This window comes from Peromyscus maniculatus, chromosome 5, assembly GCF_049852395.1.
Source record: "Peromyscus maniculatus bairdii isolate BWxNUB_F1_BW_parent chromosome 5, HU_Pman_BW_mat_3.1, whole genome shotgun sequence".
Lineage (NCBI taxonomy): Eukaryota > Metazoa > Chordata > Mammalia > Rodentia > Cricetidae > Peromyscus > Peromyscus maniculatus.
This window is the reverse complement of record NC_134856.1, coordinates 404,972-477,060: the sequence shown is the minus strand read 5'-3', so window position 1 is coordinate 477,060 and position 72,089 is coordinate 404,972. Positions and strand designations below refer to the sequence as shown.

The window sequence follows — 72,089 nt, the reverse complement described above, 5'->3', positions numbered from 1 at the left end:
AGTATATAGGTTGATAGAAAGATGAACAAAGCAGTAACATAAGGCATAGCTCTCTGCACCTATGCTTGGTGCTGTGCTCACTTGGGGTGGATACAGAGGGAGCACAGGCTGCGGTGGAAGGACTTGAACTCTAACCCCACAGTAGCTTGGAGCTGTAAAACAGAGCACAACCGATGTAGTTCTTCCTGATCCTGTCCTTCCTTGAGACTCTTCCCACACCTGGACATATGCTTCTTGCAGGGCAGGGATCAGAAATGTGAATTCTGCCATGGTCTCTTAGCACTCTAGTTGGAGGGTCAGGGGGTCTGCAGTGCCTCATGGCTTCCTCCATCAGCAGCAGGTCACCAAACTCAGGGATGACCTTGAAGACCTGAGGCCATTCAAGGTGAGGGAATAAAACCAGGTCCCAGACCTAACTTTTGATATTCCTGTATCTAAAAAGTTAATTTCTCCCCATATTTATTAATTCATTCCATGATTCTCATATCCATCTCAAGAGATATCACACTTAGTGTAGATGATTTTGATTCCAAATTTTGTTTTCAAGACTTTAATGTCAAAAGGTCGTGGAGATGAGGTAAATGGTTCAGAATAGGAAGGCCTCTTTACTCCATACTCATCGGTCCCCTTTCCTCACAAAACCATTATTCAATAAAAGACAGAATCCTCTCTTCTCTCTTGCCTCCCAGGCAGTAACCAGAGTGTCTGTGTCCCTATGTTCATATCGAGACATGTTGGACAGCAACTGTACAGGGATTATGCAGGGAGGGACTGGATCATTCTTCCAGTAAGAGAGAATACGTTTTCCAACATTCCCAACTGAGTCCTTGCTCCTAACAAATCATAGTGTACTGTGGTGGTAATCTAATTGTATTGAAATATTATTTTGATTTGTACTGAAATATTAATTTGATTGTATGTTAATAAATAAAGTTGTCTGGGGGTCAGAGCTATTAGAGCCATAGCAAGAGTGTGGCGGTGGTGGCACACGCCTTTAATCCCATAGATATCTGTGTGTTCAGGGTCAGAGCTATTAGAGCCATAGCAAGAGTGTGGCGGTGGTGGCACACGCCTTTAATCCCATAGATATCTGTGTGTTCAGGGTCAGAGCTATTAGAGCCATAGCAAGAGTGTGGCGGTGGTGGCACACGCCTTTAATCCCATAGATATCTGTGTGTTCAGGGTCAGAGCTATTAGAGCCATAGCAAGAGTGTGGCGGTGGTGGCACACGCCTTTAATCCCATAAGATCTCTGTGTGTTCAGGGATACAGCCAGCATTGGAGACATATGCCTTTAAGACCTAGGGGGCTGTACATTCAGACAGTGACGAGGCAGTCATGTGTTTGGGTTTACAACCAATGAGAAGGCAGAACAACATACTTTAAAAATACGAACCGAGAGGAAGTAGGTCTCTTTTTTCGCGAAGCTGGGACAGCAGGAGGAAGGGTGAGATTTTAGCTCTGAGCTCTGACCTCTCGGCTTTCTCTTTTACATTGTTTCTGTGTTTCTTATTTAATAAGATGGTTGGTTACATCAACATCTGGCGCCCAACGTGACAAGAATCCATTAAAAACTGCTTGGCTTGGCGGCAGGTCCGCTTTCCCGCAAGGGCGGCAGGCGGCCCGCGGCGGCGGCGGCGGCGGCGGCGGCGGCGGCGGCGGCAGCAGCGGCGGCACACGGCGGCCGGCGGCGATCGGCTTGTTAGTCCGAGCTGCTGGCGTCCTAGTCCGGGTAGCAACTTCTAGCCCGGGCCTAGGTCTGTGAGCAGCTTGCCTAAAGCCGGTGCTACAAACAACTCAGACCTGCCCTGCCTGTAAAGGCAACGCACGTGGTCGGAGCTTAAGGAAGCCAGACCCAAGCCTTGACTTGGCACAAGAGGGAACACGTGGCTGCATTTAAGCTTTAGCCGGCTACGCTTTCTTGTGCGTTCTCTCTTTTCTCTCTCTCTCTCTCTCTCTCTCTCTCTCTCTCTCTCTCTCTCCTCTCTCTCTCTGGATTTACACCTGGGACACTAGGTGGCTGCTTTGAAAATCCCCTCGGATTTCTACTGTTCTACGCAGATTTGGTAAGTCATAATATATCAGATATTTTAAAGGAAACTATCTAAAAGAGAATTTTTTTCCACATTAAAAAACAAATGGGTTTTATGTGTACATTGGAAGAAAATTGGTTTTTGTTCGAAATTTTAGGCAGTCTGGCAATGGAACAACTATATAATATTAGTATTGGTGGAATTATGCACTTCATCACTATAATAATCCACATTTTAATATTTAAAAAGATAGTCCATTTAAGTGCCAGGATAACAGCGTTAGAAGAACTTGTTAAACCTGTAAAAATTCAGACAGAAGAAATTAACAGTGAAGTTGTTTCAAGTCGGGATCATAAGGTTGCAGAAAGAAAGCCTGTTTTCACACAGTCACCCTTAATTTATCCTGTAACAGTACAGCAGATGCCTGATCAAATGGCTACACAAAATACTTGGGCTCCAATTGAAATGTTGGATTTAAAAAGGTTTAAGGAGGCAATAGTATCTTATGGCATGCATTCCCCATATGTAAAGCAAATGTTAAACACTTGGTCAACATATAATAGGATAGTACCAAAGGACTGGCGGGACCTCGCACAAGGTGTTCTGGAACCCAGCCAGAGACTTCAATTTCTGACTTGGTTTAAGGAGGAGGCTAAAAACATAGAAAAACAATGGAGGGATAAAGGAGTACAAGTTTGCCAGGATCAGCTTATGGGCGAAGGCCAATATGCTTCAGCACAAGCACAATGTTTATATGATGTCCAAACCCTAATTTTATGTTGAACGGCAGCCTTGAATGCATGGGACAAAGTTGAGGAACCAGGAAAAAAATCTGAGTCATTTACAAAGGTGAAGCAAGGCCCAAAAGAGTCTTTTACAGATTTTTTACAAAGACTGGCTTCAGCAGTAAAGAGAACGGTCTCGGATTCAGAAGCTGGTAAGGCAATAATTGAATCTTTGGCCTTTGAGAATTCGAATGCAGCATGCAAAAGAATAATCAGGCCATTAAGGGCAAGATCTGCACCTATGGAAGATTGGATTAGAGAAACAATTAATGTTGAAGCTGATGAGCATGATGATACATGGGTAGGAGAAGTAATTTCAAAAGGTTTGAGGAGTGTTAGATGTTTTGGATGTGGAAAGCAAGGACATTTGAAAAGGGACTGTAGACAGGTCATTTCCAGAAACAATGTTTCTTCAAGGAACAATGGCAACAGAATGCCCCTTCCTTCTGGAGTATGCAGAAGGTGTGGTAAGGGAAAACACTGGACCAACGAATGTAGATCAACAAAGGACAGACAGGGTAATCCTTTGCCTCAGTCTTCGGGAAACTCCCAGAGGGGCCTCAGGCAGGCCCCCAGTGCAAATCCAGTTCAAACCTTTCCGGCAGCCATAGAGGAAATGCCTGCTCTGGAGAGCGATTAAATAACCAAATGCCTATTGGAATAAATCATGCTGGTCAGAATGATGAAACAGAGAGAATAGAAAATTCAGGAGAAAACATAAAGAAATTTTTTTGGCAAACTTCTATTAATGAACAAAGACCAAAATTAACGATAAAAATAAATGGTGTTTTGTTGTCTGGTCTGGTAGACACAGGTGCGGACGTTACCATAATTGCACCAGAATTTTGGCATCCAACTTGGCCTCTTCAGGAGGTAAACGTTCAACTGTTAGGAATTGGGACATTATCTCAGGTGAAACAGAGTGCAAGATGGCTCGAATGTATAGGTCCAGAAGGACAGAGAGGAAAATTAAAACCATATGTGGCTAACATAACTATGAACCTGTGGGGTCGAGACTTGTTGCAACAATGGAATACTCAGATTAACATCCCTCCAATCTCAGAAACAAATCATAAACTAGCACATGTTACTGAGAGAAATATTAGAAGATATTGTTCTAATGAGTGGTCACCAGCCATCCATATTATACAAGAACAGGGCACAATAACTGATGATCTTCCAAAGACACCAACAGCTCTACCTTTAAAATGGTTAACAGACAAGCCTGTATGGGTCCAGCAATGGCCTTTAACAACAGAGAAACTCCAGGCTTTAGAAGAGCTGGTAGAAGAACAGTTAAATGCTCAGCATATTGAAGAATCAACCAGCCCTTGGAATTCTCCTGTATTTGTTATTAAAAAGAAATCTGGTAAATGGAGAATGGTAACAGACCTTAGGGCAATTAACAAAGTAATTCAGCCAATGGGTTCTCTACAATCTGGGATGCCTTTGCCTACTCTGTTACCAAAAGGATGGCCTCTCATAGTTATTGATTTAAAAGACTGTTTCTTTTCAATACCCTTACAAGAAAAAGACAGAGAAAGATTTGCTTTTACAGTGCCTACTTATAATAATTCTCAACCGGTTAAAAGATTTCAATGGAGGGTCCTCCCACAGGGAATGTTGAATAGCCCAACTCTGTGCCAATATTTTGTACAACAGCCATTGGAAGTGATACGTAAAAAATTTCCTAAATCTATAATTTATCATTATATGGACGATATTTTACTAGCTGACTCAAATGCAGATACTTTAGAAATAATGTTTGAAGAAGTAAAGAAAATTTTGCCTCGCTGGGGATTACAAATTGCTCCTGAAAAGATACAAAGAGGAGATTCTATTAATTATTTAGGATATAAAATAGAGCTACAAAAAATTAGACCCCAAAAGGTGCAAATTCGGAGAGATAGACTACAGACTCTTAATGACTTTCAAAGATTATTTGGAGATATTTCTCATCTACGAACTATTGTTGGGGTAAAAAATGATGAACTGACTAATTTGTTCAAAACCTTAGAAGGTGACAAGGACTTAAATAGTCCAAGAGAATTATCACCTGAAGCTGAGAAAGAATTAGCATTGGTAGAAAAGAAAGTGCATGAAGGACACGTGAATCGTATTGATCCAAAGCTGGATTGCATTTTGGTTATCTTACCTTCTAGGCGTTCTCCTACTGGAATATTAATGCAGAGGGAAGATATTATATTGGAATGGATATTTTTACCAAATAAAAAATTAAAAACTTATGTGGAAAAAATCTCTGACTTGATTTACAAAGGAAAAATGAGACTTCGTCAATTAGCAGGCATAGACCCAGCAGAAATTGTCATACCATTAACTAAGGAGGACATTGAAAAATTATGGACAGAAAGTGAACCTTGGCAAAGAGCTTGCAGTAATTTTTTGGGAGAAATTAACAGCAAATATCCCAAAAGCAATAGAATTGATCTTATAAAGAGAGCTGAATGGATCTTGCCTCAAATTGTACGGCAAAAACCCATATCTGGAGTTCGTACATTTTATACAGATGCCAACAAAGAAGGAAAGGCAGGTTACAAATCAGAAAATTTAAGTAAAGTGGTTCAAAGTCCGTATAATTCAGTGCAAAAATCAGAATTGTATGCTATTCTGTTGGTATTAATGGATTTTTCAGAACCTCTCAACATAGTAACTGACTCTCAGTATGCTGAAAGAGTGGTGTTACATATTGAGACTGCAGAATTTATCCCTGATGCTTCAGAATTAACTTCACTATTTATTCAATTACAAGATACAATCAGGAAAAGGAATCATCCTTTATATATAACTCACATTCGATCCCATACTGGTCTGCCAGGCCCTCTAGCACAAGGCAATGAAGAGATTGATAAATTATTGATAGGAAATGTGCTGGAGGCCTCAGAATTTCATAAAAAACATCACGTTAATAGTAAAGGTTTAAAAAAGGATTTTTCCATAACCTGGCAACAAGCCAAAGAAATAATAAAGAAATGTCCTACTTGTTCCTTCTACAATCAAACACCATTACCAGCAGGATGTAACCCAAAGGGTACTCAGAGAAATGAAATCTGGCAGATGGACGTGTTTCACTTTGCAGAATTTGGAAAATTGAAATATGTACACCACACTATCGATACTTATTCAGGATTTCAATGGGCAACTGCTTTGAGTTCTGAAAAAGCTGATTCTGTAATCACTCATTTGCTAGAAGTTATGGCCATCATGGGTATACCTGCACAAATCAAAACTGACAATGCTCCATCATATGTCTCTGTTAAAATGAAACAGTTTTTTGCTTATTACAATATAAAGCATATTACAGGCATACCACATAATCCTACAGGTCAAGCAGTTATAGAAAGATCAAACAGAACTCTAAAGGATATGCTAAATAAACAGAAATGGGTAACAAAAACCCCCAGAAATAGACTGCATAATGCTCTTCTAACTTTGAATTTTCTGAATGCCAATGAGAAAGGAACAACAGCTGCAGAGAGACATTGGATAATAGAAAAAACTACAGAATTAAATCAGCCTATATACTTTAAGGATGTGCTGACCTCAGAATGGAAACCAGGGTATGTATTACATTGGGGACGTGGTTTTGCTTTTGTTTCTACAGGAGAAGATAAGCTGTGGGTACCATCAAAATTGATAAAGGTTCGATTTGAACAAGAGAGACCTCTTAATTAGAGGAGGTGATAGTTCATCAACCAGCATGAACATCCAATTTAAACTAACTTGTATCAATAAAACATGCCTTTTCATTTCATCAGATAATAACTTGCCAAAAAAGGAACATCCCCAAAATTAGTCTTGGGGAAAGGTTTTTGTTTTTGTCTTTTAGGAGAATGAAGGTTAAGGAATCTGAAGAACACTGGACAAATGAGACAACTGAAGAAAAGGGACAAATCATCTATCCCAAGAAACAGAGTGAAACGGTGTATGGGTATATATTATCTAAAAAAATTTTATGTCTTCCTAAATGTTTGTTTCTGCTTTTCTCTAAAGATTTAATACTCTTGGTTTTCTAATAGTCCCAGTTCAATTAAAATTTAAAGCTGACTTTGGAGTTGGAGAATGGCTCTCTCCTTCTTTAAAATCAAGCATGTTGTTAAAAGGAAAATGCAAACTCCCTGTATCATGCCAGAATAAGAGCCATCTTCTGCTATGGTACAGGACAAAAGCAAAATTAATTAAGGGACTATTCTATTACTAATCTCAACTCTTTGATTCTATTCTGATTCTTTAAACTTTTCTCAAAGTATAAATTTTATATCAAAATTTACAAGATTAATATATATATATATACATTTTAAACTTTGTTAAGATATGAATGGTCACATAGAGTACTAACTAATTCTAGAAAAAAGGCTAGCTGCATATATATGTTTTTGTGTTCGAGTCTCTTATCAGTTTTCTGCAGGAAATCACGGCCAGGCCTAACATCAACTGAAGTCTCCAGAAAGAAGATGGGGCCCCACAACAACAACAATTCCACGTGGACAATAATAATATCATTAAGCTGACAAACATCATCCATAGATCAGCTTTGAACTACAAGGTGCTCAGAGCAAATTTGAGATGACTAGCTGAGATGATCCAGTCTCAAAGACTACTTGAATAAGGACTTGAGATAAACCCTGAACTTTGGCATTATACACAGACTGGATAGTGAAGGATATAGTTACCTCTCTTAGAATTTGACAATTAACCTAAAATTTTTCTTTCAGGATAAAGAAAACTTCGCCCATACCCAGCAGGAAGCAATTTTAAGAATACGACGCCCACATTCCCAAAGAGGTGGTGTGGGGCAGGTGGTTTTTTGGTCTTTTTAATGGGTTCTGGGTCTGGGATAATTTTCAGTATTTAGGGGGGTTGGTTACAAGTTATTGTCAAGGGTTAGGAAAAAGGCTAAGCAAAGGAGATTAGATTTAAGGTTCTTGTTTAAAAAAAAAAAAGAAAGAAAGAAAGAAAGAAAGAAGGAAAGAAAGAAAAAAGAGAAAGACAATTACTAGTTTTAAATACTTTACATTGGATTGAATTGTTTTATATTGTACACAAATTTGAAACTGATATTGTTAGAAAATGCTATATGTATATTTCTAATTGTATTTATTCCATCCATTTAACAATGTAATGCAAATTTCTGATCCTTGAATGTTATTATTATCAACTATCAGGATATAAAGAAATGAAAGCTAGTAGTTAGACATTATCATAGAACTTGTAGTCATATTAGATATGTTTTAAAAATTGAGCAGAGATGTTTTAGACAGGTCATCTTCAAACCCTTCAGAGATCTACAGAATATGGCATTTAAAATGTTTTAATAACTTAGAAAATTTTTCTTTTTTGAGACATGTCGGCTCCTGGCAGTACCAATCTACTTTAGAGAAAATATGGGCATTGAAGAAACTGCATATGGAGTCAACTTTCATTCTGGCAAAAGTTAGCCACTGGACAACAAAGTATCCTCGAATCAACAGGACAAAATGGACAGACAGATCACGAAACAAGGGACTACTGATTCTTGCCAAAACAAGTGTGGTTATGGCTTTATCAAAAGGCATCTTCTGAGGCCAGGACAATATGGCCCCATCCCTGAAGTGGCCTTCGCATCCGGAAAAGGTACGGTGCCCTTTTCTTCGAAGGCAGCTTAACAGGCAGAGGGCCGATGGATTCTGTTGTACAATGGAACAGCAGCTGAAAGCTCATGCCTCTCAAAAGTAGACTGGCATTTAATAGAGGGATGTGGAGAAGAAGGGGATGCTGAGATGAAGCCATATATACACAGCCAAGAAGAATGGACAGCTGAATTAAAAAACTGTCAACAATTTCCAGAATTTAAAATCCTGAATCATGACAGGACACTAGTGGAATTCAGGTGTTTCTGGTACGTGGACTGCTCTCACCCAATGTGAGGTTGAACTGTTGACCTTGTGTACATCCTACTTCACAAATGAGTCTGTCAGATACACTAAGCCTATAGGCTGAAGATGATGCCCCAACACTGCGGAGAAACCTCAGGTGACTGCCCAGGCAGCTGGCTGTTTCTGTCAACTCACAAAATTTTTTGGAAGTTGCTTGCATGCACTTCCTGTTTTTATTTTTGTTAGCTACTATTATTCCCTTCTTGGGTCTCTGAGGGAGTTGAAGATTAGTTAGTTATGGTTGAAGATTAGTTAGTTATAGTTGAAAATTAATTAGGATAGAAAGTACATTAGATACATCTTGGATTTACCAAAATAGGATAGATAATGGAATTATTTTCTCTGATTTGTCAAATACCTGTTTAGGTATTTATTACTTGTATATATTGTATATAGTTATTGTACTTTTGTATATAGTTTTTCTTTTGTTAGTCATAACCTTTTGCTTTTTTTCTTTTTATTAAAATAGAAAAGGGGAAATGTGGTGGTAATCTAATTGTATTGAAATATTATTTTGATTTGTACTGAAATATTAATTTGATTGTATGTTAATAAATAAAGTTGTCTGGGGGTCAGAGCTATTAGAGCCATAGCAAGAGTGTGGCGGTGGTGGCACACGCCTTTAATCCCATAGATATCTGTGTGTTCAGGGTCAGAGCTATTAGAGCCATAGCAAGAGTGTGGCGGTGGTGGCACACGCCTTTAATCCCATAAGATCTCTGTGTGTTCAGGGATACAGCCAGCATTGGAGACATATGCCTTTAAGACCTAGGGGGCTGTACATTCAGACAGTGACGAGGCAGTCATGTGTTTGGGTTTACAACCAATGAGAAGGCAGAACAACATACTTTAAAAATACGAACCGAGAGGAAGTAGGTCTCTTTTTTCGCGAAGCTGGGACAGCAGGAGGAAGGGTGAGATTTTAGCTCTGAGCTCTGACCTCTCGGCTTTCTCTTTTACATTGTTTCTGTGTTTCTTATTTAATAAGATGGTTGGTTACATCAACAGTGTACACTGTGTATTGTGGCCAGTATAAAATTGTTCCTACTACCCCACGATGAAAAGTGTGAGACAGAAGAGCCATCCCACCTCCTTACATGATTCTAAACATAATGGGGACCATGAGGTACAATTTTGTTGCCCAAAGAGTACACTCAACCTCTGTGAGGCAGACATGTATGGATGTGTCCCCTGAGATCCTCAGCAGTTTCCTGGAACATGGCACTTCCCCAGGCACCTTTGTGATCCTTATCCTCATACTGCAGGCAGAGCTGAAGCTCACAAGATGAACAGAGAGTCAGCAGGTCAGAACAGGGTGAGAGTGCACTCACTGTGCAAACAATCTCAAGGAAGACAGAGATGAAAATGGGCATCAGAATCTCCCCCCTCTACCTTATATCACAGTGGAAGAGTCCATGAGATAGGTCAAGCACCCTTGTGGCTCAGGCAAATAATTCCATTTCAATGATAGTATACACAGACCTTTACAATTCATAAATTATGGTCCTTTTATAAAACTCAGCACCAGAAAGCAGTTAGTTGGCTTCCAGGAAGTATGGCTCAGGATAATAGTCAATGTAAAGGGATAAGATAGAACTGTTTTGAGTGACAGAAACATCCTCACACTTGAGATGGACATGGTTACAATGTCTCATGCATTTGCTCAAAATAACAAAAGTATGAAGATAAAAGAATGAATTTGATTATATATGTGTCATTTAATAATGAAACTCTTTAAAAATAATATGGCTATTGAAATTCTAAAGTGTCCTGTGAGCCCCCTAAGCACACACAGGGATGTTTGCAGGAGGAGCTCACTAATGCCTTCAAACTGCAGTGGAAGCATCAGGCAGCCATTCTCCTGCACTCAGAGGAATTGCTCTTCCCTTTCCCAGCACCTCAGTCGAGCTGTGCTGTATCCTTGTCTACCCCATGGTGTCCAGGGCAGAGCATGCAAGAATCCCCATTTTCATGTAATGATCCTAATAAACCTAGGCTGTGCAAGTTCTGATTTGTATGAAGTTCATCGTGGACATATTCTCTGTCATAGACTGGAACATGACCTAGATACTATGTATTCCTTAGGTAGCCCTGATTCTTTCCCTGCCGGAAGGTTCATGGAGGTTTCCAGTAAAGACCTTCTTGCCCTTCTGGGTTTATCATCTTTTCAAGCTTCCACCTCCATGGCACTTCACCTCATAGAGCATCTTGTTTTGATATTGTAGAATTAGGCAGACCTAAGCTTCAAATCAGTGTGGTGTTTCTGGGATGTCTTCCCCTCTCTGATCCACATGGCTGAACATCTTTTGTGTCAACTGATGTGGATGAGGCCAGAGCAGCAGCATATATAGGCATCAGAGGCTTTTGCCTATATCTTCCCAAGGTCAAAAGCTCACTCCCTGTCCTCAGTGACTTGCTGCCTACATGGGATGCCTTGCTGGTAGGCATTTCTGACCATGAAGCTCACTGAATCCACCAGTGATGCCTAACATTGTTACAGCAACAGACAAAACATGGTAAAGTGGTCCTACTTGTAATCTGGCACATACATGATGCTTGATCCTCCAAAAGCAGCTTTTCCTGACATGGCATTTAGTGGAATGATGTCCTTTTAGTCTGAGGTTGGATGAGACCAGCTCATGAAGGGGTTAGATTGTGACCAATATGTGAAAACCAAATATATGTGCCCACATTTATCCTCTTTATGCTTTTGTTTATTTCTATGAAACACAGCTGGCATTCTTTTTTCCCCCTTGGGTGACCAATGAGTTTATCAAGGTGTGGTGTCTGGGTGAGAGGTTGTTTACAGGAGCACGAATAACCCAAAGGTCAGCACAGTATGAGTGATGACTCTAAACAGCCACATCCCTAGAGATCTATGTGTGATTTTTACACAGCTCAACAGATTCAAGAGTGTCTCCTCTCTTTAGCAGTCTACTTCTTTCGGAGTTGGCATTTGAAAGAATAGATATGTGCATGTTTGCACCACATGGTTAAAGAGGGACACCCAAGGAGAGGACAAGATAAACTCAAGCAAGGGTGTTGTCTTCTCAAGATAGCTTCCCCTTTACAGTAGCCATATATCTGACTTTGGAGGCTTCTGGAGTTGCATGCTAAGAAACATCTTCTGTGTTGGTGAATGGGATCATGTATGGTTGCAGATGTGCACTGTATAGAAGTTCACCAGGGACCTGATACTGTAAATGAGGTTCACTGTAAAAACAAGGGAACCTGGGAGTGAGGACACATGTTAACATAATGATTTCTCACACGGAGGTTTCCCATCTAACCTTTGGTGACAAAATACCTTACTTTAAAGTTATCTGGAATCACAGTTGAGAGATGAGCTCTTGGCTGGATCATTATCTATGGGAAACTTTTTGTTAAAGAGATGCTTGCATTCCCAGATGAACGGCTTTTACAAGACACCAAGTGTAACTAACATGTTTCTTCCTGTGAACCTGGATAAGATGCCATTCATTTCTTCTGAAGTCTGGGGATGGCATATAAGATGGCTGACGTGCATATAAGACTGGAGAAAAGGGGACCCGAGATTGTGGACCATCAACACTCTGTGTGTTCCCCTCCAGATCTTCTGCTTAGCATGCCTCTAGAGGGCCAAGGCAGAAATGCCTATGTGTTCCAAGGTCATGCTTTATTGTGTGCACATGCCATGCCCTCCTCCATATAAATATTTCTTGTAATACTAGTCTTCTTCTATCTGATCTTCATGTTCTGTGTTCCTAGATCAATAGTGATTTCTGTGATACAGGAAAATAGTGAAGTAAATTTCACAGAAAATTATACAGAGGTGATCACTCAGGCTGGGGTTAAGGCAGTTATGCAGTTCATGGGAAAGAACCTGCAGCCTGGGGAAGCTTTTTAGGCTTGGATAAACTGTACCAAATGTGTGGTCAACTATAGCACATGGTATGATGTGTATCAATACACTGAACTCAAACTGGCCATGGTGAATAATCTAGTTTCTGAGGATATTCCAAGGACAATGTGTAAAACTTGAGACCCTAAGGGGTATTGGCTGAAGACTGTAGATGGAGTAACATATAGATGGGATGACAAACTAAAAGTGTGGAAACCTAGAATAGGAGGAAAATAGTGTCCTCCATCAAGAAAGGGAGATGGCAACTTTAATTCAGATGCTTTTTATTCTTCCTGAAGGAGTGTGGAGATAATGTGACAATCGATGGAGTGATTGCTACACACTTTATTGGGTTCCTAGATTGAAAGGAGCTGCCAAGAAAGGTGAGCTTCCTTTCATAGAAGCTATCAAAATTAGATTAGGTCTTCCTTGGAATTGTTGGATATAGAAGGACAGAAGTTGCTGAGTTGCGGAGACAAATTTCTTGTCTGAGGTCATTGTGGCCCACCAGTCACAGGGCTTGGTGTTTGCAGAGGGCTGAGGAGGAACTTAGGTGGCTACAGGGGTCTTGAGGTCAGAGCAGGCTGTGTGAGAAGGAAATGACTGTCTGGTACACTGACCACTGTTCTTATTTTTACCTTTTTTGTGAAATTGCATGTTGCTAGCCTCTGGGCCGAGTGCTCAAAAGATTGTATAATCATTAATAATAAAAATAGATTATGCTTGCTTTGGTGTTAAGTCTGGGATAATTCCTGTGTTTAGTAAAAGATGATGAAGAATACATTGGTGATTTTCTAAGAATAATTTTGGAACCATGAGAACATTATGTATTAGATGATTTCCCATTTTCTTTCTGTTCCCCCTTTACTTATGATAATAAAAGACTGAGGTTACCAGGGCAAAAGCAGAAGCTAGAGAAGCGAAGGGAAGTTAGAGAAGCTAAAGTCAGAGAAGTAAGAGAAGCTAAGAGAAGTTAGAGAAACTAAGAGAAGCTAGGGAAGCAAAAGAAACTTAGCAACTGCAGAAGCCCAAAGTGACCTGTCAGCTTGCATGAACATTGTCTCTGAGTCATTATTGCGCCTTCCAAGTATCCCATCCTCAGGCCCCCGGCACTGCTGAGGCTGATCCCCAGCACTGACATAAGGGTTTACTGAGGTAAGTGACTTGAGATGCCTGTTATCAGAGACATGATGATGACATGAGTCAGGTCTGAACACTACAGACCTCATCTGGGACCCACAGCTCTGAGCTACCCCCACCCAAAGTCTTGTTAATGATGTACTCATGTTGAAAATGTGCTACTTGGCATTCAGGGATCACAAACATGAAGTCCTCCATCATCTCTCTGAACTGTGCTTGCAGGGTCTGGGGATCCTCAATGTCCCCCATGTACTCTTCCATTAGCAGGTCACTACATTCAGGAGGCAGCATCTACACCAGGAGGAATCAGGAAGAGTGATGTTAGGCAGACTCTCAGATAGGTAGGCAGCAGCCTCTGAGTAAGGAATGTGGCCTGGGATGAGACAAGGTATAGAGGGAAAGGTATGAGCTTTGGGTGAGCCCACACAGAAACACACACATACACTATCCTTTATTTCCAGCATGGTATCTGAGAAGAATATATGGGAACCCTCTCTGTCAGGACAAAAGTCAAGGTCTCTCACCATCTGTGCTGCTGTGCTCTTCAGAACAGCTGGAAGAGTCTCTCTGGTTATGTTCTTTATGACATGATCAAGGCCCCTGAACTGGCAGATAGAGGAGAGTCTTAAGTATAGGATGGGTTGGATCTAAATCAAAGTACCTCTGAGGTTCCACCACCCACCATTTGAACTTAAGTTCCCAGGAGCTTAGAACTAGGTCTTACCAAGGGGACTCCCCAGCCAAACTCATCACTGTCAATACCAATGATGCTAAGGACAGGGTGAAAATGCACAGAGGCCAACAGCTCCTGAGGGTGCCTAGGTAGGAACATCCCATCCACCACACCAGGGATCATAGTGAAGATCCATGTGGAATTAAGGGTCAATGCTGAAGATCAATCACACAAATATTCTGATGCCCACTGAACATCCACACAATTTTCCCATTTCCTATCTCATCTCAGGATGTTATGCTCACTACAGAAGAAATGGGACATCAAAATTAGCCTATCTTGTTCCTTTTGCACTCAGTATTATAAGGACATCTAACCACAGAGATAAGTTAACTGTTTCAAGTAGTAAGGACTGGCAATCCCACATGCTGGCGATCTGGTCCTCTAAGCCACACAATTCTCCCAACCTGGTTGAGAGCCAGAATCTCTGCTTCACCCTTGTCTCATAGGCCATGTACCAGGGCCTCTGAGTCTGATTCCTTACATCCAGTGAGGTTGGCCACCATCTGTAAATGAAACAGGCATCTGTTATCTCATCCCTCTCAACAGGGAGCAGAGTTTCCTTGATTCCAAGTAGTTGTCATTGCCCCTAAATACCACATCTTACTGTTTGTTGTGTATGAAAGGACTTAAGAAGGACTTAAGTGGAATTGTTCACATTTTCTGTTACTCAGAGGTGACAGCTGGGACAGGGACTGTTATTGCATATTGTTTTGTTGTTTGTGTGTGGTGTTCACATATGACAATACGTATGGTGTGTTATATTTTGCCTGTGAAGGAGAGAGAACACTCTTGGGTGTCACTTGTCACCCCTTGTTTGCATTTGTCTATACTGGCTTAGCTGAACTATGACCTTCCCGGGAGTCTACTGTCTCTACCTCCCATCTGTCCACAGGAGCACTGGGTTTACTGACACAAATTACTATCTCTAGCCTTATGTGGGCTCTGGGAATTTGAACTTGGGACCTCACACTTGCACGGTGAGTATGTTTTTTTTTTTTTTTTTTTTTTTTTACCAGATGGCCCTTTCCCTCTATCCATATGCCCTGCTTAGATTTATTTTTTTCAACTTGACACAAGCCAGGGTGACAAAAAGGAACTTCAACAGAGAAAAAGCCTATATCAGATTGGCTCATAGACAATCTTGGTATTTTCCTGGGAAATGACTGATGGAGAAGACCCTGCACACTGTGGGCAGTGCCATCCATTGGCAGGTGCCCTGGGATATGTAAGAGAGCAAACTGAGGAATGCCTGAGTATCAAGTCAGTAAGCAGTACCCCTTTCTGGCCTCTGCTTCAGTTCTGGCCCCCAAGTACCTGTCTGAGGGCCTACTTTGACTTCTCTTCGAGATGGACTATAAACTGTAAGCTGAAATAAACCTTATTCTCCCCAAACAGTTTTTAGGCATGATCTTTATCACAGCAACAAGAAGCAAACTATGAAATCATGCACGTGTGTTTTTGCCAATGATGAAAGCCACTGGGCACAACTTTGCTGTCATATAACATACTCAGCATACATAAAGCAGAGGGGAGTTGATTCTAAAGTTTATGCCTTTCCATAATTACTGGAAAAAAGCTATTTCCCATGATCCTTGTTTCCCCACTTAACAAAATACCAGAGTACCAGAGGCAAGGACTGAGGTAGCAAAGTAGGAACTGGTGCTGTTGCGGGCACTCACTATGCAGACCACCTTGGAAGTGTCAGAGATAAGGTCAGGCAGTAGGGGCACTTCCACTCTGCATAATGGCTCTGTGGAAGAGTGCTTTGGACATTGGGGACACAACAAGTAAAGACATACTTGTGTCACCTGCTGATGCACCAAAAATAGTGACCTGGCCAGGGTTGCTTCCAAAGTGGGCGATGTTCTGCTGGACCTAGCATAGGGCAGCCACTTGGTCCATGTAAACCCATTTGCTTCGGGTGTTCTTTCTCCAGTGCTGTACAGTGGCAGGAATAGGAACTGAAAGGGCTAACAAGACACTACAACAGGCTGCTCAGTCTTCTCTCAGAGATCAGGCCTCAATCTCAGTTTCCTGAGACTTGAGCAAGCAGTTTCTGGAAAGCCATGAACAAAAGACATAGTCCTTGCAGTAGCTCCCTTTCTCCAAGTGCTCTGACTGCTTAAAGTTCAGCCAGTTGTTTGCTGTTTGGGACCCCTTACCAACTTAGAGCTACGTGTATGGGTCAATGTGAACATGTAAGGCCAGCCAGTCTCAATGGTAGCTCAAGGTTATGTACACTCTCACCCAATCATATGATGCAAAGGCTAGTACCACCCTGCTTGTGGTTTTTCCCTTCAAAAAACTTCTCACCCTGAGAGCTCAGGGCTGTCCTCCTCCACCTTCTGTGTTCGATGATGGACACGTACCAAGCCTAGTATTGCCTTGTTATTAATAAGCCCCTTTGTGCTTGCATTGGATATCGGCTCTGTGGTAGTCTTGTTGGGGGTCTCCAGATGTGGGCATTACAGAATCACAGGTCTGTCCGTGTTCTACTCAGCCCCCATAATGCATCCCAGTCACAAGCTTACCTAAAGAAGCCAAGGATACCCAAACAATACTGAATAGCAACCATTACTGTATCCTCAGTAGCTGCTAGTTTGGATCCGTCAGTCACGGAAGTCATTTCTATAACCAGTCCACCACCGTGGATCCATACCATCACCTGGAGATATCAACACAGATCTCAGGAAGTTCACATCCAGCCCAAGGTCAATTGGACTACCTAATAGATTATCAACTTCTTTGCATCTATGCATGTCAGCTTACACACAGATCTCAGCATTTTAGGAATTGGCCCACTGATAGGGCACTCTAAGCCTATAAGCATATTACCATTGCCACTTCCCCATCAAGGAATCTCGGCATGGATTTATGGATCTAGATCTAAAGTAATGTCATCACCACCTTCAGTTCCAACAAAGTAGAGCAAATAGGAGTGTCTCCATGTATGTCTTTCCTGATTGCTAATCAGAAGGGACATCAGATCCCATTGGCACAACACATAACCTGCAACTAGAAATTTTCGTGATGTCATTGTGCAACCCTTGAGCACCTTCCAGAGTGGGTCTGACAGGTTCAAGTTGATAGAATTCCTGGTTTAATCAAATACATTGAGCCTCTTATCTCTCAGAGTCCCAGTGCTCTGAGTCACACACCAGGTTTAAGCAGCTTGCCATGGCTTGAATGACCTTCTTGAGCCTAATAAGGTAAAGCTACTAGTCAGGGTCTAAACTACAATAGAGCTCTGAATTACCTTGTCCCTTCCAATCTCCCAGAGAAGAAAACATCCTCTTCCCCAGCTGACCATATTCTGACACTCACAGGTAAGTTAGAACCTTCATGGGCACCAGCTGGTGTGTAGATGTTGAGATACAGGCAGTTTTCAGACATAGAAATGGGCTGCATGATCAGATTCATCTCCTTCGATACCCCTAAAGTCATTACATCTGTTTGCAGACACCTGGTGAAAATGGAGGACAGTCCACAATATGTGATGATCAAACCTAAATCTGTGTCTGAATTTTCTCTCCGTCACCTTCAGCTATTGCTTTCCATGGTGCCCTTGTTGTGCCCGCGTCACAAGACTTCCGAGTAAGACCACCACAAAGCTGATTTCCGATACAAAACACACAGGGGGTTATTGATAACAAGCAAGCTCAGGCTTGGTCTATGTCCAGCACTCCATCTAATTGGGTGGAAGAGGATGGCCCTGAGCTCTCAGAGTGAGGGGTTTTCAAAGGGAAAAACCATAAGCAGGGTGGTACTAGCCTGTGCGTCATATGATTGGGTGAGGGTATATAACCTTTGAATTTACTGTTTGGGGGATACAGTTGTCATTTTTGAGCAGGCCTGGACAAATCCCAGGCTTTGTCCTTGAGCTGCCATGGAGGCTGGCTGGCCTAGCACGTTTACATTGGCCCATGCACATAGCTTTAAGTATGTAAGGGACCCAGACAGTAAACAACTGGCTGAACCTTGAGCAGTCAGAGTATGTACAGAAAGAGAGCTACTGAAAGGACTATGTCTTTTGTTCATGGCCCTCCCAGAAACTGCTTGCTGAAGTATCAGGAAACTGAAATTGAGGCCTGATATCTAAGAGAAGACTGATCAGCTTTTTATGGCATCTGCTTGGTCCTTTCACCCTGCTAGTATCTAAGCCTTCTGTAAAATCCCTTCCTACCAAGGTAAAGGCCACCAGCTCTATGGAAATGGGAATGGAGCAATACTTTTAGAGAGTCCTCTGGTTGCATAGTAATATCCTGAGGACTAGTTGATGGAGACTTCTGGCAGCCTCTATGAAAATGATTGCCTTCCTGTCCTACCATTCATCACTTCTGTACTATTTAAATCCTGGTGTGGTGATTAGTTTTGGTTGTTGATTTGACACAATGTGGAATCACCTGGAAAAGACTATCAATGAGAAATTGTCCAGATCAGAGGTTCTGAACCTTCCCAATCCTTTGATGCTTTAGTATAGCTCCTCATGTTGTTGTGACCCTTGACCACAAAATTATCTTGTTGCTTTTTTATAAGTGTAATTTGCTACTGTTATGAATAGTAATGAAAATATATGACATGCCAGACATCTTATATGCAACCCCTTGAAGGGAAGTTGCAAGCCACAGATTAAGAACCACTGGTCTAGATCTTGTTTGCCTGTGGGCATGCCTGTGGCAAATTTTTTTGTTTATGTTTATTGAGACAGGAACACCTGCTCATTGTAGGAGGCACTATTCCCTAGGAAGGGGCTTCTGAATTATTTAAGAGTGGAGAGAGTAAATGAAGCTTTAGCAGGCATGCATGTGACATATAGGCTCTGTTCCTGATTATGGATGTGATGTGATCCGCCCCTTTAAACTACTGACCCTGTGGTTTCCCAACTGTGGTGATTATAACCTGATTATAACCTGGAATTGTGATCCATAGTAAAATCTTTCTTCACCATATTGCTTTTTGTCAGGGTACTTTATCACAGCAACAGAAAAAAAACCAAGACACTCAGGTATTGGGTTCTGTGCCCACAAAGGAACTACAGGGATGAATGGACAATACCATTGCGTAGGGAGACATTCTCCATCTTACTCCAGACTCTGAAGGTTCCTCCTTCTTCCACATAGTCTCCAGTTGAAAGCATGTGTACTTGTTCCTCAGTCAATGGCACCTGGGCAATGGATGGTCACAGTGACTGTGAAGAATGGCCTTAGTCTCTTTTCTCACTGCAGTACCTGCAGCTAAATCCCTGCAGGTGCCAAGCTCTGATCCAGGAGCTTGGCACAGTTGGTCTTCTCTAATCCTTAGCACATTCATCGGAAACAAGCCTGGCAGACTGCCCTCAGCACAGACTGAAGCTGCTATAGAGCTGAGATGGAGGAGGCACTGCAGTGTGGCCTAGAGGTCAGGCCGGAAGTCCCCTGGGCCCCAGAACTTACATGGCTGGCTGGGAGGTCCCATCTCTCACATCACTCCATGACTCAGGGGGCTCAGGGGGAGCAAAGCGCAGTGGTCCTACAGGAGGCTTGGCAAAGGGAATTCCCAGGAAGGTATGGACACCAACATCACTGTCTTTCACATGGACAAGGCTTCCTCTCACCTGTCCTGTGTGTGTGTTCCTGATGGGGCTGGATGAGTCCTGGCCTGTAAGTGGAGAGAAGTCATCATTTATGATATGTGGGAGATTTTAACTCATCATCTTCATAGTACATGAAGATAGTAACCTGGGTCCTCTCAGTTCAGCTATAGGATGTGAAGATGAGGCCTTCTGCATTAGTTTGGGCCAGAAACCTTGACCAGAAACCCTCTTGAAAATTGACAGTAAGGTGAGAGGCTCATAGCCACTTGGCATTATGAAGGAATCATTGTCATAACCCAAGGTCAGTAGAAACTCCAGTCACAACCACAAACAGAGGAGGGACATGTTCATGCTGTTCTTCTGTTCCTGCTGGCTCCCCAGTGAATGGTAACCTTAAACATCTCTGACCCTGCATTGCCACAGGGCACATTCTGTGGGTTTTGGTTGGGGCATTAGGATTTCATCTGTCATTTCCACCAGCTCCTCCCTCCCCCTCCCTGGTGCCTTCCCTCCACAAGCTTAGTTTGCAACTCTGCAGAACTGGAACAGCTCTGACCCTGGTCCTCTCTTCTTGCTTAGTCACACCATGCACGTGGAGGAGGAGAAGCAGGAGCCCACAGGCCACAGCATACAGCTACCTAGCCAGGAAGCTTATTGAGTGGCAGGTTGAATCCCAGGCCTTAGTCTGAGCTACTACAAAATGACAGTCTAATAACAACAGGAAATCAAACAGGTAGGCCAGGCAGAAATTTTGTACTTTTGGGGATGTAGGTGTGGAAATTTAGTTGGGTGGGGCAAAGTTCTTATTGTAGGAGAGATGATAAGCCGAAGCCACAAGGAGCCAATAACAGGCAGGGCAAAGCCACTCTGTAGTTTCTGTTTCTTCCCTGGCTTCTTGGATAGACAACACATGGTATCTGAAGTCCTCCTAGGATGCCAGGATCCCTGTCCTTGAACATGGAGTCATCATGATCCCTTGTCCTTTTACTCACTCACCCACTGTGGATGTTGATATGAAGACCAGGGAACAAGAACCTGTAAAAAGAGCAGCCACGGGGCTTCTGTGAGTAGGTACACACTCAAGATTCCACAGATAGAGAGAAGTGCAAGGGCAGGATCTCTAAGTTTGTCCTTCATCATCAAGATTCCTCTGTGCTGTCAGGACTCACAGAGTAGTGAGGCCACTCTCAGAGTCCCTTGTCCTTATGGTGATTTTAGGATCTGTAGGTATCCTCCTTGTTAGGTCATGCTGGTTTAGTTGGAAGACACTGAAATTCTGGCTCCTCTTCCTGTGTGTGCAGCAGTTCAATAATGTCTTCAGGCCCTAGTGCACTGGTTCTCAACATTCCTAATGCTGTTACTTTAATATAGTTCCTCATGTTGTGGTGACGCCCAACATAAATTTTTTTTTGCTACTTCATAACTGTAATTTTGCTACTGTTTTGAATTGTAATGTAAATATCTGATTTGCAGGATATCTGATATACAACCCTTGTGAAAGGCTCATATGACCCCCAAATGGTCATGACCCACAGGTTGAGAACTATTGCCCTAGTGGAAACCCTAGACATCAGAATTCTGCACTCAAATAAAGGGTTTTTATCTCTGCCCAGCTCCTGAGCCCAGCTGAAACTCATGCTCAACTCTTTCTGCATTCTGGTGTTAAAGATTGACATTACAAGAATCATCATTTTGGAGATATCCCATTGTTGACCTTCAAGACAATGAATGTAACCTGTAAAAGATGGTATCCTTCAATGGGACATATTTGTCATATAAGTGTAGATGTAATTCTAAACAGTCTTATTAAATAAGAAACACAGAGCCAAATGCAGAGTTAAAAGCCCAGAGATCAGAGAGCAGTAGCCAAGAACTAAAACCACCTTCTTACCACTCGCTGCTGCCGCCACCATCCTTACCCTCAGAAAGAGACCTACTTCCTGTGTGTCTGTATTTTTATTGCCTTTCTGTTTTGCCTTCTCATTGGCTCTAAACCCAACCACATGACTTTCTTGTCACTGCCTGTCTATACAGACCTCCAAGTCTCTATGGTTGGTACTTGGATTAAAGGTGTGTGTCACCATGCTGGCTGTGTCCTTGAACACACAGACTCTGCTTGCCATGTGATCGGATTAAGGGCATGTGCTACCACTGCCAGACTTCTGCTTAATGGCTATGACCTCTGATCCCCAGGCAACTTTATTTTTTAACATACAAATAAAATCACATTTCAGCACAAATAAAATATCATCATATTTCCCCTTTCTATTCTAATAAAAGGGAAAAAAGTTATAACTAATATAAGAAAAACTACAATAAGTACAATAATTATAAACAATATATACAAGCAATAAATACTAGTCCATTTGCAATTGACAAGCTCAGAGAAAATATTCCATTATCTATCCTATTGTGGTAAGTCCAAAATGTAGCTACCTGATTCACTTTCTATTCTGACTTACATTACTAACAGAACTATCTTACAATGTCTTTCAAATTTATATAGACTTACGCCTCTTTAGTGAGTTTCTTTTCTAAAATTCTTAACAAGGAACGCTGTAACTACTAATTTTCAACTAACTATAACTACAACTATCAAATCTTCAACTCCCTCAGATACCCAAGAAGGAAATAATATTACCTAAAAAACAGGAAGTGCAAACAAGTGACTTCCAAAAAAATGTGAGTTGACAGAAACAGCCAGCTGCCTGGACAGTCACCCAAGGTTCTCCACAACGTTGGGGCATCATCTTCAGCCTATAGGTTTAGCCTACCCAACAGACTCATTTGTGAGGTAGGATGTACACAAGGCCAACAGTTCGACCTCACATTTAGTGAGAGTAATCCATGAACCCAAAACACCTGAATTCCACTAGTGTCCTTTCATGATTCAGGATTTTAAATTCTGGAAATTGCTGATGTTTTTTGAATTCAGTTGTCCATTCTTCTTGGCTTGTGTGTGGCTTCATCTCGGCATCCCATTCTTCTCTGCATCCCATTATTCTCAGCTTGTGAGTAGCTTCAACTCTTTTATTAAATGTCAGTCTACCATTGAGAGGTTAGACTCTGTCAGCTTAGTTACTCTTTCAAGAATAATGTTTCAGCTACTGTTCCACTGCACACCACTGCCTGTTCAGATGCCTTCAAAGAAAAGGGCACTGTACCTTTTCTGGATTGCAAAGGCCACTTCAGGGATAGTGCCATACTGTCCAGGCCTCAGAGGATGTGGCACAAGATGCCACACTTGTCTTGGCAAGAATTGGCAGTCCTTTGTTTCGTGTCCTGTCTGTCCATTTTGTCATGTTTGTCAGCAGTTGATTCGAGGATACTTTGTTGTCCAGTGGCTAACTTTTGACACAATGAAAGTTAACTCCATATGCAGTTTCTTCAATGCCCATATTTTCTCTGAAGTAGATTGGTACTGCCAGGAGCCAACATATCTCATAGTCATTAAAAAAAGAAAAATTTCAAAGTTATTAAAACATTTTAAATGCCATATTCTATAGATCTCTGAAGGGTTTGAAGATGACCTGTCTATCTAAAATATATCTGCTTGATCTTGAAAACATACCTAATATGACTACAAGTTCAAGTGTAATGTCTAACTACTAACTTTCATTTCTTTATATCCTAATAGTTGATAATAATAACATTCAAGGATTAACAAATTGCATTACATTGTTAAATTGTATTGTATAAGAACAATATTAGAACAAGATTAGAAATTTATGTATGGCATTTTATAACAATATTAATCTAAATATATATAATTTCTATACAATATACAAAAATCTAATCCAATGTCAAGTATTTAAAACTAGTAATTGTCTTTTAAAAGTAGATTCAATAATCTATCTTTTTATCTATATTGTGTCTATATTTTCTCTTTATTTTTCTGAGTAGATTCAATAATCTACACTCTATTCTATCAAATAAGGGGCCTTATGAGCATCAGGAACTAGAGGATAGGGACAGAGAACTTTGATGACAAAGAGAAGATGTTTTAGTGGAACACAGGAACAGACTGAGCATCATTTGTCACATTTGTATGATGGAATAAAGTACAAGAGAAAGTTATTATTAGAGGGCCTAAAAAAGTTTAGGGACCACAATAAAGCCACAGTATAAATAAGTAATGTGGAAGATGAAGGAGAATGATTGTGTCACAAGGAACCAAAGAATTCAGGGGGATCTGTGAAAATTAGAAATAGTCTTCCACATATGGATAGGTACTCAGGGAGACAGGGATAGGATGCTCTTCTCCTGGACTTTTCTGGATATTCTGATGCTCCCATCTGACTTCCAGGACACATCTCAGTCAAACATATTCACAAACATATTCGCAGATATTCCGAGGATGTGAACATGAACCTCTTAGAATCTCTTAGTATCTAGAGGCTCTGCAGGGGAGCTGGGGAGAAAACTTCAATGGATTCCAACACCACACACACACACACACACACACACACACATACACACACACACACACACACACAGAGAGTCACAGAAAGACAGAGAGAGACACACACACAGTCATACATACACACATAGTCACACACACATGTAACACGAGTGTTAAGAGATCTTATTAAATAAAAAACATGGAGCCAGAAATAGGGGTGAAAGCCTTAGATCAGGGAAATAGGGAAAGCCACCACCAACCTCACCTCACCAACTCCGCAGCTTCCAAATACGAGTTACTTCCTGTCTACCCATGCCTCTATTGCCTTGCTGTTCTGCCCTCTCACTTCCTCTTCCTACACAGTATTGTCACTTTCTCTCTGTCTGTACAGACCTCCAGGCCTCTATGGTTGGTACTGGGATTAAAGGCAAGTGTCACCATGCTTGGCTCTGTTCCCTAGTGTGGTCTTGAACACACAGAGATCCTGCGTGTGCTACCTGACTTCTTTGTTTACTTAAAATGGCTGTCCTTTCCCCCTGATGTCCAGGCAAGCTTTATTTATTAATGCACAAATAAAATATCACCACACACACAGGCACACACACTCACACACACAGGCACACACACTCACACACACAGACACACTCACACACACTCACACACTCAGACACACACTCAGACACACTCAGACACACACTCTCACACACACTCACACACTCACACACACTAACACACACACTCACACAAACACACTCACACACAGATACACACACACTCACACGCACACACTCACACACTCACACTTACACACTCACACACTCACACTTACACACTCACACACTCACACTTACACACTCACTCACACACACTCACACACACTCACACACACTCACTCACACACACACTCACACACTCACACACCATTGTCTGTGCCAGCACTGACGTGACAGCTGCTGAGAGAAGCACAGCTGTGACCTGCACACAAAATGGTGGCTGCTGTGGTGGGATCAGGAAATGAGGAGATGCCACAAAGTCTCCCACTGACCTAGACAACCTACCTGCTCTAAGTGTGGACATTGGTGAAGATAAGGGTTTGGACTCCATGGGGTTGTTAACTCTTTACCTCAGAAAATTTCCTGACTGGATGCTGTGCAGTCTTAAGCAGCCCTGATCCTCTCTGCCTGAGAGTGCAGGGAGGTGTCCAGTGAGACCCTCCTCCTGCTGTGTGTCATCCCTACCAGCTCCCACCTCCCTGCACCTCCCCTCCCACAGCACCACGTTCTCACACTGCAGAATTAGGGAAACCTGGTGAGTTGCAACAAGAAAAGTTAAGAGCTGCAAATCAGCCTAGTGAATCTTCTGTGTCACCCTCCCCATCTGACCCCCAGGAATCAGCATCTTCGGTGCCACCTTTGTGGATGAGGACAGGACATCAGCCACTCACAGCCACCCAAGAGTGACTTGTCAACAGTTTTCTAAGTCAAGTGCTTACCCTGTCCTCTGTGACTTGCTGCCTACACACAAGACTTACCAGACAGCATCTTTGTTCAGGTGTCTCACTTATAGCTCCTGCCTGTGATGCCTGACAGTTATTGCAACAGACAAAACCTACGGAAATGGTCCTGCTTAGAGCCTGCCTACACCCACAGTGCTTTATCTTCAAGGAAAATCTCACAATGAAACTCTGTGTAATCGAGCAACATTTTCTTCTGGCTGGAAGTTAAAAAGCCATATTCCAGAGCAGGAGTCATTGGTGAAAACCACATTAGATGAACATATGTTTTCTTTTTCTTCTTCTTTTTTTTTTTTTTTTTTTTTTTTTTGAGACAGAGTATTGTATGTAGTCCAGACTGGCCTCCTAGCTCAGCTTCTCAGGTTCTGGTTTTATAGGTGTGTCACAAAACTCACAGCTAATATATTCCTTCTGAGTAATCCTGGGCATTCTCTCTAAGCCTCCACCACTCTGATGTTCCCTTGGATGACACAAGCCAGGATGAGACAGAATAAGTCAGAATACACTCCCTCCTTCTTACAGTTGTCACTGACTCTGAGCCCAGGAATCCACAGAAGGGATATTCCACACAGTAGCCATGAATGACTCAGGCAGATCTTTATGCATGGAGAAACCCCCTGAACTTCCAGAGTCTGGTGCCCTAAAGCAGGGGCCACAGGTGAGGTTAATTTAGTGGATCTGATTGGAGAGAATCAGAAGAGGTCAACGAAGTTTTTACTATCAGGTGGCAGAGGCCCAGGAGGAGGTCAACAAGGTTCACACTAGGAGAGTGTAAGTGCTGCACACACACCCTGGGTATAAAGCAATTCTGGCTCAACTTCTGATAAGGGCCTGTGAGTTGCTGATAGGCCTAGAGCACCCTTGCCCTTTGCTCTGGAATCCAGCCTGTCCTTGCCCCAGCGTAGGTGCATGGTGAAGGGAACCCAGGGACCACTAAGGTCAAGTGAAGAATGTGGGGCACCAGGAATTTCTGTATGCTCCAATAACTTTATATCTTTTGATGGCTGCCCGTCCACTGTTCTGTCCTTGGGGCTTACAAACTCACAGATATCTGACAGCATCAATGTATTATATCATTATTATCCACAAGTCCAATAGCAGTCACAGCTACAAAAGCACTGAGGGAAAAGATCCATTTGCTCCTTTATCCCCTGACCTGCTGGTCCAGCACAACTCAGATCCCCTACTACTGAGCTGGTTCCTCACTATGGGTGACCTCCACCTATATAGTGATGCATTGCTTGGGAGAAGGCTACTCTGTGGGCTTTGGTCTGGGCATTTGGAGTCAGTTCTCTCCTCCCACAATGTGTGCTCTGGGGTTGAACTCTGGCCACCAGCTTAGAGGCAGGCACCTTTAGCTGCTGAGTCATTTCACAGGCCCTGGTAAGGGAATTTGAGGACACACATTTCCTACAATTTCTTCTGACATGTCTATGAGTTACTCCCTCTCTGTAATCTCAGCCTCTTACTCTGCATTACTTACCAGTTTAATCTAAGGTTCCCTATGTCACCCGAAGAGCTCCCCTGAATGAGAAAAAGGAGAAGCAGGAGCCCATTGGCCACAGCATTTATGCAGTTAGGAAGTTTTTCAAGTGACATGATAGACTCCCAGGCCTGAGTCTATGCTACAGTGGAGTGCACAGTATGTCATTAACAGGAAACAGAATATAGGGCTTTTGCTCAGACAGGAATTTGGATCCAAAGTGGAGTAGGTGGAGAGTTTGCTGGAGCAGCGCAAGGTCATTGAACTGAACTGACAAGGCAGAGGTTACAAGAGCCAGTAGGCAGCAGATAGGGCCAAGCCATGTACTCAATTCCTGTTTCACCTTGAGTCTCTGTGGAAGGCACAGCAGGGCTCCCAAGGTCCTTCTAGAAAACCAACAACCCTCCCTTCAACCTGGAGTCACTGTGTTCACAGTCCTTTCGGTAGCAAGCCCAGGGCAGGTGTTGGGGTGAAGAGAAGGCTGCAGAAAGTTGTAACTGGAAATATCAGGGGGACTCTCCCTTAGATGCATGCTCAGGATGCCACAGGTGAAGAATGGGATGTAAATCTGAGACAGGTGAAGTGGATAAAAGACACCTGCATTGCATGCCCACCACCCTGAAAACTGCTCCACACTTTCAGGACTTACAATTTCCTGAATCCACTTTCTGGGGCTCTGATGATTTTTTTTTTGCAGTCATGATTTTAAGTAAACACATCACTCTCCCTGCTCAAACAAAGCTGTTTCCTTTAAACACACTGAAAAACCAGCACTTCTGAAGTACCTGTCCCCTATCCACTCCATCTCCATACTTCCTAATTCTCATGGGCAGCCCCTATACAGTTCAAATCCACAGTTTAACGGGGACATTATGGTTCTGGTGTTTGGGACTAGCTAGGCTTTCAGAGCCTATAATACAGGTTAATGAGTAGGAGCTTCAGAATCACAAAGAATCCTGGCAGGTACATCAAAGAGTACAGGATTAGGAGTTGCTCCCACCTGACCCAGCCTCACTTTCTGGAGGGTGTTGTGTGGGGAACCAGTTCAGACAGCCTGAAGTTCTGTCTTAGTTAGGGATTTTATTGCCGTGAAGAGAGACCATGTGTAAGTGTTAGCTGAACAGATAGATGAGAAATGAATATACGGATACACGAAAGATACACTTGGCCCTGTGTCTTCAAAGTCTGTGCAAATCAGACTGAACCCATTTGCACTCATGTTACTGGAAAACAAACATTCTTTAACATGCTATAGGCCTGTTTGTTTCTCCTCAGTTCAGTCCAGCTCAAAGATCTTCTGAGACCACCTTCCTGAAGTGCAGCCTTCCAGCCTCAAGACATTTCTCATGGCAAACTAGATGACCAACCGCAGGTAATGTTCATCCTAGTTCAGTACTGAGAAATGTTCCTGGCTCTTCTTGGGATTCCTATGGATGGGATTATCAAAGATTTTCCCTAACTCCCAGGAAGAAGGTCACTCTGAAGCTTGTTGTCCCCAGGCCTGATCCCTGGTTTAGGACAATATGACAGGTGAAGAAGCCCAAGGTCTTGGAGACAAAGAGGGCTGGTGTCCTGATCTGGGCAATCAAACAGCTCCCACTAGTGTCTGCTCATCATGGGGCAGCAATAGCCGCACTGTTTTTTCCTTCTCCCAGGGGCGGGCTCACATACACAAAACCAGTGAGGGATTTTGCACTTTGGACACCTCACCCATGAGCACTAGAAGATGACTAGTGAATAATATCCCAAAAGAACCTCTGTCTGAATGTGATCTGGCCTTGAAGAGTATGCTATCATGTGACTAAGGATATATGTATATGAGGGATGCCTATGAGGCTACCATAGACCTCCAAGCCAGGGGAAGTTAAGGGAATCATGTCTGTTCTCTCATGTCATGCATAGCTGACCCAGTACTTCATCACCATCCTGTTCAGAAGTTCCTCTTGTTCAGTGAGGTCAGAAACAAACAGATGTAAAACAAGGGTCCATGCTCTTCACTTCTCATGCTCTAGACTCACCATACAGAAGCTGTAATCTGACTGTGGAGCCCAATTCTGTTTACAACTAATGCCATCGTCCAGGATCTAGGCTTTCCCCTTGCCCATTCTACCTTTTCCCATCCCAGCCTGTAACCATTCCCCAGGCTTAGTTTTAACCTGGGGGCACCTTCTTCACTCCCTCTGACATAGTGAAGCCATTTAGGAAAGTACAAAGCCTACGAACCGAGGCTCTCTGATCCTAGGCCTGACAGCACTGTCATGGTGGGGCAGGAAAGTGGAACACACTGTGGACGGCATCTTGAGAGGGTTTCTGGAACCTCTCTGATCCACTTCATAGTCTCATACTTGGGGCTAGAATGTTGTAATCCACTGTTTCTGAGAGTCACATTCTCTAGATACGAAGGGTAACACCCTTCAGTCCTCCTTTCACGTTCTCATTTAAGTTACAGGACAGTGGGCTTCCATACAGCTTCTTTGTGTTCCCTTCATCCAGCTAAGGCCCTCCCTTCCCAAACTCTCATCTCCTCAATAACCTCCCTCTCTGCTTTAACTTTTCCACCCACAATGTCCCCCCTTTCCTTTTACCTATTTTGTTAGATCACTCCTCCCTTAAGACATTCCCCCATGTCCCCTCCTGGTTTTTCTGACTTCCAGATGTATTCCATGATAAATAACAGAATTAAGGAGTCAAATAATTGACATATCAGAGAGAAATATGGTGTTTGTCTTTCTGAACCTGGGTTACCTCATTCAGTATATTTCTTTTCTGCTTCAATATATCTACCTACAAATCTCATAATTGCAGTTATCTTTACAGCTGAATAAAATTCTATAGTGTAGGCCAGGTGGTGTTGGTGCATGGCTTTAATCTTTTTTTATTATTACTAAGAGATTTTCTATTCATTTTACATACCAACCACAGATACCCCTGTCCTCCCTCCTCCTGCCCCCAGGCTTCCCCCACAACCCACTCCCCATTCCCACCTCCTCCAAGGCAAGGTCTCCCATGGGAATTCAGCAGAGCCTGGTACATTCAGGTGAGGCAGGTCCAAGCCCCTACTCCCTGCACCAAGGCTGCACCGAGTTTCTCACCATGGGCACTAGGCTCCAATAGCCAGCTCATGCACTAGGGATGGGTTATGATCCCACTGCCTGGGGGACCCCTAAACAGTTTAAGCTAAACAACTGGCTCGCTTGTCCAGAGGACATAGTCTGTAGCATGGGGGCTCCTCAGCCCTTGGTCCACAGTATATGCATTTCCACTAGTTTGGCTAGTTGTCTCTGTACTTTTTCCTCTCAGGGTCTCAATGTCCCTTGCTCATAGAATCCCTTCCTTCTCTCATTGATTGGACTCCTGGAGCTCAGCTTAGCATCCAGCCATAGATCTCTGCATCTGCTTCCATCAGTCACTGAATGAGAGCTCCATGATGACAGTTAGGGTACTCATCCATCTGAACACCAGAGTAGGCCAGATGAGACACCCTTTTGACTATTGCCAGTAGCCTAAGGTGGGGTCTTCCTTGTGGATTCCTGGCAACTTCCCTAGCAATCTGTTTCTCCCTATTCCCCTGATGTCTTCATTTATCATGGTATCTCTTTCCTTGCTCTCCCACTCTTTCCCTGTTCCAGCTCAAAACTCCCATTCCCCTATGTTCTCATTCCCCATCCCTTGCCTTCCATTACCCCTGAACCCCTCAGTTTGCTAATGTAGCTGTCATCTATTTCTCCTTCACTGGGTGATCCATGTGTCCTTCCTAGGGTCCTTCTTACTAGCTAGCCTCCCTGGAGCTGTGGGTTGCAGTCTGGTTATCTTTTGCTTTACATCTAATGCCCACCAATGGATGAGTACATACCATGTTTGTCTGGGTCTTGGTTACCTCATTCAGTAAGATATTTTCTAGTTCCATCCATTTGCCTGCAAATTTCAGGATGTCATTGTTTTTCTCTGTTGAGTAGTACTCCATTGTGTATATGTACCACATTTTCTTTATCCATTCTTCAGTTTAGGGGCATCTAGGTTGTTTCCAGGTTCTGGATATTATGAACAATGCTCCTATGAACATAATTAATCATGTGTCTTTGTGGTATGATTGAGCACTCCTTGGGTATATGCCCAAGAGTGGTATAGCTGAGTCTTGAGGTAGATTGTTGCCCAATTTTTTGAGAAACTGCCATACTGATTTCCAAAGTGGATGTACAATTTTGCATTCCCACCAACAGTGTAGGAGTGTTCCCCTTGCCCCACATCCTCTCCAACACAAGCTGTCTTCAGTGTTTTTTATCTTAGCCATGTTGACAGGTGTAAGATCGTATCTCAGAGTTATTTTGATTTGCATTTACCTGATGACTAGAGATGTTGAACAATTCCTTAATGTCTTTCAGGCATTTGAGATTCTTCCATTGAGAATTCTCTGTTTTATTTACGTAGCCCATTTTTTAATTGGACTGTTAGGTATTTTGATGTCTAGTTTCTTGAGTTCTTTATTTATTTTGGAGATCAGCCCTGTGTCAGATGTGGGGTTGATGAAGATCTTTTCCCATTCTGTAGGCTGTTGTTTTGTCTTAATGACCATTTCCTTTGCCCTATAAAATCTTCTCAATTTCAAGAGGTTCCATTTATTAATTGTTGCTGTCAGTGTCTGTGCTGCTGGTGTTATGTTTAGTAAGTGATCTCCAGTGCCAATGCATTCAAGGCTACTTCCTGCTTTCCCTTCTATCAGGTTCAGTGTAACTGGATTTATGTTGAGGTCTTTAATCCACTTGAACTTGTGTTTTGTGCATGGTGACAGAAATGGATCCATTTGTAGTCTTCTACATCCAGTTATGCCAGCACCATTTGTTGAAGATGCTTTCTTTTTTCCCATTGTACAGTTTTGGGTTCTTTGTCAAAAATCAGATGTTCATATATGTGCAGATTAATGTCAGGGTATTCAATTCGATTTCATTGGTACACATGTGGATTTTTATGCCAGTACCAACTACTATAGCTCTATAGTAGAGCTTGAAGTCAGGGATTGTGATGCCTCTAGGGGTTGCTTTATTGTACAGGATTCTTTTTAGCTATCCTGGGTCTTTTGTTTTTCCATATGAAGTTGAGTATTTTTCTTTCCAATTCTGTGAAGAATTGTGTTGGGATTTTGATGGGGATTGCATTGAATCTGTATATTGCTTTTGGTAAGATTGCCATTTTTACTATGTTGATTCTACCTATCCATGATCATGGGAGATCTTTCCATTTTCTGATATCTTCTTCAATTTCTTTCTTCAGAGACTTAAAGTTCGTATCATACAGGTCCTTCACTTGCTTAGTTAAAGTTACCCCAAGGTATTTTGTATTATTTGTGCCTATTGTAAAGGGTGATGTTTCTCTGATTTCTTTCTCAGCCCATTTATCATTTGTATATAGGAGGGCTACTGATCTTTTTGAGTTGATCTTGTATCCCGCCACATTACTGAAAGAGTTTATCAGCTGTAGGAGTGTCATGGTAGAATTTTTGGGGTCAGTTATGTATACTATCATATCATCTGCAAATAGTGAAAGTTTGACTTCTTCCTTGCCAATTTGTATCCCTTTGATCTCCTTTTGTTGTCTTATTGCTTTAGCTAGAACTTCAAGTACTATATTGAATAAATATGGGGAGAGTGGACAGCCTTGTCTTGTTCCTGGTTTTAGTGGATTCACTTTGAGTTTCTCTCCATTTAATTTGATATTGACTATTGGCTTGCTGTAAATTGCCTTTATTATGTTTAGGTATGTTCCATGTATTCGTGATCTCTCTAGGACCTTTATCATGAAGGGGTGTTAGATTTTGTCAAAGGCTTTTCCCACATCTAATGAGATAATCATGTGGTTTTTTTTCTTTTGGTTTTTTTTATATGGTGTATTACATTGACAGATTTTCAAATGTTGAACCATACTTGCATCCCTGGAATGAAGCCTACTTGGTCATGGTGGAGAACTGTTTTGATGTATTCTTGGATTCGGTTTGCTAATATTTTATTGAATATTTTTGCATCAATGTTCATGAGGGAGATTGTTCTGTAATTCTCTTTCTTTGTTGCATCTTTGTGTGGCTTGGGTATCAGGGTAACTGTAGCCTCATAAAAAGAGTTTGGTAATGTTACTTTTGTTTCTATTGTGTGGAACAATTTAAAGAGTATTGGAATTAGCTCTTCTTTGAAAATCTGGTAGAATTCTGTTCTGAACCCACCTTGATCTGGACTTTTTTTTTGTTGAGAGACTTTTAATGACTATTTTTATTTCTTTAGGATTATTGGTCTATTTAAATAGTTTATCTGGTCTTGATTTAACTTTGGTATGTGGTACCTATCCAGTAAATTATCCATTTCTTTCAGCTTTTCCAATTTTGTGGAGTACAGGTTTTTGAGGTATGACCTGATGATTCTTTTGATTTCCTCATTGTCTATTGTTATGTCTCCCTTTTCATTTCTGATTTTGTTGATTTGGATGCTCTCTCTCTCTCTCTGCCTTAAGGACTTGTCTATCTTGTTGATTTTCTCAAAGAACCAACTCTTTGTTTCATTGATTGTTTGTATTGTTCTCTTTGTTTCTATTTCATTGATTTCAGCCCTCAATTTAATTTTTCCTGGCATCTGTCTCTCCTGGGTGAGTTTGCTTCTTTTTGTTCTAGAGCTTTCAGGTGTGCTGTTAAGTCATGAGTGTGAGATTTCTCCATCTTCTTTATGTGGGCATTTAGTGCTATGAATTTTTCTCTTAGCACTGATTTCATAGTGTCCCATAAGTTTGGATATGCTGTACTTTCATTTTCATTGAATTCCAGAAAATCTTTCATTTCTTCCTTTATTTCCTCCTTGATTATTGGTGATTCATTTGGGCATTATTCAGTTTTCATGAGATTGTAGGCTTTCTATAGTTTTTGTTGTTATTGAAATCTAACTTTAAGCAATAGTAGTCCGCTAAAATACAGGTTACATCCATATAGTAGCCTAGTATACAAAATTAACATTTCTTTTTTTTAAGTTCGTTTTTTAATTTTATTTTATAATTTAATTTAACTTTACATATCAGCCACGGATTTCCCTGTCCTCCCCCCTTCTGCTCCACCCCCCACCCCCACCCCCTGTTTTCCCCTCAGCCTACTCCCCCATTCCCATCTCCTCCAGGGCAAAGACTCCCCTGGGGACTCAGGTCAACCTGGTAGATTCAGTCCAGGCAGGTCCAGTTCCCTCCTCCCAGGCTGAGTGAAGTGTCCCTGCATAAGCCCCAGGTTCCAAACAGCCAGCTCATGCACTAAAGACAGGTCCTGGTCCCACTGTCTGGGCGCCTCCCAAACCATTCAAGCTAATCAACTATTTCACTTATCCAGAGGGCCTGATCCAGATGGGGCCTGCTCAGCTATTGGTTCATAGTTCATGTGTTTCCATTCGTTTGGCTATTTGTCCCTGTGCCTTTTCAATCTTGGTCTCAACAGTTCTCGCTCATACAATCCCTCCTCTTTCTCACCAATTGGACCTCTGGAGCTCCACCTGGGGCCTGGCCGTGGATCTTTGCATCCGGTTCCCTCAGTCATTGTATGACATTTCTAACATGACAGTTAGGGTGTTTGGCCATCCTATCACCAGAGTAGGTCAGTTTGGGCTTTCTCTCGACCATTGCCGATAGTTTATTGTGGAGGTATCTGAAAGATCCCAGCATACTAGCTTAGCCTAACGCCATTTCAAGTAAGGTCTGAAAAGCGCAGGGTGTCTACAGCCGGCCTCCTGGCCCCAGAAAAGGGTACTAAAGGTCAGAAAAACAACTTGGAGCCAGGCAGCAGGCGTGTCAAGCTCGGGGAAAAACCACGAGCTGCCCTGAGTTTGAACCCGGCCTCATTTGAATCGTCCAATCAGAGCCCTGTAAACCATGAGTTGCCCTGAGTTTGAACCCGCCCTCCTCGTGCTCCTGCTGCCCGACCCTATAAAAACCCTCCGCTCCAGCCCGGGGGCGCGCCAGTCTCTTGAGCTTCTTGAGGGACTGTGTTGCCCCGGGTACCCGTGTTCCTGAATAAAGCCTCTTGCTGTTTGCATCTGACTTGTGGTCTCGTGTGATCTCTGGGCGAGGGTCTCTCCAGAGGGAAGACTGCCTTCGGGGGTCTTTCATTTGGGGGCTCGTCCGGGATCAGAGACCCCCCCGCCTCGGGACCACCGACCCACTGTCAGGAGGTAAGCCGGCCTTGGTGTATGTCGTTTCTGTCCTGTCAGAGTGTTGTCTGTTTGCGCGCCTGAATCGGTCTGGAGTCAGTGGGGCTGAAGGAGCTGACGAGCTCGGACTTCGCCACTGCGACCCTGGAAGACGTTCCACGGGTCTCTGAAGTCCCCTTCTGGGGCACGGGAAGTCCCCTTCGGGGGCACGGGAACTGTTGTCGGTTTGTCTGAATGTTAAATGTTATGTGTTTGCGCGCCTGAATCGGTCTGGAGTCAGTGGGGCTGAAGGAGCTGACGAGCTCGGACTTCGCCACTGCGACCATGGAAGACGTTCCACGGGTCTCTGAAGTCCCCTTCGGGGGCACGGGAAGTCCCCTTTTGGGGCACGGGAAGTCCCCTCCGGGGGCACGGGAAGTCCCCTTTTGGGGCACGGGAAGTCCCCTTCGGGGGCACGGGAAGTCCCCTTCGGGGGCACGGGAAGTCCCCTTTTGGGGCACGGGAAGTCCCCTTCGGGGGCACGGGAAGTCCCCTCTGGGGCACGGTTTTTCGGGGCCACCCCCGTATCAGAAGGATACATGGTGCTGGCAGGGGACGGAGAATTCAAACACTCCGTGTCCCCATCTGAGTTTTTGCTTTCGGTTTTACACCGGAGCCGCGCAGCGAAACTGTTTCTTGTTTGTGGTGTCGGTTTGTTTTGCGTTCTTTGTATAATCCTTCTCCATCCAGGCGCGGCACCTCCTGTCACGGCGCCGGCGGCAACCCCGGCGGCTGCGCTCGCGGCGCCTCCTGTCACGGCGCCAGCCGCAATCCCGGCGGCTGCGCTCGCGGCGCCTCCTGTCATGGCGCCAGCCGCGACCACCTCAGCGGCTGCGCTCGCGGCGCCTCCTGTCATGGCGCCAGCCGCGACCACCTCAGCGGCTGCGCTCGCGGCGCCTCCTGTCACGGCGCCGGCCGCAACCCCGGCGGCTGCGCTCGCGGCGCCTCCTGTCACGGCGCCAGCCGCGATCCCGGCGGCTGCGCTCGCGGCGCCTCCTGTCATGGCGCCAGCCGCGACCACCTCAGCGGCTGCGGTCACGGCGCCTCCTGTCACGGCGCCGGCCGCAACCCCGGCGGCTGCGCTCGCGGCGGCTCCTGTCATAGCGCCAGCCGCAACCCCGGCGGCTGCGCTCGCGGCGCCTCCTGTCACGGCTGCGCTCACGGCGGCTCCTGTCACGGCGCCGGCTGCGACCTTCCCGGCGGCCGCCCCCCCCATGATGACCCCGCTCGCTGGGGACTCGGAGGAAGAAGAAAAGCAGAGAGTTTTCCTGGAGACCTGGAAGCAGGTTCCGGGCGATGACGGGAGGCCAACCCAACTCCCAAATATCATCGATGCCGCCTTTCCCTTGACCCGCCCAGACTGGAACTTCAATACACCTGAAGGTAGGGAGCATCTACGTCTCTATCGCCAGTTGCTCTTAGCGGGTCTCCGAGCGGCCGCCAGAAGGCCTACCAATTTGGCTCAGGAAAGGAAAGGAAAGGAAAGGAAAGGAAAGGAAAGGAAAGGAAAGGAAAAGAAAGAAAAAAAAATCACCCGCTGCATTTTTAGAGAAGCTGAAGGAGGCTTATAGGATCCGAACCAAATTGCAGCGGTTGGAGAGTTTGCAAGCGCTAGGTTTGCCAGATTTATTGAAGGAAGCAGAGAAAGTGTTCAATAAGAGAGAAACTCCTGAGGAGCGTGAGGAAAGGAGATGGCAGAAACGTGAGGAAAGGGACAAGAAAACAACATAGGGAGATGAAAAAGGTTTTGGCCGCCGTTGTGTCTCAGGGACAGCGGAGAGAGGGAGATAGGTCGGGAGAGCGAAGGAGGCCACCCCTTGATAAAGATCAATGAGCTTACTTTAAGAAGAAGGGACACTGGGCCCGAGACTGCCCCAAGAAGCCACCGCTGATGATCTCACTAAAGGCCTCCGCGACTCCTGTTTCAATCAGACAATACCCAATGTCACGGGAAGCTCATGAGGGGATCAAGCCCCATATTCGGAGGCTCCTGGACCAAGGGGTGTTAAAGCCCTGCCAATCACCTTGGGACGCCCCTCTCTTGCCTGTTAAGAAACCGGGGACAGGAGACGATAATCTCCATCCCCCCTCCTCGGAACCCCCACCGAGTTCGAGAATTCCTGGATACGGCTGGGTACTGCCGCCTTTGGATTCCTGGCTTTGCCGAACTGGCAGCCCCATTATACCCCCTCACCAAACCAGGGACCATGTTCCAATGGGAAGAGAAACATCGGAAAGCGTTTCAACAGATCAAAAAGGCCTTACTCGAGGCCCCGGCTCTGGGTCTGCCAGATCTAACCAAGCCCTTTGAGCTGTTTGTGAATGAGAACTCAGGTGTTGCCAAGGGGGTACTGATGCAAAGACTGGGACCTTGGAGGAGACCTGTAGCGTGCTTGTCCAAGAGGTTGGACCCGATGGCTACAGGATGGCCTCCATGCCTCCGCATGGTGGCAGCCATTGTCGTATTACTCCCGACAACCACCAGACAGATGGCTTTCTAACGCCAGAATGACTAACTATCAGGCCTTACTGCTGGATTCAGACCGGGTAAATTTCGGGACCACAGCCTGAGAGAGACCCCGTGCCCTATAGCCCAGAAGACCATGAGCTAGCAAAGAAAATGGGGGTGGACTGGGAACAAAGAAGACAGGCATTGACCCATTTGAGCAAAAACAAGATAAAGACCTTATTAGACAGAGAAAACACCTGAGCAGTGCTGCTGAACCAGGATCAGGTACTCCAGCAGGTAACTTCCACCTGCCCAGCCTGTGCTCAAGTCAATGCAGGAAAGGTTCATCTAAACAAGGGGGCCCGCCAAAGAGGCCATCGTCCTGGTGTTCATTGGGAAATAGACTTGACAGAAGTACTCTATCTCCTGGTCTTTGTGGACACCTTTTCTGGATGGATCGAGGCATTTCCAACCAAGAATGAGACGGCTAACGTGGTAACAAAGAAACTGTTGGAAGAAATCTTCCCCAGGTATGGGATGCCTCAAAATATTGGGGTCGGATAACGGGCCTGCCTTCGTCTCCCAGGTAAGTCAGAAGGTGGCCAAACTATTGGGGGTTGATTGGAAACTCCATTGTGCATACCGCCCCCAGAGCTCAGGACAGGTAGAACGAGCTAATAGAACAATTAAGGAGACTCTAACCAAATTAACGCTTGCAACTGGCACTAGAGATTGGGTGCTCCTACTTCCCTTGGCTCTCTATCGAGCCCGAAATACTCCTGGCCCACACGGCCTAACCCCTTTTGAGATCATATATGGGGCCCCACCTCCTGTTGTAAACTTTCTCCATCCTGATATTTCCTCTTTTGCCACCACCCCTACTTTAGAGGCACATCTTCAAGCCCTCCAGTTGGTGCAGAGGGAGGTCTGGAAGCCCCTGGCCAAGGCTTATCAGGAGCAGCTGGACAAGCCGGTGGTGCCCCACCCCTTCTAGATCAGGGACTCCGTTTGGGTCCGACGACACCAGACCAAAAACCTGGAATCACGGTGCAAGGGGCCCTACACTGTCTTGCTGACCACCCCCACTGCACTCAAGGTCGACGGGATTGCTGTGCCCGCGGCTCCTCTTCCTCCCCTTCCTCTTAATCTCTACCTACCCCCAGGGGACTAGGGCGGCAGAGAGCCCGCACCTAGCTAAGAGGCTCACTTGGCAGGTCATCTCACAAACTGGGGAGACGGTCTGGCAAACGACCGCCTTTCACACCCCCTTTACATGGTGGCCTAACTTACATCCAGATCTCTGCCAGTTAGCAGCAGGGTCAGAGGAATGGGACATCCCTACCACTGACCCCATGAACTCCAGAGCACCAGACGTCTGTCAGGATGGTAAGGGAACTTGCAAATGTAGTGACGGGAGATACGGATGTGGCCACCCTGAAGCCAGGGCAGCCCTGTCACAACTTGGGGTTTCCCAGGCGAGCTTAGTACATACTGGGAGGGGGAGGGCCCCTGTATAAACTTCACCTGCAACCCCCTAAACATATCCTTTACTCAGAAAGGAAGGGGGATGGCACAAGATTGGATTAAAGAAAAAACATGGGGACTTAGATTTTTCATGACAGGACAGGACCAGGGATTCACCTTTATGATTAAACTTAAAATTGAGGAGCCCTCCGCCTCTATAGGCCCCAACCAGGTTCTCGCTGACCAAAAGCGCCCCTCTTTACCTGCTCCAGCACCCCCGAGGGCTACCACCCGACCCAATTCGGTCATTCGCCCAAGCACGGCTCCGAATGCCGCTGTAACCCCAGTCACCCTCCAACCACCCAGACCCGGTACGGGAGACCGGCTATTGAATCTTATAGAGGGCGCTTACTCAGCCCTCAATGTTACCAGCCCAAATCGGACTCAGGAGTGCTGGTTATGCCTAGTTTCCACACCTCCCTATTATGAGGGGGTGGCTGTAGTCGGAAGTTTCACCAATTCCTCTTCACCCCCATCAGGATGTGCCTCAACACCTCAGCATAAGCTTACAATCTCCGAGGTGTCAGGACAAGGACCAATTTATCAGGGAACGTGTTTCTATTGTTCAGACCTTGGTATTGACCCAACAATACCAACGACTCAACCAGGTGAAAATGGAGCCACATCCCTATTCTTCCCCATGAATGGAGGATTCCATTCCCTGAGATAAGAAAATGGGGGAATGAAAGATCCCAGCATACTAGCTTAGCCTAACGCCATTTCAAGTAAGGTCTGAAAAGCGCAGGGTGTCTACAGCCGGCCTCCTGGCCCCAGAAAAGGGTACTAAAGGTCAGAAAAACAACTTGGAGCCAGGCAGCAGGCGTGTCAAGCTCGGGGAAAAACCACGAGCTGCCCTGAGTTTGAACCCGGCCTCATTTGAATCGTCCAATCAGAGCCCTGTAAACCATGAGTTGCCCTGAGTTTGAACCCGCCCTCCTCGTGCTCCTGCTGCCCGACCCTATAAAAACCCTCCGCTCCAGCCCGGGGGCGCGCCAGTCTCTTGAGCTTCTTGAGGGACTGTGTTCCCCCGGGTACCCGTGTTCCTGAATAAAGCCTCTTGCTGTTTGCATCTGACTTGTGGTCTCGTGTGATCTCTGGGCGAGGGTCTCTCCAGAGGGAAGACTGCCTTCGGGGGTCTTTCATATCTTTGTGGATTTCTGTGGACCTCTCTAGCACTTTGCTTTTTCCTTTTCTCATGTGGTCTTCATTTATCATGGTCACTTATTCCTTGTTCTCCCTCTCTGTTCTTGATCCAGCTGGGATCTCCCACTCCCCTAAGCTCTCTTTCCCTCAAACTTTGCCCTTCATTACCCCCACTCACGTCCAGGTTTTTCATGTAGATCTCATCCATTTCTCTGTCATTGGGCAATCCCTGTGTCTTTCTTACCAAGATACATACCACTTTCAAAGGGGGAAAGAAAGAAATAATTGCACAAAAATGTTCTGCTCCATGCATGGGACTGAACTAGGTCCTCTGAATGCGGGTGACAGCTATGTGGCTAGATCTGTTTGGGAAGCTACTGGCAGTGGGACCAGGACTAATCCCAAGTGCATAAAATGGCTTTTTGGAACACATTCCCTAGGGTGGGATACCTTGCTCAACCTTGACACAGTGGGAGGGGCTTGATCATGCCTCAACTTAGTATGACAGACTTTGTTGACTCTGCAAGGAAGGCCTTATCTTCTCTGAGGAGTGGAAGGGGGTGAGATAGGGGAGGTGGGGAGAGCAGGAGAAGGGGAGGGAGGGGAAACTGAGATTGGTATGTAAAATGAAAAAAAACTTCTAAAGTAAATTAATTTTAAAAAGAAAAAAATTAAAAAAATAAAAATACAGGAGGTTATCCCAATTTTCTTTTTATCTGTTGAGATTTGCTTTGTAACTGAGCATGTGGTCAATTTTAGAGAAAGTTCCATGGGGTGTGGAGAAGAAGGTATATTCTTTTGTGCTAGGATGGAATGTTCTGTAGATATCTATTAAGTCCATTTGAGTCATAACTTCTGTTAGTTCCCTAATTTCTCTGTTAATTTTCAGTCTGGCAGATGGTGAGAGTGGGCTGTTTATTCTCCCACTACTAGTGTGTGGGGTTTGGTGTATGATTTAAGCTTTAGTAATGTTTCTTTTATAAATGTGGGTCCCTTGTATTTGGGACATAAATGTTCAGAACTGAGACTTCATCTTGGTGGATTTCCCTTCTCATAAGTATATAATATGCTTCCCGATCTCTTTCAATTGATTTTAGTTTGAAGTCTATTTTATTAGATATTAGGATAGCTACAGCAGCTTGCTTCTTAAGTCCATTTAATTGGAAAGTTTTTTCCCTGCCTTCTACTCTGAGGTAGTGTCTGTCTTTGAAGTTGAGGTGTGTTTCTTGTATGCAGCAGAAGGATGGATCCTATTTTTTGTATCCATTCTGTCATCCTGTGTCTTTTTATTGGCAAATTGAGACCATTGATATTAACGGATATTAATGACCAATGATTGTTAATTCCTGTTATTTTTTGTTGGTAGTATTGTGTGTTTCTCTTTTTTGGTATTTGTTGGTGTGGGATTATCTATTGCCTGTGTTTTCATGGGTGTATCTAACTTCCTTAGGTTGTATTTTTTCTTCTAGTGCTTTCTGTATGGCTGGATTTATGGATAGGTATTATTTAAATCTGGTTTTATCATGAAATATTTTGTTTACTCCATCTATGGCAATTGAGAGTTTTGCTGGATATAATAGTCTGAGTTGGCATCCATGGTCTCTTGGTGTCTGCATAATGTCTGTCCAGGATCTTCTGGCTTTCACAGACTCCACTGAGAAGTCAGGTGTTATTCTGATGGGTCTGCCTTTATAGGTTACTTGGCCTTTTTCCTTTGCAGCTTTTTTTTTTTTGGTTTTTTGAGACAGGGTTTCTCTGCGTAGCTTTGCGCCTTTTCCTGGAACTCACTTGGTAGTCCAGGCTGGCCTCGAACTCACAGAGATCCACCTGCCTCTTCCTCCCAAGTGCTGGGATTAAAGGCATGCGCCACCACCGCCCGGCTCCTTTGCAGCTTTTAATATTCTTTCTTTATTCTGTATGTTTAATAGTTTGATTATTATGTGGCAATAATTTTAGATCCAGTCTATTTGGTGTTCTGTAAGCTTCTTGTACCTTCATAGGCATTTCCTTCTTTAGGTTGGGAAAGTTTTCTTCTTTGATTTTGTTGAATATATTTTCTGCTCCTTTGAGTTGGTATTCTTCTCCTTTTTCTATCCCTATTATTCTTAGGTTTGGTCTTTACATGGTGTCCCAAATTTCCTGGATGTTTTGTGTTATGACTTTTTTGGCTGTATTGTTTTCTTTGACTGATAAATCTATTTCCTCTATTGTATCTTCAACACCAGAGATCCACTCTTCCATCTCTGGCATTCTGTTGGTTATGCTTGCATCTGTAGTTTCTGTTTGTTTACTCAGATTTTTCCATTTCGAGCATTCCCTCAGTTTGTGACTTCTTTATTGCCTCTATTTCAGTTTTCAAATCTTAAACTGTTAAATTCACCTGTTCAATTGCTTTTTCTTGGCTTTCTTTAAGGGATTTATTGATTTCTTCTAATATTTGTCTTTCAAATTCTTTAAGGGAAAATTTTATTTCCTCTTTAAAGGCCTCTATCATCTTCTTAAAGTCATTTTTAGGGTCTATTTCTTCTGCTGCTTCTGCTTTGGTATGTTCAGGTCTTGCTGATGTAGCACCATTAGGTTCTGATGGTGCCATATTGGTCTTTATGATGTTGACTGTATTTTTGCACTGGCATCTACCCATCTCTTCCTCCACTCCATGCAAGTGATGTCTGTGTCTGAGGGAGCCTCTTTTGGTCTAATTGATATTCTTGGTCTAATGGGAGCTCTTGGTGTAATCTGGGCTCTTGGTCCAATCAGTGCAAGTGGGTTCTGTATATCAGGGAACAGATCTTAGTCCAATGGGCATCAGTGGGCTCTGTCTCAGGGAACAGCTAGTCCTAATTGGTGTAGCGTGGGACCTGTTTTCTTGGGAAAAGAATGGGGGAAGAGGCAGCTGGCAGGTCCCTGGGGCTTCATTGGCTTTGGGGAAGAAGCACAGGATGTACTCCTGGGACTAAGGGGTAGGGACCTGGTCTACCCAGTTCAGAGATGGGGTCTTATCTGTTCCCAACTGGTGCAGTGTGGGCTTATGACACTGGTTTTCACTGATGTCACAGGGGGCTGTTTTCTTGGAGAGGGGGTGGGGGAAGGGGCATCTGGCTGTCCCTAGGGCTCCAATTGCTTGGGTGAGAGGAACAAAATGTGCCCCTGTGGTTTAGGCCCTCTATTAAGAACTTTATCTCATACTTTACTCCATTATACAAAAGTGACAAATGGTACTCAATTTGTTCCTGTGTTCCCCTAAAGCATTCTAACTCTGTTCTTGGAAGGCTCTGTCCCTGACCCTTTAGATCTTAATGCTGCCAAACCCCCTGAATATGACAAACCTGTGCCAGCCTAGGATACTAGCTTTTACAGTTTCATTCTTTGCTTCAGAGACCAACCATAGGAATTTAACAAAGTGATGATTTTGTAACACCAATCTTCAACACCAGGATGCAGAGAGAGTTGAGGATGGGCTTCAGCTGGACTCAGGAGCTGGACAGAGATGAAAAGCTCTTCCTTTGAGTAAAGAAGGACTGATGCCTGGGGTTTCCACTAGGGCAGTGGTTCTCAAACTATGGGTCATGACCACTTTGGGGGTCACATATCAGATATTCTCCATGACAGATATTTACATTATGATTCTTAACAGTATCAAAAGTACAGTTATGAAATAGTAACAAAATAATTTTATGTTTTGGAACTGTATTAAAGGGTCACAGCATTTGGGAAAGAGGAGCCAGAATTTCAATGTCTTCCAAAGAAACTGCCATGACCTGACATGAAGGGCACCTGCAGATCCTAAGATTACCATAGGACAAGGGACCCTGAGGGTGGACTCATTGCTCTGAGTCTTGAAAGCACAGAGGAGTCTTAAGGATGAAGGCCACAGTCAAAGCTCCTGCCCTTGCACTATGGTGACTCCATGTTCAAGAACAGGGATCCTGGCATTCCAGAAGGCATTCAGATGCCATGCTGTGTCTATCCCAGAGGCCAGGGAAGGGGCAGAACCTGCAGAGGTGGCTTTGCCCTGCCTGCTGACCCTTGGCTCCCTGTGGCTCCTGACTTATCAGTTCTCCTGCAATAAGCACTTTGCCGAACTCAAATAAATTTCCACACCTATATCCCCAGAGGTACAAATTCTTGTCTGGTCAAGGCCTACCTGTTCTGTTTCCTGTTGTTATTAGAGTGTTGCTGGTAGCCATCCCTGGTGGTAGATGGGTCCTGCAGAGGGTATAAGAGTCAACGAGAGAAGGAAGTGAGCCAGGCCATGATGGTCAGGAGAATCTTGCAGCAGTCAGAGTGTTTATTTATACAGATTTTAGTAAACAGGGATACATCCTTAATGTTCCAAAACAGAGATCATATCATTTTTTGTTTTGGATATGTGTTTCACTTCCTTTTGCTCATCTTTTAGTATTCACTAATAAATTATGAAAGAACAGAGTTACAATTTCCAGTCATTTTCCTCCAAGTTTTGACATTATTAACAAATAGTTATCATTCTTACTCTTTAAACCCATAACCCAATTTTTAAGAATCTAGAGGCATATGACAGCCTGTGCTCAGGCTGGTTGCTTTGGTTACTTCAAGGACACTATACCAAAACAGAATCTTGAACCACCCTGGGCATTTTGCCATGTCTCAAGCAGTGTATTATTAAATCTTAGTGGTCAGAGTACCCAGGAAAAATCCTCAGGCTAAAGCTGCTGCAGTTATTATTCAAATTCTGGCATAATACAATCAATATTCACATTTACATCTTTATAGAATTTGTCTATATATCTAATCCTGGCATTCTGTTGTTCCTTGGTCATATGACATTATAGTGGCTCTACATTAGCTAACTTCTAAGAGAGGGTGGTCCTAACACCTCATACTTTTATCATCTTCCCACTCCTTACTTTGCTCATCAATATGTCTCTATGTAGGGCAGTAGGACAGAGTTGTATGCCACATAATTATCTGAGTGCACAGTGGGAAGAGCCTTGTAATCTAAACTGTGGCCAACTCCTCTAGCCCACTGGATCTTATTGACGTTTTTGAATTTACTTTGTTTTGAAAATCTTGTTCCACTGTAAGTACAGAGACAGATGTTACAAGAATGTCTCATAGCCTCATAAAGAGACCTCTGGCTTCTTTATGTGTCACAACATAAAGGAAGACCTTCAAGTAGATAAGGATATCTCCCTCAAAGTGGGGGAGAATACTATGTTCAGGACTTTCTTCAGTAAGCTTAGAAGCAGCATTCCTGGTAGAAGGCATAAATGATTCATAAGGCATTTTCCATCAATCCAATATCCTCAAATTGTACAAATATTAATAGGGCCCCAAGTATGTAACAAGTGGAGATGAAAACCAAAGGTGACATGGCAGCCATCATGTGGTTCAACTTTGCTGAATTTTTGTCAAGCAGCTGTGCTGGCTTTATGACTTCTGCCATTCCATTCAGATATGGCTGTGCCAGAGAGTCATCTAGACTTAGGCCTGAGATTCGACATGCCACTTTGTAGACTTCCTGACTGGCTGTATGCTGTGACCTGTGACCTCCTGCTTCTCCTCCATGTGCATGGTGAGACTGTCTAAGTGAGCAGAAGGAACTAGGGTCAGAGTTACTCAGTTCTGCAGAGTCAAAGGCTGAGCTTGTGGGAGAGACACATCAGAGAGGGAGGAGCTGATGGAGATGAGAGATGAAATTGGGGGAATTGTGAGTCTCCTAATGCACACACCAAAGCTCACAGGATGGGCCTGTGGTACATGGAGGGTCAGAGATGTGTAAGGGTACTATGTACTGAGGAGACTGCAGGCACAGAAGACCAGGAGGGACATGATCCTCCTCTGTGTGTGGTTGTGGCTACAGCTCCTAGTGAATGTGGATAATGACAATAATTCCTACATAATGCCAAATGGTTCTGAGCCTGTCACTTTGTTGACTAGAGAAGTGTCCTATCAATATTCAAGAGAGCCAATGGACAAGATTTAAAGCCCTAGGAAATCCAGAAGGCTTCATCTCCACATTCAAGATCTGAACTGAGAGAAGCCAGGTTATATTCCCCATGTACCACAGTGACAATGAGGTAGGAATTCCCAAAGGTCAACTGATGACATCTCTCCACCTATAGGCCAGGACACAGCCTATATGTCTATCCATCAGGATAACACACACACAGGGCAGATGAGAGGAAACCTTGTCCGTGCGAAAGACAATGATGTTGGTGTCCATATATTCTTGAGAATTCTCTTTGCCAAGCCACCTGTAGGACCCCCTGAGCACCACCATGGGGTGGTGTGAGAGATGGGACCTCCTATCTGACCATGTAAGTTTTGGGGCCCAGGGGACTTCAGGCCTGAACTCTAGGCCACAATGCAATGCTTTCTCTATCTCAGCTCTATAGCAGCACTCTTTCTATGCTGAGGCCAGCCCCCCATGCATTTTTCTGATGAATGTGCTAAGGATTAGAGAAAAACAACTGTGTCAGTCTCTTGGGTCACAGCTTGACATCTGTGAGGATTTAGCTACAGGTACTACAGTAAGGAGCAGAGACTAAGGCCAGTCTTCACTGTCACTGTGACCATCCATTGTCCAGGTGCCTTTGAGTAAGGAACAAGTACACATGCTTTCATCTAGAGACTATGTGGAAGAAGGCGGTACCTTGAGAGTCTGGAGTGAGGTGAAGAATGTCTCACCCCCCTGTGGTATTGTCCATTCATTCCAGTAGCTCCTATGTGGGCACAGAACCCCAATACCCATAGTACCCATAATTCCCTACAAAAGCAATGTAGTGAAGAAAGATTTTACTATGGGTCACAATCCCAGGTTATAATCTCCATAGGTGGGAAACCTCAGGGGCAGAAGTTCAAAGGAGCTGATAACATCACATCCCTAATCAGGAAGAGAGCCTAAAGGAGCTCTGTTTGATGTTGGGTCATAGGTGCCACAGTAGAGAGACAAGCTCACTAAGATGGCAAGGCTTCATTTTCTGAAGGAGCAGAGGGGTACAGTGTTTTTGGAAAAGACTAATACTCCACTAGCTCATTCCAGTTACTTTATTCAAACACATGCAAGGTTAATTATGGCCAGGATAGGTTCCAACTACCAAAGTCATCTTGGTCTTGCTGCCCATGAAGGCAGACAACCCACATGAATCCCAGTCCCTTTTGATTATAGCAAGCTATAATGAAAAGGAAGAACACTAGGATTGTCTTAGGACCAAGTTCTTTGCAGCTGTATGTTCTCAAGTAGCACCAAGTACAAACTCTCCAGAGAAATATAAGATGAATTGTTAGATGGTCTTGTTAATAAAAAAAAAAAAACAGGAGCCAGATATTGGGATAAAACTGAGAGATCAGAAAAGCAGAAAGAAGCCAGCCATGTTCTTACCACTTGGAAATCCTCAGCCAAAAAGAGACCTACTTCCTGTATACCTATGCATGTATGCCTTTCTGTTCTGCATCTCACTTCCTCTCTCCACCCAGTTATATCACTTCCTGTGGTTAGTGCTGGGATTAAAGGTGTGAGTCACCATGCCTGGCTCTATTCCCCAGTGTGGCCTTGAACTCACAGAGATCTGGGTGGATCTCTACCTCCTAAAAGCTGGGATTTAAAGGCATGTACTACCATTGCCTGACTTCTATGTTTAATATAGTGACTGGCTTTCTCCTCTGATCCTCATATGATAAGGTGCACAATATATTGGGAGACACAGTATATCACCACATTTCCCCCTTTTTAACCCTGTCTCAAAAAACCCCAAAATAAATAAAATAAATAAAACAAGTTATAACTAATATAAGAAAAACTACATACAGTAAGTATAACTATATACAATATATAAAAGAAATAAATACATCAACAATGTATAGCCTATTTGCATTTGACAAACTCAGAGAAAATATTCCATTATGGATTCGATTTTGGGAGTCCAAAATGTACCTAATTTAATTTCTTTAACTTATCTCTAACAACCTAAAACTATCTTTTCATTTCTTTCAAACTTGTACACCTAACACCTCTTAGTGAGTTTCTTTTCTGAATTTCTTAACAAGGAAAACCATAACTATCTAATCTGCAACTCTTTCAGAGACCCGAGAAGGAAATATTACCTGAGTAAAGAGGAAGTGCAAATAAGCTACTTCCAAAAAAATTGAGAATGACAGAAACAGCTGGCTGCCTGGACAGTCACCTGAGGTTTCTCTGCAATGTTGGGATATCCTACAGGCTTAGCATATCTGACAGACTCATCTGTGAAGCAGGATTTTCTAAAGAGCCTTCCTACCTTGTCTTGGCAAGCATTGGCAATCCTTTGTTTTACGTCCTGTTTGTCCATTTTGGACAGCATACCGTCAGCACTCAATGCAAAGGCACTTTCTTGCCCGGTGACTAACTTTTGCCACAATTAAAGTAAACTCCATGTGGAGGTTCTTCAATGTCCATATCTTCTCTGAGGTATATTGGTGCTGCTAGGAGCAGACATGTCTCATCATCATTAAAAAAAAAAAGAAGAACAATCTATTTTATTAAAACACCTTAAATGCCATATTCTGTAGATCTCTGAAGTGTTTGAAGATGATCTGTCTATCTAAAATATATCTCTGCTTGACCTTGAAAACATACCTAAAATGACTACAAGTTCAATTGTAATGACTAACTACTAACTTTCATTTCTTTATATCCTAATAGTTGGTAATAATAATATTATAGGATTAGCTAATTGCATTACATTGTTAAATGAACTGTATAGGTACAATACCTTGAACAAGATTAGAAATATATGTACAATATATTCTAACAGAGAAATATTTCTTCAAGATTTAAACAGTCTTAAAAACAACTTCTCTTGTGGCTTGATCTGTTTGGGAGGCGTCTAGGCAGTGGTACCAGGTCCTGTGCTCATTGCATGACTTAGCTGTTTGAAACCTGGGACTTATGCAGGGACACTTGGCTCAGCCTGGGAGGAGGGGGCTGGACCTGCCTGGACTGAGTCTACCAGGTTGATCTCAGTCCTCAGAGGAGGCTTTGCATTGGTGGAGGTAGGAATGGGGGGTTGGGCTGGGGGGAAGGGAAAGGGGACAGGAAGGCAGAGAACAAGGGAATCTGTGGCTGTTATGTAGAACTGAATGGTATTGTAAAATAAAATAAAAGGAAAAAAAACCAACTTCTCAGCCTCTACTGATTAACCCAAACATAGCAAAGGCTTTGCTGAAATGTTTCTCTCAAAGCCAGATATAAAGGCTTTACTTACTTACAAGTAAATCCTTCTAATTCTTAACTTACTCTCTCCATTTTTAAACAATTCAGAAAATCACCTCCTACAATAAGCAGGTGTTGCTATCTCAATGAACATAATCAAGATAATTTGCTACAGTACCCAGAGACCAACAGGTTCTAGACCAGTGGTTCTCAGCCTGTGGGCTGCTATCCCCACAGGGGAAAATATCAGATATCCTGCATATTATATTTACATTACTATTCATAACATTAGCAAAATTAGAGCTATGAATTATAAACAAAATAATTGGTTGGGGGTCTCTACAATATGAGGAACTGTATTAAGGCGTCAAAGCATTTGTGAAGTTGTGATCCACTGATCTAGACAATCCCTCATTGAGATTTATTTCACAGTAGATTCTACATTGTGTCAAGTCAACAGTCAAAACTAACCACCACACCAGGATTTAAATAGTATGGATGTGATGAATAGTAGTACAGGAAAGCAATCATTTTCACAGAGGCTCCCAGCAGTCTCCATCAACTAGTCCTCAGGATATTACTATCCAAACAGAGGCCTCCATGAAAGTCCTGCTCCATTCACATTTCCACAGAGCAGGTGGCCTTTACCTCGGTAGAAAGGAACTTTAGAGAGGGATCATGTGTTATCCGTGCATCGTGGAAAGCAACAGTTGAAGGCAGCTGAGAGAAAATTCACACAAAGATTTGGGTTTGACCATCACATGTCCTGGACTGTCTTCTTCTTTCACCAAGTGTCTGAAGACTGATACAATGAATTTAGAGGTTGCAAACAAGATGAATCTGATCATGCCTCCTACTTCTATGTCTGAGGACTGCCTGCATCTCAACATCTACACACCAGCTCATGCCCATGAAGGTTCTAACTTACCAGTGAGTGTCAGACTGTGGTCTGCTGGGGAAGAGGATGTTTCTTTCTCTGGAAGACTGAAAAGGACAAAGTAATTCTGAACTCAACTGTAGTTTAGACCATGATTAGTAGTTTTACCTTATTGGGTTCAAGAAGGTTATCCCAGCCATGTTGAGCTGCTTAAACATGAGTGTGTGGCACAGAGCCCTGGGACTCTGAGATGTAAGAGACTCTAGGTCTTTGAATAAACCAGAAATTCTATCAACTTGAACCTTGCAGACCCACTCTGGAGGTTACTCAAGGGCTGAATATTGATATATCCAAAATTTCTGGCCACAGGTTATCTGTTGTGCTAATGGGATCTGATGATCCTTCTGCTAAGTGACCAGGAAAGACACTCATAGAGACATGGCTATTTGCTCTACTTTGATGGGTCTGAGAGCAATGATCATATTACTTGTGATCTAGATCCATTAATCCATGCTGAGATTTCCTGTTGGAAAAGTGGGAATGGAAATATGCTTAAAGGCCTAGAGTGCCCCATCTGTGGACCACATCCTGAAATCCTGAAGAGATCTGTGTGTATGTTGAACTGCACAGAGGCAAATTCAGTTGACCTTGGGCTGGGTGTAGTCCTCCTGAGATTGTTATTGATTTATCCAGGTGATGGTATGGATCTATGGTGGTGCACTATGGTGATATTTTATTTGTACTGAAATGTGATTTTATTTGTATGTTAATAAATAAAGTTGCTTGGGGGTCAGAACTATTAGCAAGCCATAGCAAAAGCTGGGTGGTGGTGGTACACAACTTTAATCCCAGCACTTGGTAGGCAGAGCTAGGTAGATCTCTGTGTGTTCAAGCCAGCATTGGAGACACATGCCTTTAATCTCAATACCAACCATAGAAGACCTGGAGGTCTGTACAGACAGGCAGTGACGAGGAGGTCATGTGGTTGGGTTCACAACCAATGAGAAGGCAGAACAGAAAGTCTTTATAAAGACAAGCACACAGGAAGTAGTTCTCTTTTCGGAGAGGTAGGACCAGTGTGAGAGGAAGGCTTTTAGCTCTTAGCTATTGCTCTGATCTCTTGGCTTTCTTCTTTGCATTGGTTCTGTGTTTCTTATTGAATAAGATGGTTACTTCTACAGTGCACTTGTTAGGGGAACAGCTTCCATGACTGATGGATCCATACTAGCAGCTACTGAGGATACAGTAATGGTTGTTATCCAGTATTGTTTTGGTATTGTTGGCTTTTTCAGGTAATCCTGGAACTGGGGTAGACAATGGGGTCTGACTAAAAAATAGACAGACTGTGATTCCTGTCCTTGCCACTGGACCACTTGCCCTACACTGGACCCAGCAGAACATTGCCTACTTTGGAGACAACCTTGGCCAGGTCACTACCTTTGGCACATCAGCAGGTGGTACAAATGTGTCTTCACTTGTTGTGTACCCCATGTCCAAAGACTTCCACAGAGCCATTATGCAGAGTGGAGTAGCCCTGTTGCCTGACCTTATCTCTGACACATTTGAAGTGGTCTACACAGTGAGTGCCCTCAAAACTACCAACCGTTGCTTTTCCAATTCATTTCTTGCCCCTGGTAATCTGGTGTCTGTTAATTGGGGAACAAGAATCATGGGAAATAGCTTCTTTCCATTAATTTCTGGAAGGCATAAACTTTAGAATCCATCCCCATCTGGTTTACATATGCTGAGGATGATATACAACAGAAAAGCTGTGCACAGTGTTTGCACTTCATGTTTGTTATCCCTGCACTCTAAGTAGCACATTTTCAGCATGAGTACATCTTTAACAAGACCAAGGTCAGGGGGATCTCAAAACTGTTGGTCCCAGATGAACTCTGTAGTGTCAGTCCTGGCACATGTCTTCACCAGGTCTCTGACATTTACCTCAGTAAATCCTTAGAGTAAATGAATAGCATCTTATTCAGGTCCAGAGGAAGAAATATGTTAGTTACACTTGGTATCTTGCCAAAAACTGATCATCTGGGAATGCCAGGGTCACTGTTTAACCAAAGGTTGCCCATAGTCAATTCTCCAGACTAGAACTCACCACTCAAATCTGGTTCCAGATAATTTTAGAGCAAGGTTTCTTGTCACCAAAGGTTAGGTGGAAAATCTTCATGAAAGAAATCATTATGTCAACATGTGTCCTCACTCCCAGGTTCCCATGTTCCTGTCTACTTCTATGAGTTCCAGTACCAGCCAAGCTTCATCAAGCATGTCAGGCCATCCCACTGTAATAACATTTTGTCCCACTTTGTCTTTGGTTCCTACTTCTGGGGTGTTAAAGGTGAGTCTTCCTTGTTGTGCTTGACTTGAATGGATCCCCAGATGAATTCTTGATGGATTACTGAGCTCTCAGTCCAGTTGAGAAAACCAAGGCTCTAGGAGAGAACATTTTATAGCTTAAAAAACAAGACAAATCTAAACACAAAGAAACCAGCAAAACCTATACCAGAGTTAGAACATGAACCTTCCTAGTTCATGCTAGTGCTAGAAGGAATGAGAGAAAACAGGGGTAGGAATAATCCTGAGAGAATGCAAGTAGAGGCCTAGATGGATCCTGGATTCTGAATACTGAGAGAAGAGTTTAAACCAGGCCTGGGGTTCAGGTTTAGGCTATGGTTGCTATAGTAGGGCATGAGTTGGTACTTGCATGAAGTAGCAAGACTTGGACCTTTGTCTCCTTCTGTCTGCAGTTGACTTCACTGAGGAGATACTACTGAAAAAGAGGATGATGAAATACTGAGTCAACTTTGTAAGACATGGGTGAGAATATGCCCCTCTCTCAACCTCCTTATGGCTGGGTCTCATTCAGGGCTCCCATGTGGGTGTGCCTCATTAGCATGTATGGGTCCTTAATTATAACATAGTCTTCTCCAAACCAGGGCACACTTAGGCCAATACCTTCTAGCTTTAGTTACTACATATCCCACAAGGCCTTGGTGGGTGAGTAATGATATTGTGGTACTGTTCTTTAGACTTTCCTCTGAGAGAGAGAGACAAAACTAGACAGCTACCCTTGCTTCATATGGAGTTGACACTGTGGGTGTCACTTTTACTCTGTATCTGTAGACCAGCCCTATATCCTCAGGCCCTTGGCCTAGTCATCTACTGCTCTGGCCCAAATCAATGGATCAGGTCTTGGATGAGAGTGACCCTTCTCTGTTGGTAACATATCCACAGGAACCCCAACAGCAGGGGTCTCCCCTACTGGCCTGAGTTGGTCCACAATGAGAACCACCTGCAGCTGAACATTCAGCTTGCTGTGGACTGGACCCTGAAGGCCAGAAAGCTGCAGTTCTAGATGAATACTCTGCCCCAGAAGATCTAGGATCTAAAGGGGACTCAGGTCAAGCACACAGAGTTTTAGTGCCCTGTAACAGGAAAAGTGTGTGGGGTTGAGGTCAGATGGGGTCATCCTGAGGTTTCAAAGTCCATTTATTTATCTTTATTTGTTCTAATACTCACATAATTACTTCTAATCTCAGTATTTGCCATTGCTGTCCTGTATCACAAACCCTCTGTGCGTTACTCCTTATCATCCTGGACACATTTTATTAGACTCACTAAATACTATCATAACCATATGGATGTGTGAGCTCCAAAGTTCCTCCATTTTATTTAACACTTCACTGTGATTAGATTCCTTCCTTCCTTCCCCACCTCTTTTATTTCCTTCTTTCCTTCCTCCCACCATTTCCTTCCCATCCTCTCTCTCCTCTTTTCCAAGGCTCAGACTCCCTTCAATTGAAGCAGAAGCTTCAGGAACTATTGACAACAGGAAATCCTATGTCCTCCCTCAGCAAGTTCATGTTTTCTCATATTTCTAAGTTGTCAATAGAAAACCTGACTTCCTTAAGCCCCATTGCCTTCATAAGTTCACAATGCTCTTCTCAAATGATAATAAACTACAAATTGGGCTCTTAGTGTCTGTAACCTCAAATATTTGGAGGCTGAGGCAGAATGATTACATAAGCTCAGGGCAGGATAACAAGTCCCATATCTCAGAAATAAAACAAAAACCACAACTTCAGTAAGTTACAGATAGTAACAGATGTACAGCTTTGTAGATTGAGAAATCCAGGGTCCAGATGCTGACAGATTTGCTGTGTGGTAGGAAACAGTCTCTGGCTGGAGATCTCAAGGATTGCATCTTATGTTCTCTCCTGGTAGAAAGTGTAAGCAGTGGCATTCAAGGACATTAGGTCCCTGCTGACTTGACCTGGGGTCAGGGAAGATTTTCCTGTTAGTGAGATGACCGTGCAGGTTGTTTCCATTCTATCTGTAGAGCATTTACTGATGTTCCTACTGCTAGCTTGCCTCTGCTTTTCAGTTCTGTACATACACACTAAACTTCCAATGGGGAGTCAGAATGTGTTTAAGACTTTTAGTAATTATCTCATTTTTAGTAGCTTGAGTGTGGATTGTTTTATGTGGCTAGGGATTCATCTTGGGGTTTGTGCATGTTAGAAGTGTTCTACCTGTGAACTATTCCCTCAGACTAGTGTGGATTTTTTAAATGTAATCAGTCTCTTTTAGATGTATGGTTTATTAAGTCTGAGGAATTTTATAAGGCATGCAACTGCCACCCACATCAGAATTAGAACATACCTCACTCCCCACCAATGGCTTTCCTCCGGGCCCTTTGCTATCATTCACTACCTTTGACCCTGTTTCAATGTATCCAAGATATTACTTTATCTTGCTATATTGGGACTTGTCTCCAGTACAGTATAAGTAGAATGTTTTGGACTGGCTATGTCACTTTACATAATGTCTTTGTTTCCTCTCATTGGGGAATGCCATCATGTGTGCACACAACACGTTCTATCCACTTACCCAATCTATGGAAAATGGTTTTACTTGCTTATTTGCTCCTCTTCTTTGAACAAGGACTCTATGCAGCCCAGGTTGTCCCTGAACTCATCATGATGTCACTTGTCTTGGCTTCCTGAGTGGTTGGATCATAGGTATTGGCCTCCCATCCGAGGTGCGGGTTTTAATAAGCTGTATAGATATTCTCCCACATGATATCATATGATTACATGTATTCAAATTTTGATTTATAAGCTAAAACAGATTTGCTAAGTCATAAGACACACATGTTAAACATTTAAAGAAGTTGTCACTCTTTGGGTACATGTCCAGAATTGGAATTGTTGGGTCTTGATGGGGATCATTTCCCATCATGCCCAGGATCCACCACACTGATTCCATAGCTACTGTACATGTTTGCCCTCTCAACAACAATAGAGGACAATTACTCTTACTCCACATCCTTGCCAGCATGAGTTGTCACTTGTTTTATTGATCTTAGCCATTCTGACAGGTGTAAGGTGAAATCTCAAAGTAGTTTTGATTTGTATTTCCCTGATGGCTAAGGATGTTAAACATTTCTTTAAGTGTTTCTCAGCCATTTTAACTTTCTCTATTGAGAATTCTGTTTAGATCTGTACCCCATTTTTAATTGGGATATTTGTTTCTTAATATCTAGCTTTTTAAGTTCTTTATATATTTTGGATATTATCCCTCTCCCAGATTACAGTTGGCAAAATTTGATCCAATTCTGTTGGCTGCCTCTTTGTCTGAATAAGTGTCCTTTGCCCTACAGAAGCTTCTCACTTTCATGAAGCCTCATTTATTACTTGTTTATCTCAGTGCCTGTGCTAAAGGTGTTCTGTTCAGAAAGTTATTTCCTGTGCCAACTACTTCCAGGTCATTCCCCACTTTCCCTTCTATCAGTTTCAGTGTATCTGGTTTTAGGTTGAGGTCTCTGTTGCATTAGGATTTGAGTTTTCTTCAGGAAGTCAGTATGGATCTGTGTGAATTCTTTTTTTTCCATTAAGAACTTTTTTTATTCATTTTGCATACCAACCACAGATCCCCCTCTCTTCCTTCCTTCTGCCCCCAAGGCTTTCTCCCCTACCCACCCTCCATCCCCTCCTCAGATAAGGTAAGGCCTCCCATGGGGAGTGAGCAGAGCCTGGCTTGCGTTCTCCTACATGCAGCCCTCAGGGTTGACCAGCTCCACTGATGAAGATTCTGTCCCCTTTATAGTCTGTGTTTCTGGCCTCTTTGTCAGAAATCACGTATCCATAGGTGTTCTGACTTATATCTGGTTCTTTAATTTGATTCTATTGATCAATGTGTTTTTATCATTCTGTTTTTAATTATTATAGCTTTGTAGTACTACTTGAAATCTGGAATGGTGATACCGCCAGCATTTCTTTTATTATTCAAGACTGTCTTAGCTATCCTGGGATTGTGTGCTTCTATATGAAGCTAGAAATTGTAAAGTAGTATGTTAGAATTTTGGAGGGTCTCATTGGTAGAGTCCTATTTGGAGGATGGTCATTTTTACTACACGGATCCTACTGATCCATGGCCATGGGAGATCTTTCCATCTTCTGATATGGTCTTCAATTTTTTCTTCAACAACTTGAAGTTTTTATCATACAAACCTTTCACTTTCTTATAGTTATCTCATGTGATTTTATATTTATTTGAAGCTATTGTGAAAGGTTATTTCCCTAATATCTTTTCAGTCCATTTGTCCTTTGTATATAGGAGGGCTACTTATTTTTGTGAGTTAGTTTTGCATCCAGCTAGTTTGCTGAAAATGTTTATCAACTACAGGTGTTTCGTAGTGGAATTTTTTGGGTCACTTAGGTATACTGTCATATCATCTACAAATAAAGATACTTTGACTTCTTCCTTTCCAATTTGTATCCCTTTGATCTCTTTCAGTTTTCTTTTTTCTTTTCTTTTCTTTTTTTTTTTAGGGTGGGCCTGGATCCTTATCTACCCGCCCCAGAACTTTATTCCAAAGGTCTGTTTGTAACAATGCCAAGGGGTAGAGCAAAAGACCTCCCCCTTAGTTAAAGTCACCTGGTACCCAGGCTCATGGTCCAATCAACCTCTTTTGCTGTCCCACTAGATACAGCCACTAGGAAACCTAGTAGGCTACAACAGGTTCCTCTTTATATTTTAAAAGAAAAAACCCTTGATGCAACTGTATCAAACTTAATATAATAATTCTACTATAAACAGAACTATACAAAATTATAATTTTTACTTTCAACCTTCCTATGAACCTCCATTCAAGAACAATTTCTTAATAGAACTATACAAAACATAACATTATTTCACTCAAGTAGCATGAAAATATATTTTATTTTATTTATTTTTTTAAAGATTTATTTATTTATTATGTATACAGAGGAGGGCGCCAGATCTCATTACAGATGGTTGTGAGCCACCATGTGGTTGCTGGGAGTTGAACTCAAGACCTCTGGAAGAGCAGTCGGTGCTCTTAACCTCTGAGCCATCTCTCCAGCCCGAAAATATATTTTAAATTGAATATACTGAGGATTATTAATTATCCCTTTTCTTTATATTTTAAATTAAATCTTGAGCCTAGTTAGAAAACCTAAATTTCTCTATAAGCAGTTCCATTTTTACATAAACATTTCATAAGTCATCACCATTGATAGAATCTATATGCATAAGCAAATTCAAACTTGTCCCATTGTAATGAAACCATTACTGTCCATTTCATTTCTTAAGTTCAAAAGTTCAAAAAGTTCTGGTACCATTCCTAAAAGTTCCTCTGATCATTCTTAGTCAGGGCCTGGCTTGTCAGCTGCCCTTAAGTCTGTGTATAGCTGTCAGAGTCGTAATGACTCTGAAGCAAACAGTTCCAAATACGAGAAGTCCCACAACCAAAACTTTTCAGTTCAAGCAAGTCACTTTGAAACTTTAGCTACTACTGCGCTTTGCAGACTATAGCCTTCTGTAACCAGTCCACTCCCAGACCAGGCTAGAGAGCTTCATCTCATAGCCATAAGTGCTCAAGGCTCCTTCAGTTGTCATGAGCTGAAACTGTGGCCTTTCCAATGCAACTCCAGCTTTAGGAGGAAAACCCAATCACCTGCATCGTTGATGGTCCAAGTGCACAGCAAACCAGGTCTGGAATCCTCCATAGCAGTCAGCAGTTTTTGTAGAGTTTTAGTTTGGCTGTTCAGCCTGGAGCACTCAGCAGTTCCCACATGTCTCAGCTGCTTGTCCAGCACTGACACCATTCTGCTCTCGGCCTCCAGAAGCATTCTGAACTCTGTCATCTCTGCTGTTCACTGCTACTCTGCTTGTGGTTCATCTTTCCTGAGGTGATGCAAACTGCTGGGCTTTCTCCGCCGTTTGCCTCTGTCGGGGTGTAGTGTCTCAAAGGTCGCAGAACCTTGATGTTCACCTTTCCTGCAGTGTGGCATCTCTGCAGGGTTTTCCAAACTGCTGCTTGCAGTTAGCCTCTCTTGTAGCTTAGCTTGTTCATTTTTCACCATGGCTTTCTTTGGGTAGAAAGCTTGTAGACCCTCGTGCATCTGCCACCTGCACAGCATTGATGCCTTGAGGGTTTCAGCTTCTGAGACCCTCTGGCTGTTACTTTCTGAAGCTGGCAGTGTTTGGAGTTGTTTCTTGTTGTTATTGGTGGTTTCTGGAACTGCCAAGTCCGCAGTCCACCATGGACATTGCTCTCCGCATCCCAGGTTGGGAAAATCTACTCTAAATTACTTTTTTCACCATATCCTTAAGCCTAAGGCATATATATATATATATATATATATATATATATATATATATATATATATATATATACATTCTAAACTTACATTTCTCTAACACACTTTATACTAAATCTATGACCTATTTAAACCTACATTCTATAAGTAAATTCTTTTCTGCACTACTTTACTTTACACTTTACACTTCTAAGTTTTTCCTGCACTATATTGCTACACTCTGCCTTCCAGAGAGAGAAAGAGAGATCTACAGAGATAAATCTAACACTGCAGCCTTGCAGTATTTCCTCACCACCTAACCTATACACCCGAGAATAAAATACCATTGCCTTCATTTTTCAATTCCTTATTGGCATGCCTACACTTGCAATGCCCCCTTCAATCCTTTCGCCAAGCCCAAGGGTTATTTTTTAAATTTTTTTCTTTGCCCCTGTTTGGGCACCATCTGTGGGGGACCAGCTCCCACACTTATTTACCCCAGGAACTCTTGAGAAATGAAGGATAAAAATAAAATAAATTTTTAAAAAAGTTACTGTTTTGGGCTGTGGTGGCGTACACCTTTAATCCCAGCACTTGGGAAACAGAGCCAGGCAGATCTCTGTTAGTTTGAGGCCAGCCTGGTCTAAAGAGCGAGATCCAAGACAGTCACAAAAACTACACAGAGAAACCCTGTCTCAAAAAAACCAAAAAAGAAATTCCAACTGATATACATTGACCATGTGGTTTTCTGTTCTTTACCCATCTGGTTGGGCAGGGTATTAGTAACTTACGTCATTGCATTAAGGTATAACAAAATGCCAATAGAAGGGAAAAGTATTAATAATTCCAACATGAAGAGATCATTGCTGTTTTACATATATCATCATCTTTTTTTTCCTAGGTATTCACATACAAGGCTGCTTATTTTTTTCCTAACCAATCAGTGAATTGGTAGTCTGTCATCAGTTATTAGCTGGTTAGCATTCCTTGCTGTGACGCTACCATAATTTTCTTTTTCTTTTTCTTTTTCTTTTTTTTATTTTATTTTACAATACCATTCAGTTCTACATATCAGCCACAAGTTCTACTATTCTCCCCCCTCCCACCTCCTCCCCTTACCCCCAGGTTACCCCCCATTCCCACCTCCTCCAGGGCAAATCCTCCCCACCCCAGGACAGCTTTCAACCTGGTAGACTCAGTCCAGGCAGATCCAGTCCCTTCCTCCCAGACTGAGCCAAGTGTCCCTGCATAAGCTCCAGGTTTCAAACAGCCAACTAATGCAATGAGCACAGGACTTGGTCCCACTGCCTAGTTGCCTCCCAAACTGATCAAGCCAATCAACTGTCTCACCAATTCAGAGGGCCTGATCTAGCTGGGGGCCCCTCAGCCTTTGGTTCATAGTTCATGTGTTTCCATTCATTTGGCTATTTTTTTAATAATTGAGTGAAACCGAAATTTATTATAAGCCACAGTCATCCTAGGGACCTCCATGCTATATATATAGCCTCTATGGAGCATTTCTTTAAATGTCTTTCAGCCATTTGTGATTCTTCTTTTGAGAATTCTCTGTTTAGTTCTATAGCCCATTTCTTAATTGGACTGTTGGTTGTATATATGTAGCTAGAGTTTTCCAGCCTTGCCCACAGTCAGGACAAATCTCTGTCACCCGCCAGTCCCACAGCCGCTCAGACCCAACCAAGTAAACACAGAGACTTATATTGCTTACAAACTGTATGGCCGTGGCAGGCTTCTTGCTAACCGCTCCTATATCCTAAAGTAACGCATTTCTACAAATCTATACCTTGCCACGTGGCTCGTGGCTTACCAGCATCTTCACATGCTGCTTGTCCTGGCAGTGGCTGGCAGCATCTCCTTCTGCCTTCCTGTTCTTTTATTTCTCCTCTGTTAGTCCCGCCTATACTTCCTGCCTAGCCACGACCAATCAGGTTTTATTTATTGACCAATCAGAGCAACTTGACATACAGACCATCCCCCAGTACAGCCAAGTGCAGACCATCTCAGACACCTGCACTCAGGCCCATGGTCCTAATCATCCTCTATGCAAACCTGCTGGGTAACGCCACAAGGAACCCAAGAAGGGCTCCCACAGGACATACATTAACATCCCACAGCATATATATATATATATATATATATATATATATATATATATATATTTCTACTCTTGTTTAAGGTGTTATGTTTGTGCAGCTCATTTAAATTATAATGGATAATTAAGAAATACAGATTAATAGTCTTCTATGATAGTCAAGCTTATAGTCATGTTGAGTTTTCTAGATATACAGAGGTATAATTCAATTAGGTATACATAGATATAATTCAACTAGGTAGGTAATCTTCAAACACTTCAAAGACCTACAGAACATGGCATTTAAAATGTTTTAAAAACTCATCTGGTCCTGGCAGCACCATTTTACTTCAGAGAGAAAGATAGGCATCAAAGACACTCCATATAGAGTATATCTTCTTCTTGGCAAAAATAGCCATTTGGGCAAGAAACTGTTCTTGCCTGGACTGCTTGACAAAATGCTGTATTGACTTGACATGCAGGGCCCATAGGAAGGGGACCACTGAAATTTACAAGGCAAGATGGTTCTTCAGGTTCCTGCTTTACAGAAGAAACTGCCAGACATTCTACAGGACACAAAGAGAACCAACTGAGAGACTTTAGGCATGTGGGCTGAAGATGGATGCCCCAACATTGCAGAGGAACTTGGTATGACTGTCCTGGCAAGCAGCTGTCTCTGCCATTCTAGATTTTTTGGAAGTTGCTTACAATGCTCTTCCTGTTTACTTAGGTAATATTGTATACTTCTGAGGTCTTTGATGTAGTTGAAGACTAGATAGATATAATTATTTTCCCTGGTTATGATAAAAGATAAATTAGATATGAAACTTTAGACTTACAAATATAGGATAGATAGAATATTTTCTTTAATTTTGCCAGATATAAGTAGACTAGATATTATCACTATAATTCTTGCTTGATAACTGTTTTGTTATATGAATTTTACTATGTTGAAGTTAAAACCTTCCATTTAAATAGAAAAAAGGGGAAATGATAGGAGTGTCTTTTTGTATGCTGTGAAAATATGTTGCTCTGACTGGCTGATAAATAAAGCTTTTTAGCCAGTGGTGAGGCAGAATAGGGTTAGGCAGGACATTCTAACTAGAGAGAAGGAAGGAGAAAGGAAGAACAGAGAGACGCTGCCAGCCACCACCATGAGAAGCAAGATGTAAAGATACCAGTAAGCCACGAGCCGTGTGGCAAAGTATAGATTTATAGAAATGGGTTAATTTAAGATATAAATTCTAGCTACCAAGAAGCCTGAGCCATTAGGCCATACAGTTTTAATTAATATAAGCCTCTGTGTGCTTATTTGGGTCTGAGCCCAGGAGAAACTGGAGAAAACTCCAACTGCAATTCATGGCTCTCCCAGAAACTGCTTGCTCAAGTCTTTGAAAACTGAAATTGAAGCCTGATCTCTGAGAGATGACTGACAGCCTGTTATGGCTTCTGCTTGGTCCTTTCAAAGCACATTTGTGCTGTGACTCACCATATCTGCTCTGAGGTTTTAGCCTAAGGAAATGAAAGTATGATATTACAGAAATCCATGCTTTAAAAGTTCATAAGGGTTTGGGTTTTTTTTTGTTTTTTCAAGACAGGGTTTCTCTGTGTAGCTTTGTACCTTTCCTGGAACTTGCTTTGGAGACCAGGCTGGCCTCAAACTCACAGAGATCCTCCTGCCTCTGCCTCCCGAGTGCTGGGATTAAAGGCATGCGCCACCACCGCCCGGCTGGGTTTTTTTTTTTTTAAGTTTTTCGAGACAGGGTTTCTCTGTGTAACAGCCCTGGCTATCCTGAAACTCACTTTGTAGTCCAGTCTCACCCAAAACTCACAGAGATTCTCGTGCCTCTGCCTCTGGAGTGCTGGGATTAGAGGTGTGTGTCACCACACCTAGCTCAACTGTTTGATTTTGAGTAGCTTTAAAAAACCTTCAAATGTGTCATGTTGGGAATAAGTTGCTTTCTGCCCTAAGTCAGTTACAACACACTGTATGAAACAGTGCTGTTCCACATTGTGACTTGCACCAAGACACTCTTTTACAAGAAGCATTTGACTATATTTTGAGGATGGATGATGACCTGCACTTTACAATCAACACCCCCTATCCAGCAATACCCATGAGGCACAGATAAATAACTTACTCCTAAAAGTAGAAAGAGTATTGCCATAAATGTTTACCAAGGTAGAATGAGATGTACAAAACATGGGCCGATTGCAACAGTGTGGGAGCCCGTTCTCGGGTTCCTCGTGGCTTTACCCAGCAGGTCCGAATAGAGGATGATCAGGACCACGGGCCTGAGTGCAGGTGTCTGAGATGGTCTGCACTTGGCTGTGCTGGGGGAGGAGGTCTTTTGCTCCACTCCTTGGCGTCTCTATAAAAACCCTGGGCCAGACACAGTCCGGGCCCGTTGGAATAGGTTCCAGGCCCTCTCGAGGCCATCCTTTATTTTCTATCTGTTTATCTCCACAAGATTCTCCGCTATAAATCCTTCTATCTAATATTTCCTGCTGATCGCACTCAAGAAAACACTGGGAAGCTGTGGGGGTGGTGGGTAAACACCCCACAGAATGGCGCCACGAACATGGACTAAAGAAAAAAGAAAAAAAAAGGGACTGAAGAAAAAAAAGGGGGAACAAAAAAAGGGGGACTAAAGACAAATGAACAGGGACTAAAGACAAAGTAATAGGGACTAAAGATAAAGGAAAATAATAGTTTCATTACAGAGTTTTTGGTGAAAGTGCTGAGTCAGCCCTGCCAGTAGAAAGGCATGCCAGTGTTATGGAAAAATATATATTTTTTATATATATTTTTTGGGGAGGCAGGGGTTTTATCCTCGAGAGAAAAGGAAAGCAGACTGGAAGGATGTCAGATGCTGCAGCGAAATTCTCTTCTGTCAAAATTTTCTATCTTCTATCCCTTTCTCAATTTCTATCTGTGATAAGTATAAGGTATAGGGTAGTAATATAGTTTAGGAAAAACTTAGAAGTGTAAGATTGTGTAGGAAAAAATAATTAATTCAACTAGACAGAAAAAACTTCAATTTTCTAACTTTGGGGGCTTTGAAAGCAAACTGGGGAAAAATCTTTCTTTGGGCTTTACGGGTAGTAAAAAAGCTCTTCTTTGAGTTTATGGGGAAGAAAAAGTTTCCTATGGAAGCTTTTGACCTGGGGACAGCTGAAATGCTAAGTCCAAGTGGCAGGAGAAAGTGTTTTCTCCCTGAGGCAAAAATGGGGGTGTAAAAAGCCAAAAAGTTTAAAGTTCAGAAGTTTTGGGGAAAGTTGGTCTCTCTCCTGGGGGTAAAAAATCTTTCTCTTAAACTCTAAAGCTTTTCTTGGAAAAATTGGGGGGAAAATCTCTCTAAAAAGCCTTAATCTTTCTCTCTTAAGAAACTTAAAAACTAAAGCCTCTAACCTTCTCTCTCAGAAAGACAAGAGTAGAATCACCTGAAGATATTAGTATGGGGACCACCTGTGATTAGCTCTAAGGGAAAACAACAAACTTAAGACAGCAAAACCTCTAAGTTCTCTTTCAAGCTTTAAAAATTCTCCCTGCAATGCAGGAGGCAGGAACAATTTTCTAAAAACCCTTCCTAAGTTCTGTCTCTTCAAGCTAGTAAAAGACAGTGGGTCAGAGTACCCTGAGGGAAACGCTTGGGGAAAGTAAGGATGAAAAGCTACAGAGAGCCCAAAGGGCAGGAAACTTTGCCTGAGAAAAGCAAAAAAGCCAAGCTTTTCAGCAAACTTGAGCTGAGGCAGCTAAGGTTGAGTGAGCGTTTCAGAATGAAAAGGTGCTCCTAATCGTCCAATGCAAAGATTCCCTGAAACTGTTAGCATTGTATCCTCGATTCTGACCAAAAACCCAGGGGCGACTGGCCAGCATCTGAGTTGGAGTGCATTTCGGGGATACTAGGATTCCTGCAGTTGTAAACTTCCTGGAGCACAGAGCTGAGGCAGGAAGGTGCAGGACCCAGGGGAAGATTGCTAATGAACAAACAAAGCTAAAGCCAGTGGGAACGGCACAGTTGTCCACTTTCCTACAAGTCCCAGGTTGATAGGTCCACAGCTGCAAAAAGAAATCTGAGAAAAGCCTGGGAAAACAGTAAAGCTGAACTGTGTCTGAAGCAGTCGTGCTGCCGAGTCAGAATGCTGTCTGGGGAAAGAGCCCAGCCAGGGCAGAAAAGAACTATCCAGGAGTAAAGCTTTCTTTTCTGTCAGAGAAAGCACCTCTTTGAGAAAAGCTTTGTTTCAACTGACTCCCAGTGAGATGAGGGAGTGTAGCCCTGAGGGGTGATTGCCTCTGGCATAAGCTCTGTCCTTGAGCACCCAGACAAGCAAACACAACCCACTGGAGGACTGGGCCAGGTGAAGGCCTGATGATGCAAAGTACCTGTCCTAATGGGAGTTTAGAGATGGCACAAACCTCCCTCATTAGATTTTCAGTCTGTACGCAAACCACACAGACCATGAAAACAGAAATGGACAAAAAGTCCCTACCTTCAGTAGCAGGGAAAGCCGCCACTATAGTGTCAGAAACTGTTTCTGGGGTAGAGGGGATAAACTGAGACCAAACTGGGAACTGTCAGAGAGAAAGACTCTGAAGAAACAGAGAAGGGACAAATACCTCCCCAGAAAATGTATGACCTGACAAAGCTGCTAGAGTTTGAGGCAGTTTCGGGGAGAGAAAAAGAAGCCCCTGCCTCCAAAAGCAGCTAGCAGAGGAACAGAGCCACAGACAGACAGCTGAAGCTCTGCATCTGGGGGCGGGGGGGGGGGGAGGAACAAGCAAAATGAGAATAAGATCAGTGGGAGAAAATCTCTGAAAGAGCTATGGAAAAGCTGTTGTACATGATCTTGTTTTTCACTGACTGGCTAAAACAAACACAAGCCCCGAGGAAAGTTGCTATCAAAAATGCCAGCCTCAATGCCGGCTAAGGAGGCAGGTGCGGTTCTGATCCGGGGGCCAGTGTCTGATGAAGGAGAGACACCTGTTGAAGCCAGCTGAGGAGAGAATAGGAATCTCCCAATGTGCCATAGCTGAAAATGTAAAATGATTGTTCAAATCTCCGGTTGCAAAGGCAAGAGACTTTGTTCAAACCTCTCGGACAAGAATTTGTAAGCAAGTCTGGTAAAAAAGAACTTAGAAGTTGACTCTCAGACCTAAAAAGAACTATGAGAAATGAAGTCCAAAAGCTAGCTTTCAATAAGGGAATGATATAAGGGACTGATATTATTATGGACTGATATAAGGGAAATGCATTCTGGGAAAGGTAGTTTTTCCGCTAAAGATGGCGACATTGCCCTGAAACACTTTTGTCAGCTCAAAAATATGTTCATGATAAACTTAAAGTACAGCTTTTAAAAAGAATAAGGAGGAAAATCATCTAAGAGTTTAAGTGTCAGTTCCAATGAAAAATTGAAAGGATACAGAACTAGGTGCTTCGCGGTTTGGGGCTCCATTGGTAAAATGCCTTATTTACACTAATAGCTGTGCAAAGATTTTACAGTAGTTGGATGACAAAAAGCTACCTATAAGAGCAAACAAGCAACTTTAAAATCCTTCAAACAAGGGAAAGCAGTTTATACACTGAATGTTGTTTTAGATATGAAGAAACTTATGGGAAAATAAAGTTCTTTGCCTTTTGAACAAACTGCCTGCAATGAGTAATTCCTTTGCAAATCTAATAAGGATACAAGGAAACAGGCATTCAAAAAGAAATGACTGCTTTATAGATGGGAACAAACTTCAGAAAAATCTAGCTGTCTTACAAAAGAGTTGCTTCACCCAAAAGTTCCTTATAAGAAATCAATGCTAAATATTACCGCTGCTAATAACATCAGGAATTAAAGCTAATGAAGTGAAAATACTAAATCCTGAAACTCAAGTGAAATGGAAAGATCCCTGCTCAGGATTATGGAAGGGTCCCAATCCTGTGTTAATATGGGGTCGAGGACATGTTTGTTTTTTCACAAGAGGAGAATGAAGTTTGGTGGTTACTGGAGCGTCTGGTAAGGAGCGTGAAACTAAGGAAGGGTCAGCTCCAATGACATTTCCTATAAAGGAACCAAAATGAAAGTGGCTCGATTAGTATTTCTGAGGTTTTGTCACTGGTTAATGCAAACAGTGAGGAAATAAGAGTTCATAGCTGTGCCGCTTTTGGCTTTACTAGCTCCTTTAGAAAAATACCTTATATCACCTAATAGCTGTGCAGTATTGGCAAAGAGCTTTATGGAAGCTAAGTATGGTAATTTCACCCTCAGTGTGAAGTGAAGTTTTAATGTAGAACAAACCAAAAGTGCTGCTGTAATAGAAACGTTTGTCTGAATTGAGGCATTTAGGGGAACTACTATGAATTTGAGTGAAGGGACAGTCTCTAGTTAAAAACTGTCTACCGCTGACAGTGCATCTCTGCCGGTTTGGAATGGCTGAGAACACTGGCAACTTTGGAGTGTGGCTTCCTCCCGAGATGTTACAAACCCCTAGCAACAAGTATCACAACTCTATAATGACAACACTCACTAAATCCCAGTGCTTTATAACAAAGCTGACTATAAACTCTAAACTTTAGAAATGATGTACGTACTTCCTGTCTAGTTAAGAGAATCTAATAGAGATGGTGATAATAATTAAGAGTAAGAAGTAGAAAGACGAAAATAAGATATGTGAGTTTGTAAAAATTCTGTCTTATTAGATCTGTGTTAAGAAATCTTTAGGTGTTAAGTTAAATATATGCTAATGGTAGCCCTATATAAGTTTGTAAAATAGATCTATAGAGTTCCTTTAAGAATATAAGCTTGCAAGAATTATCTAAGGTAGTCTTAAGATATGTAGTAATAAGCTTGTAAGATGCTAGTTGTAAATGTAAGTTTAAATAAGAGTAAGATGGAATGAATAATAAGAAATATATTTGCTAAAGTAGTTCTATAGTTTCCTTAAAGTATAAATAAGTAGATGTTAATATGTTGTATGTGAGTTTGTAAAAACGTGTAAATGTTGAATATGAGTCTAAATGCTTTGCAAGGCAAAAAAAATGTTATATGTGAGTTTGTGAAAAAGTGTAAATGTTAAGTGTGAGTCTATTAATGCATATGGTGAAAACACCTGAGACACAGGAGATAGTGTCCTAGTAGACTGCAAACTAGGCAGTCTGAATGGTTTCAAAAGCTCCAGAAGCTGCTAAGAAGCTAAGAATGGTGGATGCCAGAACCAGCACAAGGCATCCGCAGCTGAGATCCATAGAATATCAACGCAGCACAGAAAAACCTGAGCTAACAGCAAAAACGGTGCGGTTTAAAATATTACTATAACTAAAAAGGTCTGTCTGTGAGAACAAAAGTTGCAGAGACGCTTGTTTGAACAAAAATTATTAACTGCAAAAAGTTTTGGTTGAAAAACATCTCTTCATATTTGGAAGTGAAAGCCTGATACCAGAATTAATTTCTTGTTTGAACTTTTTGAACTTAAAATGAGATAAAATTACAAAAACATTTTGGTTATGGATTTCTTCAAATTTGGAAGGCTAGTACCAATATTTATCATTTGAATTTTGGTACTTAAGTGAAATGAACAATAGAGATTTCATTGCAATGGGACAATTTTGAGCTTACTTATAGTAATGACCTAGGAACAGTTTTCTGGAATTGGGTTAAAAATGGAACTGTTTAAATGAAGAAATGTATTCCTACTTAGAATCAAGATGCAATTTTGTGTATGCATACATGCTTTATTAACTGGTGATTTATGAATTGTTTTGTGGAACTGTTTATGTAAAAATGGAATTACTTATGGAACTGGTTTTGTGTTACAAATGGAACTGTTTAAACAGAAAAGTTTGGGTTTTCTAACTAGGTTTGAGATTTTTGCTTAAAATTATAAAGAAAAGGGAGAGTTAATATTCCTTAGTCTATTTAATTTAAATTGTTGTTTGAGTGGATTAATGTCATGTTTTGTTAGTAAGAAATGCAAATGGGGTATACTAAGAGACTACTTTTAAAGTGTGTAAAGAGTTTTATTAAGAAACTGCTTTTGGATGTTTTGCTAAAAGTTTTCAAAGTGTTAATGGTTAGATTGAAAATATTGCTTTTCAATATGGGTTTGTAGGAATTGTATAAGTTTGGGTTCCTCTAACTAGATTTGAGTTTTAAAAATTATAAAGGAAAGGAGGAGTTATGAGGCTGAATTATGTTTGCAGAAATTATGTTAAACCTATTGATATTAATGCACCCTGGTTTTATGGAGTTAAGGGAATGTTTGAGTTTGATGTGAATACATTGAAGTTTTTCCTATGTTCTGTTAACAAGAATATTCAAATGACTGAGTTAAAGTTGTAAGATGGAGAAAATTGTTAACTATATATAGCACCATATATGCTAATTCAAATGGTTCGGTTAAGAGTTTGCTTTGAGTTGTAAGATTGAGAGACTTGTGACTATGTATAGCAATATTTATGTTAACATGTTAATAGTAATGATGAAGCTAAGGGATTCTTTCAGTTTGTAGTCACCTTAAGAGTTTTTGGTTTAGAAAGGGCTTGAGGCAGCTAAGACTGCTGTGGTCATCTTGGACCTAATTCAAAAGAGAAATGTCATCTGTATCATCCTCTACTCCCATACTGGGAGGTGTAACAGCTATGGAGATTGCTGTAAGCCATTAATAGTTATTTTTTTATATATTAAGAAGGGGGAACCTGTGGGAGCCCATTCTTGGGTTTCTTGTGGCTTTACCCAGCAGGTCCGAATAGAGGATGATCAGGACCACGGGCCTGAGTGCAGGTGTCTGAGATGGTCTGCACTTGGCTGTGCTGGGGGAGGAGGTCTTTTGCTCCACTCCTTGGCGTCTCTATAAAAATCCTGGGCCAGAGACAGTCCGGGCCCGTTGGAATAGATTCCAGGCCCTCTCAAGGCTATCCTTTATTTTCTATCTGTTTATCTCCACAAGATTCTCCACTATAAATCCTTCTATCTAATATTTCCTGCTGATCGCACTCAAGAAAACACTGGGAAGCTGTGGGGGTGGTGGGTAAACACCCCACACAACAGTATCAACAAAGCCAGACACAAGAAATGCCAGACACATCAGACAAAAGAAGGGATGTAATTTCACCTAGACTCCACAAGGAAGAAAGCACCTAATACTATGATGTTGATGGCCTCTGGAGTCTGACTGCGTGTGTGTGTGTGTGTGTGTGTGTGTGTGTGTGTGTGTGTGTGTGTGGTGTGTGTGTGTGTGTGTGTGTGTGTGTGTGAGAGAGAGAGAGAGAGAGAGAGAGAGAGAGAGAGAGAGAGAGAGAGAGAGAGAGAGAGAGAGAGAGATCAGGGACCAACATACAGAGAAATCACGGTTATCCTAGTACCTTAACTTTGACTTGTTCCCCACAAACCACATGGCTTACTTGAACTGTTCTTCCGTTCATTGGTCTGCCTGGACCTGATGCTATCCTTATCTCCTACAGCATCCACCATGAGCTCAGCTCAAACCTTCACTCTACAGTCTACTCTCTTACAGGCCTCTAGCAAGGTTTATCTTATTCCTACACTTTGACATCCCTATCAAACTCCTGCTTCTGCCTCTCAGTAAAGCCTCTTTGAAAGTCCTTGATTACTCTACTATAGTCTCATTAATCCTTTGTAGCCTTTCATTATAAATATATGTACAGGCAGAGGTGGGCAGATCTCTGTGAGTTTGAAACCAGCCTGGTCAACAGAGTGCATTCCAGGACAGGCTCCAAAGCTATACAGAGAAACCCTGTCTCAAAAAAAACAATAAAAATACAAATTAAATAAATAAATATATATGTGTACCAGTATATAGATGTGTAGATAGATATGTAGATGAATTTTTGTATGATATGATTTAATTGGCAATATTAGTCATTAAGATTGGTATATTGCCGGGCAGTGGTGGTGCATGCCTTTAATCCCAGCACTTGGGAGGCAGAGCCAGGCGGATCTCTGTGAGTTCCAGGCCAGCCTGGGCTACCAAGTGAGTTCCAAGAAAGGCGCAAAGCTACACAGAGAAACCCTGTCTCGAAAAACCAAAAAAAAAAAAAAAAGTATAAAAGAACCTGTGTTTGCCTCAGCTGACTACTAAGAAGGGAAACCACTTGATAAATTGCTGCCAACAAAAGCATCATGCCTGTGGAGTTTATTGCTATTTAATCAATTCTGACATCATGGGAAGGCACAGACATGTTCATCCATGCTTCTGACATGGCACTCCTGCTGTATTGAGTGTTGAGTGCACCAAGTGTGTTCTCTTCATATATATATAGTGGGACCTGAAGTCAAGGGAAAGCCCCACTTGAACCTCAAACACACTGTCTTAGTGGCAGAGCCAGTCACAGATGGTTTCTGTTCTGACTGGAGAGATGGGGCTCTAATGGTTCCAAATAATATGCAGTTTCCAAAACACAGCACAAAAAAGTAGTCAGGTGGATGCCAGAGTTCAGGACAACAGTTAATGCCAAAGGACTTGAGGGAACTTTCTTAAGTAAAGAGAATATTCTCTACTTAAAGTGGGGGTGGTCACATGTCTCACACATTCACT

The 72,089-nt window shown here is 42.7% G+C and overlaps 1 pseudogene; it reads right to left on the bottom strand.

Moving 5' to 3' along the window:
* Nucleotides 1-13,833: 13,833 nt before the first annotated feature.
* Nucleotides 13,834-52,333, bottom strand: LOC102909285 (liver carboxylesterase-like; annotated as a pseudogene).
* Between the last annotated feature and the right edge of the window lie 19,756 nt (nucleotides 52,334-72,089).